This window comes from Lolium rigidum, chromosome 6, assembly GCF_022539505.1.
Source record: "Lolium rigidum isolate FL_2022 chromosome 6, APGP_CSIRO_Lrig_0.1, whole genome shotgun sequence".
Taxonomy (NCBI): Eukaryota; Viridiplantae; Streptophyta; class Magnoliopsida; order Poales; family Poaceae; genus Lolium; species Lolium rigidum.
In genome coordinates this window covers 124,261,862-124,333,950 of record NC_061513.1, presented here as the reverse complement: position 1 = coordinate 124,333,950, position 72,089 = coordinate 124,261,862, and the positions used below count along the sequence as shown (strand labels likewise).

Below are 72,089 nucleotides of genomic sequence, written 5' to 3'. Positions count from 1 at the left end.
CTCCACTTCCAATCTCTTTACTTTGTTTTTGTCTTGCTTTATTTTTATTTACTACTTTGTTTGCTGCACTAAAACAAAACACAAAAAAATTAGTTGCTAGCTTTACTTTATTTACTGTCTTGTTTGCGTTCTTCATATTAAAAACACAAAAAAATTAGTTACTTGTTTTACTTTACTTAATATCATGCATGTTTTTATTTCACTAGTTAAGCATAATGGAAAGTAACAGTGAGCTTTTGAAGCTATTTCCTAAGTTAAGACATGGATTGTTTGATGCGAAAATTAAAAAATCTATTAAACCTTATTTGCATGCTAGTAGCAATGTTATTAGTATGAACACTATTATTTCTAAAGCTATGGAAGAATCTAAGCTTGGGGAAGCTGGTTTTGATGAGCATGATATTTTTAGTCCCCCAAGCATTGAGGAGAAAATTTTCTTTGATGATACTTTGCCTCCTATTTATGATGATTATAATGATAGTGGTCTTTTGGTGCCACCTACTATGGAGAGTAAATTTTATTATGATTATACTATGCCTCCTACACTTGATGAGAATAATAAAGATAGCTACTTTGTTGAATTTGCTCTCACTACAACTAATAAAATAGATTATTCTTATGTGGAGAGTAATAATTTTATGCATGAGACTCATGATAAGAATGTTTCATTTGATAGTTATATTGTTGAGTTTGCTCATGATGCTACTGGATATTATTATGAGAGAGGAAAATATGGTTGTAGAAATTTTCATGTTACTAAAACACCTCTCTTTTTGCTGAAAATCTTGAAGTTGCGCTTGTCTAGTCTTTTTATGCTTGTTGCATTATGCTTCATGAACTTGTTTATTTACAAGATTCCTTTTCATAGGAAGTGGGTTAGACTTAAATGTGTTTTTAATTTGCTTTTTGATGCTCTCTTTTGATTCAACTCTTATTTCTTGGGAGTGCATCATTAAAATTACTGAGCCCATCTTAATGGCTATAAAGAAAGCACTTCTTGGGAGATAACCCATGTGTTTATTTTACTACAGTACTTTTGTTTTATATTTGAGTCTTGGAAGTTGTTACTACTGTAGTAACCTCTCCTTATCTTAGTTTTGTTGCATTGTTGTGCCAAGTAAAGTCTTTGATAGTAAGGTTCATACTAGATTTGGATTGCTGCGCAGAAACAGATTTCTTGCTGTCACGAATTTGAGCAATAGTTTCTGTAGGTAACTCAGAAAATTCTGCCAATTTACGTGAGTGATCCTCAGATATGTACGCAACTTTCATTCAATTTGAGCATTTTCATCTGAGCAAGTCTGGTGCACCTATAAAATTCGTCTTTACGAACTGTTCTGTTTTGACAGATTCTGCCTTTTATTTCGCATTGCCTGTTTTGCTATGCTTGATGGATTTCTTTATTCCATTAACTTTCAGTAGCTTTGTGCAATGTCCAGAAGTGTTAAGAATGATTATGTAACCTCTGAACATATGAATTTTGATTATGCAATAACCCTCTAATGAGTTGTTTTGAGTTTGGTGTAGAGGAAGTTTTCAAGGATCAAGAGAGGAGGATGATACAATATGATCAAGGAGAGTGAAAGCTCTAAGCTTGGGGATGCCCCGGTGGTTCACCCCTGCATATTTCAAGAAGGCTCAAGCGTCTAAGCTTGGGGATGCCCAAGGCATCCCCTTCTTCATCGACAACATTATCAGGTTCCTCTAATGAAACTATATTTTTATTCCATCACATCTTATGTGCTTTACTTGGAGCGTCTGTATGTTTTTATTTTTGTTTTGTTTGAATAAAATTGGATCCTAGCATTCATTGTGTGGGAGAGAGACACGCTCCGCTGTTGCATATGGACAAATATATCCTTAGGCTTTACTCATAATATTCATGGCGAAGGTTGAAACTGCTTCGTTAAATTGTTATATGGTTGGAAACGAGAAATGCTACATGTGGTAATTGGTATAATATCTTGAATAAATGTGATACTTGGCAATTGTTGTGCTCATGTTTACACTACAAGAGATTTGATATACTGTGACGAAAACCCTCGTGACGGTGGTCTGCAACGTCATGGAATATCATAATGTGTGACGTTTTGCTTATGGCGTCATGCATTCTCAAAGATCTGTGACGGTCACACAATCACCGTCACACATTAGTGTATTCTGTGACGACTCGGTACTTTCTGTGACGAGCGTGGATGGGTCACAGAAAAATTACAATCGCGAATGATGTTATCGCCTTGTATATAATAGCTAGCGGGAGACAGTTGTGGCGAGATCGACATATTACGGAAGAAACAAAAGAATATAGTTATTAAATATAGATATCTTAGGGCATGTTTGGTTTCTTGCCCCAGCTCACCCTACCAAAAAATTGGTCATGTCAAATAGTCTCCCACATGTTTGGTTCACTGCCAATTATTTGGCTGTCAATGGACTACTTGCTGTTTCCTTCACTAATTCTAGCAAAAAATTTGGCAGCCCATGGGCGGCAGAATCCCACGCCAAAAAATTGGCTAACCAATTTTGGTAGGGCTGCTGTAGGCACAATCCAAACGCACCCTTAACCATCGGAGGAAGGAGCGGGACGGGATTTGGTTCTGGACAATTTGACTAATGAACCTCCCGGCGATTTGTACGCGGGACATGCGCACGAAGTGATAAACAAGTAAGCAAGTGGATGGATTCCATCCTTGCTAGCTTCACGTAGGTATCAAGAAAAAAGGAGCGCACTTCAGTTGTACTAGCTAGGAGCGATCCATTCGGGTGTACGTGCAGTTTAAAAAAGGCAAAAAAAAAAAACCTGCAGACGATCGATTGATCTGATGGAGAAGAAATACGTAATCCCAGTACCAGTTTTGCATGTGACCTCAGATTGTCAAGATCTAAATAACAGCTTCAAAAATTCTAAATTTGCACCTGATGTGATCTAACTGCAATTTTTTAGGGCCGTTTGTGCAGTTCATCTTTCTATATTGCCTTGTCATCCTTATTGCCAAGCAATATAAATTAAATGTATATATCAATGAAATAATTTCCCATCCACCGAAGGACTAATTTGTCACTACAATTTTCCCACCAAAAAAGTCTATTTTCCCTCCTCCTAAAATAATCTATTTCCCCTGCACCTAAAATACAACTTTCCCTCCACTTTTCTTTTTTGGCCGATTTGGTCAGTTGAAAATTTGCCAACCCCCCGCTCTAATCCTGCGCGGAGGCAGCCCCACTTCCCCTATTTTTGCTGCTCCGCTCCCCCATTCTCGTCACGCACCAGATCGAGGCGCCTCCGAATCTCCGATCCATCCATCCGCACCCGCGCGAACGGCGCCGCGCTCGTCATCTACGGGATCGAACGCCGGCATCCGCGAGAACACCGATGACCGCACCCACGAGAACGACTGCACCGGCGAGAACACTGCCGCGCTCCTCAAGGTAACAGCCTCTTCTACAAACTTACGAAGTAGCTTGTGTTCTGATTCCTAGATATCTAATTAGATTAATTTCATGTGTTGAATGAAGCCATGAAGGAGAGCTAGCAATGCAATTGTCTTCATGATTCTTAGTTTCATCTAAATACCATCTTGCTCCACTTCTGCCGCTTCTCGCCATTGGTCAGATCGGCGGAGGAGCCCTCCGATCCAACCGCCCCAACCTGCTGCAACGCGGCGGCCGCCGGCATCCCCTCCGATCCTCCCTGCTGCTGCGTTACCACGGTGTCACTTGCAAACCATCCCTGCTGCCCTTCGACGAGAGCGGCCCTGCGCCCCTTCCTGATGGAGACGGGAAAGAACATCAAAAGAACAGACAGTCAAACATAACTGGTATAGATTGTTTCATGTTGGTACTTTAGCTGATTGGAGAAACCATTTGCACGCAAGAAGGCTGTAGAAAATAACAAGACTTTTGGTAGGTATTCTGAATCGTCTAGGCAGACAGTAGAATAGATCATCAACAAGTATTCTGATTCGTCCACTAGTCGTGTTTTATCTTACAATATGCTTAAGGTATTGTATCCTGGGTACATATTTCTCTTACTGATTTTAGTAAAGTTTATGACTTGGTAAAACAACATCGTGTCCATGCTTTTCTCATCAAGCAATAAATATATACTCATCTTTATTGATATCATCTAGTACAAGATAAACCATTATGGAAGTGATATTTTTTCTATTGAGTAAATACAGCCATGATGATATATCCTTAGTTAGTACTAGTTGACAGCGTAATCCATTGTGGAGGAGATATAGATATCCGTCAATACAACCTATTACTGAACCTCAACATGACTTCTATAGATTACATATAGTGTGTTCTTGTACAGAGAGTATCTCCTATTTTAACTGAAAACTTTACATGCAGTTGCACACTCTTTGAATTTTTAGTTTGGTTCAGCACTTTTCTCAAATCTATAGAGACAAGCACACTATCATATAAACCTATGTGTTGAAACTACTATAATTGTCCTGAAATTAAATACTTTGAGCTGATGCTCTATTTACATGATTTGCCTTATTAAAGAGACAAAGTGAGTCATGGTATTGTTAGGAGGGTCAGATAGATATGTACATGAGGCCTTTTTTTAAATAACTGACTGTATATGTGCTTATGGTCATTGTTTTTCTAAATCTTAACATTAATGTTTCATTTTATCCTTATTTTCCAAGGTAGTAAAACCATGCCCACAACTCCGAAGTATAAGAGAAACATGTTGGCAAGGATTAAGAGGCGCAAGGCTTAGGAGCCAGGGCCTCTTGCGGACATACTGAACATAGCTAGTAAACCAGTATATGGTCAGGATGCAAATGACAGACAACAGTGCAAAGGTGAGGATAGTGGCAGTGGCTCCAAATATGAGCCAAATGATGATGACGAGGCTGATGATGCAGATAAGGTTTGTGGAGAACAAGAGGATCAGGAACCAACTCTACACATGCGAAAGGAACAGGTACTATATCTTAGTGCCATACATAGTAGGCGCATACATAGTAGATAATTCCTTTCTGTCTAACATGTTCATGAACGTGTGTATATCTGAGCTGAGTCAATAGATCGTTGGTTTTCTGATTAATGGTTTCCTTGTTGGTAAATGGGTGCTGCTGAGTTGATAAGCATTTTGAAGGGGAAATTAAAATAGAGAAGGAATAGTCAATTTTAAGTCAAAACAGTCCAATCTGAAAGCTAGAACTGTTGTAGCAGCGGCGTAACACTGTGTTTAATTATGTAATCTTGCTTAGTACAAATGAAGATATCATAGTCAAATAGTTCCAGTTTTAAGTTTTGGTCTTGTAAATGTATTGCTGGCATTCTTCTCATTTAAATTGGCAATCCATGTGAGCTTAACGTCCTGGCATGCTTGCTATTTTTCTGCGTCTTATTAGTAAATGCAGACTTTAACTTGTTAAGACCATGTATGAGTAAATACTACCGCCTTGTTTTTCCTAACTTGTTTGAATTAGGCAAAGCAAGCTTCTACAAAGCCACAGTCCAAAATTGTTGTTGTTGTTGGATGTATTTATTGTTGCTTGATATGCTGCTGGTTGCTTGCTATGTTGCTCGTTGTTTTTGTGTCGTCGCCTGCTTGCTATGTCATTGGCTACTTTCTATGCGGTTGCTCGTTTCTGTACAGATGGCTGCTTGTTGAATGGCTGGTTGTTTATGATCTTTTGTTGCTTTCTCTATGAAAGGCAATTATTGTACATGCTTACGCTCTCACTCTTTTTGTAAGTTGAATGGAACGTATCATCATAATTTAACTTGACCAGTGATGCTTTTCTTCTACAGATTGCTATGGAAACTGAAAGGAGTGAAGCTCAATGAGAAGATGAGCACTTGGTATGTTACACATATTGTGGCTAAAGTACTAAAGGAGGACAAAATCCTCAATTACCTTCCTTTCTACCACATGGTACTAATAAAGATTCGGGAGGTCAAGGAGATCAGCTTATGTAGAACGAGTACGACAGTTAGAAGAGAAGTTGAACACCATAAGATAAAGGTGGAAGAGAAATTGAACAACAGAAGATAAATATAGAGGCAAATTCAATGTACCAAGAGAGCGGTGAACCGCAAGAGACTGCACTTCAAAAGATGCAGGAAGCAACAAGAATTGGCGGCAATGAAGAAGAGCCAAGAAAGCAAATCAAAAAATAAGCAAGAGGAACAGTACAACCATATCTTATGGAAACATACAACTCGGAACTAGGCACCATACTTGATGGTGCATGAAAGTCATCATTATATCGTGGTGCTATTGTAGCATCAACTTAGTTTGCTTGTCTTTAATGCAACTTATTTAGTTACAGTATGTCTGATTATATGTGGTTGCGAGTTTGATATAATTGTGATTTCGATGGTAATTGAGTATGTGTTTTCATATGTATTCAAAATTACTTTTAGTTCATAATCTAATTTATATTAAATTTCAAAATTAGTAAAAGAAATAATAATAAAAATAAATTAGTTAATAACTACAAAAATGGAAAAATTAATATTATTTATGGCTAAAAATTAGTATTACATGAAATAATTAGTTATTTTGGGGGGAAATTAAAAAAACAAAAAATAAGAATTTCGAAAAATAAGAATTTCTTTTAAATTGATTAAATGACATCACATATGATGTCATGCACATCTATGACGTTAATCGGTGACGTTTCTGTGCCATGAAATGGTCTCATATGTGGTGATATCACACATGACGTCATCCATACTTTGTGACGTTTTTTCGTGCGCCGCGTCACTAGCGAGTAATCTATGACGGGGATTCCGTGACGATGCTTGTGACGCTCAAACTATGTCACAGTGGGCTCTTTCGTGACGTTTGTTGCTATTGCATGACGTCTTGAGCTCGTCACAGTATATCAAATCCTTTGTAGTGTTAAGCTCTTGCATCATATACTTTGCACCTATTAATGAAGAAATACATAGAGCTTGCTAAAATTTGGTTTGCATGATTGGTCTCTCTAAGGTCTAGATATTTTCTAGTAAGGGTCGAAAAACAAGGAAGACGTTGTAGAGTCTTATAATGCTTACAATATGTCTTTTATGTGAGTTTTGTTGTACCGGTTCATACTTGTGTTTGCTTTAAACAACCTTGCTAGCCTAAACCTTGTATCGAGAGGGAATACTTCTCATGCATCCAAAATCCTTGAGCCAAACACTATGCTACTTGTGTCCACCATACCTACCTACTACATGGTATTTCTCCGCCATTCCAAAGTAAATTGCTTGAGTGCTACCTTTAAAATTTCTATTCTTTATCTTTGCAATATATAGCTCATGGGACAAATAGACTAAAAACTATTGTGGTATTGAATATGTACTTATGCATCTTATCTCTTATAAGTTGCTTGTTGAGCGATAACCATGTTCCTGGGGACGCCATCAACTTTTGAATATCATGTGAGTTTCTATGCATGTTCGTCTTGTCTGAAGTAAGGGCGATTTACCATGAGTTGAATGGTTTGAGTATGCATATTGTTATAGAAGAACATTGGGCCGCTAACTAAAGCCATAATCCATGGTGGAAGTTTCAGTTTTGGACAAAAATCCTCAATCTGTTATGAGAATATTAATTGTTGTTAAATGCTTATGCATTAAAGAGGAGTCCATTATCTGTTGTCTATGTTGTCCTGGTATGGATGTCTAAGTTGAGAATAATCAAAAGCGAGAAATCCAATGCGAGCTTTCTCCTTAGACCTTTGTACAGGCGGCATAGAGGTACCCCTTTGTGACACTTGGTTAAAACATATGTATTGCGATGATAATCCAGGTAATCCGAGCTAATTAGGACAAGGTGCGGGCACTATTGGTATACTATGCATGAGGCTTGCAACTTGTAGGATATAATTTACATGATACATATGCTTTATTACTACTGTTGACAAAATTGTTTCTTGTTTTCAAAATAAAAGCTCTAGCACAAACATAGCAATCAATGATTCCCTCTGCGAAGGGCCTTTCTTCTACTTTTATGTTGAGTCAGTTTACCCATTTCCTTCCATCTTAAGAAGCAAACACTTGTGTTAACTGTGCATTGATTCCTACATACTTGCATATTGCACTTATTATATTATTTTATATTGACAATATCCATGAGATATACATGTTACAAGTTGAAAGCAACCGCTGAAACTTAATCTTCCTTTGTGTTGCTTCAATGCCTTTACTATGAAATTATTGCTTTATGAGTTAACTCTTATGCAAGACTTATTGATGCTTGTCTTAAAAGTACTATTCATGAAAAGTCTTTGCTATATGATTCAATTGTTTACTCATTGTCTTTACCATTGCTTCGAATCGCTGCATTCATTACATGTGCTTACAATAGTATTGATCAAGATTATGATGGCATGTCACTTCAGAAATTATCTTTGTTATCGTTTACCTACTCGGGACGAGTAGGAACTAAGCTTGGGGATGCTGATACGTCTCCAACGTATCGATAATTTCTTATGTTTCATGCTACTTTTATGATGATACTCACATGTTTTATACATACTTTATGTCATATTTATGCATTTTCCGGTACTAACCTATTAACGAGATGCCGAAGAGCCAGTTGTTGTTTTCTGCTGTTTTTGGTTTCAGAAATCCTAGTAAGGAAATATTCTCGGAATTGGACGAAATCAACGCCCAGGGGCCTATTTTTCCACGAAGCTTCCAGAACACCGGAAGGGAACCGATTTGGGGCGACGAGGCGCCGCCACACTAGGGCGGCGCGGCCCAGGAGGGGCCCGCGCGGCCCTAGCGTGTGGGCCCCCCGTCAGCCCTCCGACTCCGCCCTTCCGCCTACTTAAAGTCTTCGTCGCGAATACCCCGCATCGAGAGCCACGATACGAAAAACCTTCCGGAGACGCCGCCGCCGCCAATCCCATCTCGGGGATTCAGGAGATCACCTCCGGCACCCTGCCGGAGAGGGGAATCATCTCCCGGAGGACTCTTCACCGCCATGGTCGCCTCCGGAGTGATGTGTGAGTAGTTCACCCCTGGACTATGGGTCCATAGCGGTAGCTAGATGGTCGTCTTCTCCTAATTGTGCTATCATTGTTAGATCTTGTGAGCTGCCTAACATGATCAAGATCATCTATTTGTAATGCTACATGTTGCGTTTGTTGGGATCCGATGAATATGGAATACTATGCTATGTTGATTATCAATCTATCTATGTGTTGTTTATGATCTTGCATGCTCTCCGTTGCTAGTAGAGGCTCTGGCCAAGTTGATACTTGTAACTCCAAGAGGGAGTATTTATGCTCGATAGTGGGTTCATATCTCCATTAAATCTGGGGGAGTGACAGCAACCCCTAAGGTTGTGGATGTGCTTGTTGCCACTAGGGATAAAACATCAATGCTATGTCTAAGGATGTATTTGTTGATTACATTACGCACCATACTTAATGCAATTGTCTCGTTGTTTGCAACTTAATATCGGAGGGGTTCGGATGATAACCTGAAGGTGGACTTTTTAGACATAGATGCATGCTGGATAGCGGTCTATGTACTTTGTCGTAATGCCCAATTGAATTTCACAATACTCATCATAACATGTATGTGCATGGTTATGCCCTCTTTATTTGTCAATTGCCCAACTGTAATTTGTTCACCCAACATGCTATTTATCTTATGGGAAAGACACCACTAGTGAACTGTGGACCCCGGTCCATTCTTTTACATTAAATACAATCTACTGCAATACTTGTTCTACTGTTCTCTGCAAACATCATCATCCACACTATACATCTAATCCTTTGTTACAGCAAGCCGGTGAGATTGACAACCTCACTGTCACGTTGGGGCAAAGTAATTTGGTTGTGTTGTGCAGGTTCCACGTTGGCGCCGGAATCCCTGGTGTTGCGCCGCACTACACTCCGCCGCCATCAATCTTCGACGTGCTTCTTGACTCCTACTGGTTCGATAAACCTTGATTTCTTACTGAGGGAAAACTTACTGATGTACGCATCACACCTTCCTCTTGGAGTTCCCAACGGACGCGTGTTGGACGGAAAGACATACGTCAACTACGCGCATCAGATATTACCATAGCAAACCACAATAAGGATAAGAGTCAAACCAAACTCAATCTCAAATCTTGATGTGAACAGAGTTTACAAAGATGAATATCACTCTATGCAAGGTCTATGATGGGGAAGTGATGGAGGTTGAGGAGGAAAATCGCGGTGATGGTCGAAGGATGAGTTCTTCTTCTCCCAATCTCTTTTCTTTTGTTCGTGAAGTGAACAACATCTATTGTGTGTCTCTGATCTATCTCCCCCCTTTGCGAAAGTTGTTCCATTTGATGAGGCGGTGACACGCCGTATGGTCATGTCGTACGGGCGGCCACAATCGTACCACTGATCGTTAAAGAGTTCTGGAACGCCTATGATGATTCTTCCAAATAGGAAGTTACTTGATTTCTTCCAAATCTTCACTTTATGCATTGATGATTTGCTTCCAAAGGTGGTTAATTCCTGAAATCCACATAGAAGGTTTCTTTGTTTTCAACAAAATCTTGTTAGTTGGAAAGCAAAAAACCATTGAAATCTAATCAAAGCTTAATGAAATATCTTAAGAAACACTATAAAATGGAGATGTCATATCGTCAAACCAGACATATTGTGGTAGTGATCACAAGAACATCTGAATACTTAACAAGAATAGAAAATGAAACCGGAACGAGGATAACAAGTATAATGGCCCAGTGTTGAGTCATAGATAGGGATACTGAATTCTTTCCTCTAGTGACCATTTAGTGTGTATGTGTTTAAGTCATCATGGGCGTCCAGGCTTCGATAATTGTTATTGCTCAAAAAAAGGATTTAGAGGCATGTCTCGCATTACCAAACTTGTTGGGTCACACGCTTAAAGTGCTGTGGGATTGTTTTTGTGGTGTTGTGATTCAGAGATTGGCACTGAAAATGTTCTGAAGTCATTGAAATTGTTTCGAGGAAATTTCGGAAGAGTTACACGATTATTATAGGTGAAAGTTGAGAATCTAGACTTTATTCATAATGATTTGTAGAGGTGCAAAAGTTCTTATGCGCTGCAACACGGCCGCATGGGCCATAATGGCCCATATGGTCCACGCGCCTAACACCCCAAAAGCCCCCTTGGGCTGGGGCCCTTGCTCCCACGAAGATGCCCGGCTCTACTTACCCTCACCCCAATGTAAAGTACAACCACTCCACCTCTTGGAGTACACAATAACTCCCTCCGATTTGAAGTCACCCCACATCTCAATCCGTGTGATGGAGTTTGATACGTCTCCGACGTATCGATAATTTCTTATGTTCCATGCCACATTATTGATGTTATCTACATGTTTTATGCACACTTTATGTCATATTCGTGCATTTTCTGGAACTAACCTATTAACAAGATGCCAAAGTGCCAGCTCTCGTTTTCTGCTGTTTTTGGTTTCAGAAATCCTAGTAACGAAATATTCTCGGAATCGGACGAAATCAACGCCCAGGTTCCTATTTTTCCCGGAACCATCCAGAACACCCGAGAGCCGCCAGAGGGGAGCCCTGGGGGCCCCACACCACACCCTGGCGCGGCCAGAGGGGGGGCCGCGCCGCCCTATGGTGTGGGCCCCCTAGAAGCCCTCCAGCGCCGCCTCTTCGCCTATATAAAGCCCCTGGATCGAAAACCCTGATACGTTCGACGAAAACCACAGAAACCTTCCAGAGCTGCCGCCATCGCGAGGCCAAGATCTGGGGGACAGGAGTCTCTGTTCCGGCACGCCGCCGGAACGGGGAAGTGCCCCCGGAAGGCTTCTCCATCGACACCGCCGCCATCTCCACCGCCATCTTCATCACCGCTGCTGCTCCCATGAGGAGGGAGTAGTTCTCCATCGAGGCTCGGGGCTGTACCGGTAGCTATGTGGTTCATCTCTCTTCCATGTACCTCAATACAATAATCTCATGAGCTGCTTTACATGATTGAGATTCATATGAGTTTTGTATCACTATTCATCTATGTGCTACTCTAGCAATGTTATTAAAGTAGTCCTATTCCTCCCGCACGTGTGTAAAGGTGACGAGTGTGTGCACCGTGTTAGTACTTGGTTTATGCTATGATCATGATCTCTTGTAGATTGCGAAGTTAACTATTGCTATGATAATATTGATGTGATCTATTCCTCCTACATATGCATGAAGGTGACAAGTGTGCATGCTATGTTAGTACTTGGTTTAATCTGTTGATCTATCTTACACTATAAGGTTACTTAAATATGAACAAATTGTGGAGCTTGTTAACTCCGGCATTGAGGGTTCGTGTAATCCTACGCAATGCGTTCATCATCCAACAAAAGTGTAGAGTATGCATTTATCTATTCTGTTATGTGATCAATGTTGAGAGTGTCCACTAGTGAAAGTCTAATCCCTAGGCCTTGTTCCTAAATACTGCTGCGTTACTACTGCTTGTTTACTACACGCCCGCAAGCTATTTTCTGGCACCGTTGCTACTGCTCATATATATTCATACCACCTGTATTTCACTATCTCTTCGCCGAACTAGTACACCTATTAGGTGTGTTGGGGACACAAGAGACTTCTTGCTTTGTGGTTGCGGGGTTGCATGAGAGGGATATCTTTGACCTCTTCCTCCCTGAGTTCGATAAACCTTGGGTGATCCACTTAAGGGAAAACTTGCTGCTGTTCTACAAACCTCTGCTCTTGGAGGCCCAACACTGTCTACAGGAAAGGAGGGGGAACGTAGACATCAAGCTACTTTTCTGGCGCCGTTGCCGGGGAGGAAAGGTAAAAGGCACTCATACTCCGGTTCTAGGTAAAGTACTTTTCTGGCGCCATTGTGTTTGTGCTCGAAGCTATTTCCTTTAGATCCTGCAATTGCAACTTTTTGTTTCTTGTTTAAACTAGTTAGGCATAATGGAAAACATCTGTGAGCTCTTTGTACTATTTCCTGAGTCAAGACATGAATGGTTTAATGCGAAAATTAAAAAACCCATGGAACATGTTAGCATGAATACTTTGAACACCATTGTTGCTAATGATATGGAAAATTCTAAGCTTGGGGAAGCTGGTTTTGATGAGCATGATCTTTTTAGTCCACCAAGCATTGAGGAGAAAATTTTCTTTGATGATACTTTGCCTCCTATTTATGATGATTATAATGATAGTGGTCTTTTGGTGCCACCTACTATGGAGAGTAAATTTTGTTGTGATTATACTATGCCTCCTACACTTGATGAGAATAATAATGATAGCTACTTTGTTGAATTTGCTCCCACTACAACTAATAAAATTGACTATGCTTATGTTGGGAGTAGTAATAATTTTATGCATGAGACTCATGATAAGAATGCTTTATGTGATAGTTATATTGTTGAGTTTGCTCATGTCACTACTGAAAGTTATTATGAGAGAGGAAAATATGGTTGTAGAAATTTTCATGTTACTAAAACACCTCTCTATGTGCTGAAATTTTTGAAGCTACACTTGTTTTATCTTCCTATGCTTGTTACTTTGCTCTTCATGAACTTGTTTATTTACAAGATTCCTTTGCATAGGAAGCATGTTAGACTTAAATGTGTTTTGAATTTGCCTCTTGATGCTCTCTTTTGCTTCAAATACTATTTCTTATGAGTGCATCATTAAAACTGCTGAGCCCATCTTAATGGCTATAAAGAAAGAACTTCTTGGGAGATAACCCATATGTTATTTTGCTACAGTACTTTGTTTTATATTTGTGTCTTGGAAGTTGTTTACTACTGTAGCAACCTCTCCTTATCTTAGTTTTGTGTTTTGTTGTGCCAAGTAAAGTCTTTGATAGTAAAGTAAGTACTAGATTTGGATTACTGCGCAGTTCCAGATTTCTTTGCTGTCACGAATCTGGGTCTACCTCCCTGTAGGTAGCTCAGAAAATTAAGCCAATTTACGTGCATGATCCTCAGATATGTACGCAACTTTCATTCAATTTGGGCATTTTCATTTGAGCAAGTCTGGTGCCATTTTAAAATTCGTCAATACGAACTGTTCTGTTTTGACAGATTCTGCCTTTTATTTCGCATTGCCTCTTTTGCTATGTTGGATGAATTTCTTTGATCCACTAATGTCCAGTAGCATTATGCAATGTCCAGAAGTGTTAAGAATGATTGTGTCACCTCTGAATATGTTAATTTTTATTGTGCACTAACCCTCTAATGAGTTGTTTCGAGTTTGGTGTGGAGGAAGTTTTCAAGGGTCAAGAAAGAAGGATGATATACTATGATCAAGAAGAGTGAAAGCTCTAAGCTTGGGGATGCCCCGGTGGTTCACCCCTGCATATATCAAGAAGACTCAAGCGTCTAAGCTTGGGGATGCCCAAGGCATCCCCTTCTTCATCGACAAATTATCAGGTTCCTTCTCTTGAAACTATATTTTTATTCGGTCACATCTTATGTACTTTACTTGGAGCGTCTGTTTGTTTTTGTTTTTGTTTGTGTTTGAATAAATTGGATTACATCATGCTTGTGTGGGAGAGAGACACGCTCCGCTGTAGCATATGGACAAGTATGTCCTTGGTTTCTACTCATAGTATTCATGGCGAAGTTTCTCCTTCGTTAAATTGTTATATGGTTGGAATTGGAAAATGATACATGTAGTAATTGCTATAAATGTTTTGGGTAATGTGATACTTGGCAATTGTTGTGCTCATGATTAAGCTCTTGCATCATATGCTTTGCACCTATTAATGAAGAAATACATAGAGCATGCTAAAATTTGGTTTGCATAATTGGTCTCTCTAAGGTCTAGATAATTTCTAGTATTGAGTTTGAACAACAAGGAAGACGGTGTAGAGTCTTATAATGTTTTCAATATGTCTTTTATGTGAGTTTTGCTGCACCGGTTCATCCTTGTGTTTGTTTCAAATAAACCTTGCTAGCCTAAACCTTGTATCGAGAGGGAATACTTCTCATGCATCCAAAATACTTGAGCCAACCACTATGTCATTTGTGTCCACCATACCTACCTACTACATGGTATTTTCCGCCATTCCAAAGTATATTGCTTGAGTGCTACCTTTAAAATTCCATCATTCACCTTTGCAATATATAGCTCATGGGACAAATAGCTTAAAAACTATTGTGGTATTGAATATGTAATTATGTACTTTATCTCTTATTAAGTTGCTTGTTGTGCGATAACCATGTTTACTGGGGACGCCATCAATTACTCCTTGTTGAATTTCATGTGAGTTGCTATGCATGTCCGTCTTGTCTGAAGTAAGAGCGATCTACCACCTTATGGTTAAGCATGCATATTGTTAGAGAAGAACATTGGGCCGCTAACTAAAGCCATGATCCATGGTGGAAGTTTCAGTTTTGGACATATATCCTCAATCTCAAATGAGAAAATTATTAATTGTTGCTACATGCTTATGCATAAAAGAGGAGTCCATTATCTCGTTGTCTATGTTGTCCCGGTATGGATGTCTAAGTTGAAGAATAATCAATAGCGAGAAATCCAATGCGAGCTTTCTCCTTAGACCTTTGTACAGGCGGCATAGAGGTACCCCTTTGTGACACTTGGTTAAAACATGTGCATTGTGATGATCCGGTAGTCCAAGCTAATTTGGACAAGGTGCGAGCACTATTAGTACACTATGCATGAGGCTTGCAACTTATAAGATATAATTTACATGATGCATATGCTTTATTACTACCGTTGACAAAATTGTTTCATGTTTTCAAAATCAAAGCTCTAGCACAAATATAGCAATCGATGCTTTTCCTCTATGGAGGACCATTCTTCTACTTTTCAATGTTGAGTCGGTTCACCTATTTCTCTCCACCTCAAGAAGCAAACACTTGTGTGAACTGTGCATTGATTCCTACATACTTGCTTATTGCACTTATTATGTTACTCTATGTTGACAATATCCATGAGATATACATGTTACAAGTTGAAAGCAACCGCTGAAACTTAATCTTCTTTTGTGTTGCTTCAATGCCTTTACTTTGAATTATTGCTTTATGAGTTAACTCTTATGCAAGACTTATTGATGCTTGTCTTGAAGTGCTATTCATGAAAAGTCTTTGCTTTATGATTCAGTTGTTTACTCATGTCATTACCATTGTTTTGATCGCTGCATTCACTACATATGCTTTACAAATAGTATGATCAAGTTTATGATGGCATGTCACTCCAGAAATTATCTGTGTTATCGTTTTACCTGCTCGGGACGAGCGGAACTAAGCTTGGGGATGCTGATACGTCTCCGACGTATCGATAATTTCTTATGTTCCATGCCACATTATTGATGTTATCTACATGTTTTATGCACACTTTATGTCATATTCGTGCATTTTCTGGAACTAACCTATTAACAAGATGCCGAAGTGCCGCTTCTCGTTTTCTGCTGTTTTGGTTTCAGAAATCCTAGTAACGAAATATTCTCGAATCGGACGAAATCAACGCCCGGGTTCCTATTTTTCCCGGAACCATCCGGAACACCCGAGAGCCGCCGCAGGGGAGCCCCGGGGGCCCCACACCACACCCCGGCGCGGCCGAGGGGGGCCGCGCCGCCCTATGGTGTGGGCCCCCGAAGCCCTCCTGCGCCGCCTCTTCGCCTATATAAAGCCCCCGGATCGAAAACCCCGATACGTTCGACGAAAACCACGAAACCTTCCGCAGCCGCCGCCATCGCGAGGCCAAGATCCGGGGACAGGAGTCTCCGTTCCGGCACGCCGCCGGAACGGGAAGTGCCCCGGAAGGCTTCTCCATCGACACCGCTGCCATCTCCACCGCCATCTTCATCACCGCCGCTGCTCCCATGAGGAGGGAGTAGTTCTCCATCGAGGCTCGGTGGCTGTACCGGTAGCTATGTGGTTCATCTCTCTTCCATGTACCTCAATACAATAATCTCATGAGCTGCTTTACATGATTGAGATTCATATGAGTTTTGTATCACTATTCATCTATGTGCTACTCTAGCAATGTTATTAAAGTAGTCCTATTCCTCCCGCACGTGTGTAAAGGTGACGATGTGTGCACCGTGTTAGTACTTGGTTTATGCTATGATCATGATCTCTTGTAGATTGCGAAGTTAACTATTGCTATGATAATATTGATGTGATCTATTCCTCCTACATATGCATGAAGGTGACGAGTGTGCATGCTATGTTAGTACTTGGTTTAATCTGTTGATCTATCTTACACTATAAGGTTACTTAAATATGAACAAATTGTGGAGCTTGTTAACTCCGGCATTGAGGGTTCGTGTAATCCTACGCAATGCGTTCATCATCCAACAAAAGTGTAGAGTATGCATTTATCTATTCTGTTATGTGATCAATGTTGAGAGTGTCCACTAGTGAAAGTCTAATCCCTAGGCCTTGTTCCTAAATACTGTTGCGTTACTACTGCTTGTTTACTACACGCCCGCAAGCTATTTTCTGGCACCGTTGCTACTGCTCATATATATTCATACCACCTGTATTTCACTATCTCTTCGCCGAACTAGTACACCTATTAGGTGTGTTGGGGACACAAGAGACTTCTTGCTTTGTGGTTGCGGGGTTGCATGAGAGGGATATCTTTGACCTCTTCCTCCCTGAGTTCGATAAACCTTGGGTGATCCACTTAAGGGAAAACTTGCTGCTGTTCTACAAACCTCTGCTCTTGGAGGCCCAACACTGTCTACAGGAAAGGAGGGGGAACGTAGACATCAGAGTTCTCCACATGCTATATTAGTTTCCCTGTGATCGCAATGCCCTGGACGGCGAACCGCCCGCGGATCAAACCACCGCACATGTGGATACCGGTGGAGGTATCGACCTTTCGATCCTCGGGGCAAGGAGGATATTAAGTCCTCGCGCCTGAGAGGGATACTCCTAGGTGCGGGGATCGCCGCGTTCATGGTCGTTATTGAGCTATTCAGCATCCGCTCGGTGAGAACTTTCTAGATCTAATCTTTTCACTTGCATATTCATAGATCTGATGTTAGTGCGTAGGTCAATTATTTTTTTGTTTTCTGTCTACGATTCGTAACATTCTACTTCATTGTTAATGAGAAAAATTGATGTATGGCTGATATGTGGGATGGAAGACAACTTAAAAATTAAAATCACCTTCAGGAGGTGCTGTGCTTTGATCACAATCCTTATGCTCCAGTGGTGAGATTGCTCAAAGTCTTCAGATTACTGATAAGGGGATACTCTACTGTAGAAATTTGAACCAAAGGAAGTATACAATTAAAAAAACTTGTATGATGTTATTAATTCCAGGGTTTACCTGCACATGTCGACTGGGTGTGGAAAATTATAGTTTCACCAAAAATATCACCTTTTCTTTTAGCTTATTGGTCATAATAAGGTGCTCACTAGAGATAAGCTCGTTAAGAGGCAAAGTGTGGATGACCTATTGCAATAAACCTAAACCTTGCAGTCATCTCGTTTTTTGAGTGTGTTGTAGCATCACCTGCGTGGTTTGAGGTAAAAAAGCTTTATGGTATTGGGGTTTCCCATATTACTTCTGTTGTTGTTGCTGACTTATGGAATATTGTCAAAACTTGTAAAGTGAATAATATGATCCATGCAACTATTATTTGGGTGTTATGGCATATTATAAATGACATGTACTTCAACCGCTCTCTCTAGCCCGGTGTGCGGGCGCTATGGCGAAGAATGGCTTACATGCTTGCTCAGTGGAGCATGCTACTACGAGGGGTAGAAAAAGAAAATCTGAATGCAGTGGTGAACAACCTAGAGTCATTGGCTCGTGCTCCACACCTGATGTTCCGGTCAAGGCCTAGGTTGACCCAGGTGAAGCGTGCAAAGACGCGTATAGAGTCGGTGCTTCTGACCTGGCGAGGACTCTCGAGGCTAATGCGTTGATGCTGATTAGAGATGCATGCTGAGTGATTCAGGGCGGTGCCCAAAGAATGATATGATGTGCCTGTCAGGGTTTAGTTGTAGTTTCTTTAGTTGGGTTAACGTTGTGCCTATGGTGTTTTGTGTTCATTTTCTAGGTTCAAAGCGAGGACTAGGTATAGAAAACATAGATTCATTCTCTAGGTTCAATGTTAATAAGATATCTTGTCTTAATGAGTTTATCATGGATCCTACTATATACGAGCTATTCATTATTCCTATGCGGAGAATTGGGGAGTTTAGGTACTTATTGACATTTCAAAGGAACATCATGTTTCCTCCTCCGACATTAACTATGACCTCACTAAGTTGCCGTTGCTTGTACCTGCGGCGATGGCAAGAACTGAAAGGATCCCAATGATAAAGATCATCAAGGCCGAGTTTCACATCAAAGGCCTTGATCGATAGAATGGCATTTTTTTTGAAAAAAAAAGTAAAGCTTTGCCATTGAGGTGGAACTATTGGTATGTTTTTAGGTTTTACTTATAAGTAGATATATTTATATTTTTTTGTTGTACTAACCGATTGTGTTAGAATCATAGGACTAATTTAGTCTTTTCCAACCTCAAACTATTCAGGCACCGGATATGTTAGTGGGGGTCATATCCTTTTCCTCGGGGGTTTTTTAGAGGTTTTTGGTCTATTTTCTCTTATGAATTGGCTCAACTGTTTTTTTCCTTTTAATGAATGAATAGGCAAAGCTGATGGTATCTCCAAAATAATTAACTACTTCATATACTACTCGTTAATTACAATATTAGTCATCATGACATAATTTCGTTACGGGGGTTGAGCCGTCGATTTATAAAGTCAGCATCACTGAGCGTGTCAAAAGCAGATGTCGGACTCCATCGCCATAAACTAAAAGGATTGACCCTATGGCTTGAACACTTGACACGATGCATGGGGCCAAGCGAACGCAGTGAAACCACGGCACGAGTTGGCCATGCACCTACGTTATAACCGTTCCACCGTGCAGCCAGAATGATGAGCCGTGGTGCGTGCATGGCATGCATGCATGGCAGTATGGCACCTTCCAAAGTGAAGTGAGCATGGGTATGCAGAAGCCAAGAGCCGACACGTACTGGGCGGACCGCGACCACGACGAGCGGGTGCTGATCGTGTCGATGGCTGCTAAAATTAGCCTTTCCCCGTCGCGACGTGGATCCGACGACGATCGAGGGCGGCCACCATCTGAGCCGACGCGTGCGAGGCCATCATTCACTCCATCACATGACCATCTGAAAAGGGATCACATGGGGTGCTCCCCACGACCGATGCTGGCTCGTATTAGTGGCCTGTGCCCCCCAATTATTATGCGTACTGTACTACAGATATGCGACGCGCGCATATTGCTGTGCCTGTGCGCGAGGTCACCCCGTCCTTCCTGCCCGTCGTGGCCGCCTCGTGTCTACAACGTTTTGTATTCCAACGGTACGACGCGCGGATCCATTGGTGGTACCGACACGGAGAGCCGCCGGACCACCCGCCTGGGTGCTGCTGATCCTGGAACAACGCTCGCCGAAGACACGGACCCATGAGTTTCTTGTGCTCAACATTTAGAAAACTATTCAAGGTTAAGTATTGAAAATATGATTTTTTTAGAAACCATTGTAAACGAAGACACTTATATATGGGTGCACACGTTTATCCTATGAACACATCCAATCCCCATGAACAACTTTGAAAAACTGAGCCGCCAAGCCAGTCTTAAGATTAACGAAGTCATCACAACTAGTGTATTATCTACAAAAATATTTTCCCTCTGAACATAGCGTTTTGGCTCATAGGTATACCTACACCTATTAAGAAAAATAAATTTTAAAATGTGAAAAAATTGAAATAAAATTCTCCGGTGTGCATACGGACATCCTATGTTAGAGCACAAAAGTTTTGCAGGATTTTTTTACGTGGCCTATGTAAAAAATATAAATAAATGTCTCGTAGTGAGTTTTTTCAAAGCACAAAAAAAATGTCTTTTTTACACAGGTCACATAAATTAATGTTTTTCACGACCCTTTGTGTGCAGGCGTGGAACATGTGAAAGTACACCCCAATTTTTATTCTGAAATTTTTCGACATTTTAAAATATTTTTTCGATAATAGATGCATCTACACCTATGAACCAAAGTGAATTTCCGCTTCTCTCGCTCAGAGAATGTTTTGGTACTATATGAGATACATAGTTGTCTAATCTAGGGTTTAAACTTTATTAGCCAGTTGTTGGATGGTACGCCCCGAAAACATATAAATTCCCCTGAAAATATGTTAGACATAAGAGATCAGGTGGAGACACGACCAGAGAAAAAGAGCCACGCGATCAGGCGGTGGGTAGGGTTGACGTCCCCTCCATCGACGTTGCCGCCCGCTAGCCTCACCTCTGACGGCCTCTTAGCTCTTGGACATGCCGCAAACCCAGGTCTCTAGGCGGCGGCATGGGGTTGTTTCTTGCTTTAGCAGGCTTTTGTGTTTTTGTCGGGATGATGAGACGGTGGCGACATCCTTCTGTCAGAATATATAAGATCTTCCCCGCACTGTCCCCAGTGGTGCTTGTTGCGCTGATGGAGTCCGTGTGGAGTTATGTGTCCAGCAAATCTTCTGGTTTCTCATCGTTTTTCGTCTCCGTTTATGTGGTTGGGTGTCAAATCTTTTGATCTACAGTTCTCATCTTTTACGATGATTACTGTTGTGGTGTGCTGGTACTTTGGGATCTTACACGATCATTAGTGATCCGTTTTGTATAACATACTTTGTCTAGACTTGAATTTTTAATAAAAGCCGTGTGCATCAACACGATGCAGAGGCTGGGGTCATATCCCCTTTTCGAAAAAAAAAACTTTGGGATCTTACCACAATGACTTTTTTTAGAGCAACCACATATTTCATTAATCGGACACCAAGTTACATGAAACAACACATGTGGAAACTAAAAGACAAACCGGGATAAAATGATTATCCTGAATTTGCCGATAAAATCCTAAAAGATCGAGAAATACAAAACGATCCCTAAGGTTTCCTGCAAGTCTGCAACCATCGTAGCCAGCGGCCGCCATCCAATTCTAACACCGTCGAGACGAACACAAGAAGAGACGTCGAGCCTCAACGACTTTGTGTGTCTACTATCACACGCTCTAATACAACGAGCTTTGCTGACTTCGGTGATGGAGGGGCAATCAAGGTGACACGGCTTCGGCTTGTTCTAGTGCTTGTAATTCTCGTTAAGTGGTCCAATGACATTCATATTTTTTATAACTTTCAAAAAAAATTATACGGCTGATGATGATTATTGATAGATTAGTGGATCTTTTTTCCAACAAAAAAACACGAGTCGAGAGATAAGAGGAGAATTGTGGGGTTAATCCATTAACGAATGATGAGATGACAAGTAGGTTTGCTCAACTTTTTTGCTTAAGCAGTACTTGACTTTTCCCCCAAATCTGTTCAGGTCAAAAAAGAGCCTCCCTCTACACGACTACACGTAGAGCGGGCCCGGTGTGGATAAATCCATAAACAAAGCGCGCCCACCCCATTTTCCTCCTCCGCTTCGCCTGGAACATTGGCCCCTTCCTTCCTCTCTTCTCCCAGCGCCCGTCCATCTCCGGCGAACCCGATGAGCTCCGGCGACGACTCCCGGAGGCCCAATCCCCTCCCCTCCGCGCTCGTATCCAACCTACAGTCCGTGCTCGCCGCCCGCCGTCCGCCCCCGACCGAGGACGCCACCCCCACCGCCGAGACCTCGGCCCCGGCCCCGGCCCCGGCCCCGGCGGCGGCGGATGACGGCCCCGCCAAGCCCGTCGTGCTCCTGACCTGCGCCGGTGGGATCCAGTCGCCGGGTCTCGCGGCGCTCGTCGACGCGCTCGTCAAGGGCGGCCGCTGCGACGTCCACGTGTGCGCCCCCGAATCGTACGCCCCCCAATCCCAACTCACCCCCGGCTCCCTGATTCGCCATTGCAATTTCGCGCTTGACCTAGTAACAATATTAATTATCCCTGTTGTTCTAATGTCGAATTAACTGCGATAATTTCTCAATGTGAAGGGACAAGCCTGTCTGTGGTCACTCCATTACCATCCGGGAGACCGTCTCAGCGACATCCGTCGATTTCACGGGGGCGAAGGCTTTCGAGATATCAGGTCGGTTTTGGTTCTTCATCCCTTCCCGCGCCATTCGTAACCTACCATTCCTCAGCTATGCATCGTCAGCCTGCTGATTACGATGATGTTTCATTCAGGGACGCCGGTGGATTGCATCTCGCTGGGATTATCCGGGAGGCTGTTCGCGTGGTCGGCACCTGCTCTGGTAACGCCCTTGTAATCCATGTTTAGGAAGGGGGAATTAGATGTCCCGCCCAATCCCATCTCATTGAGGATGATTTCCATGTCGTTTGCAGGTGATCAGCGGCATCAATGCTGGGCCAAACTGCGGTTATGAGATGTAGGCTCTTGTTTCACGACTGGCCCCATTCGTAGTCTGCTTTCAGTCTAGTTATGCGATTTATTTATTACAAATCTGTGTAGGTTCCACTCTTCTGCCGTTGCTGCCGCAAGAGAGGCCTTAATGTGCGGGGTGCCTTCGATTGCCATCTCACTGAATTGGTGGGTATGCGTTTACTGCCTGTGTTCCAAATCTACTCAATCATTCCCATTTATCATTTGGTCGCTCAGCAGCACGAGCTAATAACAAGTGCTGGATTTATGCAACTAGGAAGAAGGATGAAACTAAGGACAGTGACTTCAAGGATGCAGCTGGGTTGTGCTTGCCATTGATACATGCGGCCTTGGCAGACATCGAGAAGGGAACTTTCCTCAGCGGGTGCCTGCTGAATATTGGGGTTCCGAGCTCGCCATCTGCGAATAAGGTTATTATGTACACAGAACTATCATCTTAAAATCCATTTGAAGTCAAACATAGTACCATAGCTTTAGAAGTAGATGAATTCCTTTTACTTGTTGTCCGCTCTGGCATTTAGTGACAAGCATACTGGATCATGCTATGCCTGCTGAATATTGAGTTTCCAAGCCCGCCAGCTGGAAATAAGATTATTTTGTAGCAAAACTATGGTCTTCAATTCCGTTTAGGGCCAAAAATAGCACCATAACTGTAGAAGTACCTGAATTCCTGTTAATTGATGTCCACTTTGGCCTATAGTGACAAGCATACTGGACCATGCTATTGCTACGGGCTAGAGCATCATATGCTTCCATCTATACGAGAGGCTATTCTAAAGGGTAAATAAACGTGATTCTTCATTACTAGTGTAGAATGTAGGTTGTTTGCTGTGGTACTCCGTGAACAAGGTTGCCAAGAGTGAAGCCACATGAAGGCATCTGCTGCACCTCACTGATGATTGAATAGTTAAGAATAGAATAAACTACATAGATTATGCAACTCGACCTTATATTTAGATAGAAGCCTATATCTTGTCTCGAGTGGTTAAGTCTCTTCTGCTATTGACTGACTTATCATAGCACAGTAATGTTTCCCCCATCCAATTGAAGACAATCCAATGGTTTATAGTTGATACAAAGAAAAAGGGAATATATCTATCTGATTTTTTTTTTTACTTTAAACTTCTTCAGGTGTACCATGATCATATGTTTACTTGGCTTTGGTCCATTCTTCAATGTATGCATCATAAGTAATCTGGAACGCATCATTTTCTTGAATTTTTCAATCGGCATGGGTTCATCATTTCATTTTTGCATCATGAGCTCCTGGATCATGGCTTGAACTTCAGCTGCTGAGCCATCAGCTATATAGACTAATAATGTTTAGCCTTGTTGGTATTACCTGAGCTGCAAGTCCGTAGGTGCAACAGTATGTGTCAAGCTTTCTTCATTCAGTATATACTGATAGTAAGGTCATGCAATTATCTGAACAAAAAAGCAACTTATTAGATTGGAGGAACTGTGGTATTTGATTATATCTTGGTAGTGGGGAAACTAGATCGCTCTGGATTTTTTTGTAAAATGTGCATTATTTTTCACAACTGTGACAGGCCAAATTCTACAACACATAGGTAGTTTGGGTTCTATTTTAACACACACACTCTCTCTCTCTCACTATTTTGATGCCAGGGTTTCAAGTTGACCAAGCAAAGCATATGCAGTCCTGCTCAAAGTTGGCAAGCTGTGTCGTCAAGTAGACCTACACCTGCTTCTCACTTCATGGGCATGCATCAAAGCCTTGGTATTCAGCTCGCACAGCTTGGGAAGGATGCTTCTGCAGCAGTATGAAGCAAATTATTGACTCCATAGTAATTTATTGTATCATCATTGGTGTAATATCAATTGGCCTGTCCTTTCATCTTCAGGGAGCTGCACGCAGAGGTAATACCCAGCGGAAGACAGTTGAGGTCGAGTCTGTTGCAGCTGCAGGGAAACCAGCGACTAGAGAAGTAGTGAAGAAATCCTTCCGTGCTGAGGTAACTATATATTTGACAGTTCTGATATAGCCAAGTAAAAACACGTAGTTCCATTTCTTTGATCAAGTACAAAACAAAGATGAACTTTTAAGCAGTACCAAACTAGATACGTGTGGTCATATGGAGATCGTAAGTGGCCTGGGGCCATTGTAGTGTTAAATTTTTGTAGGAGTGAAAGTGCACTTCTGAGTTGTGAGCATGTTTCTAAGCACATTTGAACACCATCAAAGCTTTCTGAGCATCCTTTTCTTGTTGGGCTTCATAAAAAATGCAGTTCGTCGAGAAGCTGCATGAAGGTCTGGATGAGGATATTGATTTGAGAGCTTTGGAAAATGGATTTGTGAGCTCTCTCTCTCTCTCTCTCTCTCTCTCTCTCTCTCTCTCTCTCTGTGTACGTGCTGTTATCAAGTGGCTAATTGTTTCCCGTTGTATAACCCACAGATATCTGTCACTCCTCTGAGTATACATGGCCGTGTGGAGCCTGAACTTGAAACTCCAGCTTCGGACTGGCTGTCAGCAGCTTTGGCTGTAGACAAAGAAAAAGAAGCTTCTGCAGTGATAGCCGAAGAACAAGATGCTACGGATGTAGCCGAAGAAAAGGAAAGTCCAGCTACCTAACAAGCACGCTTGTACACTCTGTAGGTGCTTTAGTCCTTGCCTTGGTGTCTATCTTCTCTCACCCTGCTTTATTGGCTTGATTCTTGTCTTCTGCATTCCATGTTTGTTCAGTTCGGTCTTTATTTTTGTTCGTCTTCTCTGACGATTGCCGGTTTTCTTCGTCTTGTAAAATGAATTGATGCTGAAGCCCCTATGGTTTAGGAAGTAACCATGTAGGCCATCATTGCATCTACCTGACGAATACTGCCAGCCTCACTATTTTTTCAGTGTGGTTTGTTTTGGAAAGGTGTTGTACTTGTGTTCAGTGTTCACCACCAGATGAATGTGATTGGAGTTTTGTTTTGTACCTTCTGGATAGTGTCCTACAATTATATTTTGACCCCGTGTAACCTGAAATGCAATTTCAACAATTTAATGTGGTTGTGTCTCTTGACTTGTGCGCAGTTCGAAAATTGACTTGTTTCTTCATGATAATTGTCTGAGGCACTGCTTCGTGCTAGTGCTAGGCGGGAGAGAGCTAGTACTATACCCAATCCGAAATGTAGGCACATGATGAACTTAGCCAACGTTTGGTTATACATTGGTTAATTACCACTGAGGAAATAGCAGATCACACCACTTGCTGGTGTCTTTTTTTTTTTTTGCATAGAACCACAACAGTGGTTTATTTTTAAATGGAACACCACACTTTGTTGTAATTATTTGCATACAACCCATAATTAGTAATTAACACAATCGATGGCTAGTTAGTTGGTCCCGTTGTCCTCTCCAGTGTCTTGTCCTTGCCAGGTGGAGACGACCACCCTGGGGACAGCCGGTGGCGCGCCAACCTGCAACGCAGGGAAGACCATTGGTCTTGGCCAGAATACCCTCGGCCTCCTCGGTGGTGCGCCGGCCTCCTCGTGTGTGCGGGCGCACCACCGCCAGGCGCTAGCATCAATGTTCAAAATTGGAAAAGGTTTAATTTTTTTATAAAAAATTCAAAATTTGAAAATTTATAAATAAAAAATTCAATTCTAAAAAAAATCAGAATTACAAAGTTCCAGATTTTACATTTATTCGGATTAAAAAAATTCATAGTTCAAATTTCGTTCAGATTTGTAAAAGTTCAAATTTAAAAAAAATTAGGATCGAAAAATGTCCAGGTTTTAAATTTGTTCAGATTTTAAAAATGTTCAGAAGTGAAAATATTTAGATTTTGAAAAGTTTCCAAATTTTGAAAATATTCATATGTATTTCTGAAAATAGTCAAGTATTACAAAATTTATGTTTAAAATTGATGTGAGCGTCCTGCGTCCGGCCAATGCGGCAGACCACAGCTAGGAATTGCCACGCTGGGCTAAGCCCGACTAACTAATTGGCCATCAAGCTGCTTAATTATTTTTATGTGTTTTGTGCAAATAATTATAGTAAAATATGGTGTTCTTTGGAACAACAAAAAACTGTTGTAGTTCTTTGCAAAAAAAGGTACCAACAAGTGATGTGATTTACTATTTCTTCATTACCACTCAATGCCCGTGAGTTTCCATGGATTCATAATGTATCGTTCGTCGTTTTATTTCAGGAAAGCATTGAACTCTCACATCAGCTCTCCTGTTTTACCCTCACCTTGCAGGAAGAGGGAAGTGTCGACGTTCTTATCTACCCCTCTCGCATGTACTTCCTCTGCTTATGAATGTATGACGTTTTGCTAGCTAATCTAGCTTGCTTAAACGTCTTATATTACCAAATGGAGGGAGTAGATATTTACCTAGTTGAGAATATGTAAATAAAAGTTCAGTAAAATCTTATTGAGATCCTGAGAATAAATACCTGAAACTAAGTTCCATTCATGCTTTGATTGCATGTCTCAGAGAATTTCAGCAAAACAAGTGAAAAGAGATTCATTATATGTACTTCTAGTCCATAGTTGCTGATTAATAAAACTTTTTTTAATCATTTTTCTGGTATTGACATTTTTCAAGAAAAAGATGTTCCTTAACCATTTTTCTGGTATTTCTTGAAGCATTTACTAGTTCTCCACCCCCTCCCTTCTCCAGCAAGTGCCGTGTGAGTTTCTGGAAGCATGAACAGTTCATTATCATCGGCGAAGTGTTGCAAAAATATAACTGAAGCATGAACAGTTCATTATCAGCGTGTGTAAGTTTCTGGAAAAAAGATGGCTCGTGCGCAAGGCAATCTAGATGACTACGATTTGGTAGCTATTAAAAAATAGAACGGATATCGCGTTGAGGAATTTCACACAACGTATTTCAGTGCAACAAGATTAGTGCAGTTAACTGAATTTTAGTTGGGGAATATTACCAAAAGTTCAGATGTAATTTGTTAGTTGCATTCGGAAATTACAGGTTATCTCTCACAAAAGATGTCTGCAAAACGTAGATCTTCCCAATGAGATGCTAGGAGGAGCAAATTGAGGCGGCTTCGACATCCTTTCATGCGAGGCGGGGATCCTTTCCTTGCACATACCTTGGCCTCCCTCTTCACTTTGCAAGGCTCAAGGCGGCAAGCTTCTAGCCTCTCATTGACAAAATTGGAGCGAGGCTTCTCGGTTGGAGGGGCAAGCACTTCACTAGAGCCGGAAGAGTGGTCCTTGCGAGATAGGTGCTTTCTTCCATGGTCACATACTACCTCACCATCTCCATTCTTCCCAAGTGGGTGCTCAGAAGGATCGACAAACTCAGACAGAATTTCATTAGGATGAAAGGGAGTGCTGACCCGGCAACGACGAGCCATCCTCCTGTAAACTGGCCAACGGTATGCAGGTCAGTTTCCATTGGGACTTGGACAAGTTCGGAAGGGCGATGCGGCCACGCTGGCCTTGGTTGGCATGGACCGATAGCTCGAGACCATGGTTGGGGGCACGGCTACCATGCACGGAAGGAGACACGGCTTTGTTCGGGGCTTGTACAAAGATGACCTTGGGAGAAGGCAATAGGTGCCTTGTTTGGCACAACTCTTGGAACAACGGCTGTCCTCTAAAATCGCGGTTCACAAACCTATTCTCGATATGCATGAGAAAAATCGCATCGTCAAGAAGGAGCTTGAGGGAGTCAGTTTGGATTCGCGCGCTGCAAAACATCGTTCTCCGCTGCCGATGTACATAGGTTCGTTGAGCTTTGGACCATTATGAAACATGTACAACTTCTCCCCCAGCTGGATGCTATCAGCTGGAAATGGACGAAGTCGGGTATCTACACGGAGGCTTCGGCATATAAGTGTCATGCGGAGCCTAAAAGCAAATTCTTTGCTTGGCTTGTCGCACATCGCAATATCCGCATGGCGGACAATCTTGCTCTTTGGGGATGGCCGCATGACCCCATTTGCAAGCTCTATTGTATCCACCCTGATTGTTCTTTCATCACACGTCTGAGGGACTCGGTCCTTGCAGCCTACGACCTTCTGGTGCCTACACCTGCATGGACAACGAACAGAGATTTCGATGGGTGGTGGGTGCACTACATCGTAAATTTCGACAAGGAAAATAGGCGGATAACTAGTGGGATCATCACCTATATAATTTTGAGTGCTTGGAAGGAGCGCAACAGGAAGATTTTCACGAACATGGTGCTGCCTCTCCTTGATGTGGTGCGACTCATCAAGGACGTGATTGAGCAGAGGGTTCTTGCTTTCACTGAGGTTGAACTTCGGCTTCGGCTTTTCTCCTTCTCTGACCTCGCAAGAGGTCCCATGTAAATACTTTGCTATCTAATCGAATGGCAGTGCCTCTGCCTTTAACCCTAAAAAAACATGTCTGCAAAATTTGAGCACACAAGAATACATTACATACGAATTAAAAATGCTTCTACTTTTCATCATAAATGCAGCAGATAAAAACGAAATGAATTGCTTAATTAGTTAATTGCCTTTCACTGCAGTGAACAAGAAGGGTGAAAATAGAAATAGAGAAAATAAGAGTTATCTTCGAAAAATAACCCATGAATATAAACTTACAAACAAATTTGCATCCTGGCCCAAGCTCAACCAATTGGCTAGCCCTAGTTTCCATGTAGATTTTGTTGGTGCAAGGTTTGCAACTTTCTCTGCCTCTTCCTTGATGCGTTGGTCAGACTGTTTGGCATGTGACAACATGGTTTTTGGGGTCGGTTGGGACGAGGGCTCCCTCTGTGGTCGTTGAAGGTGAAGTCGAAATCGCTGGCTCGAGGAAGAGTCATGACAATGACACTCGATTATTGTTTTTCTTCTCGACAAAGGGTGTGTTCTTCGTGTAGGTGCCCAATGTGGTCATGTGGTGTATTTGTTGAATTTTATGCTCGGTATTTCGATAATTAACTAGACAATTTAATTCTTCTTATTCAATGAGATGAGGCTTTGATTGTCTCTATTTAAAAAAAAACGAAGATGGAAGGAATGTGTCTACAGCAACGTAACAGACATAGTTTGCGCGTGATGTGTTGAGCGGAATTTGTCTTATAACATGTCATAAAAATAGCTGGGAAAAAGCAAAATGTTGCCATCCAATCATCCAAACAACAAAACAGATAAAAGTACCTGAAAAAACTAGAATATCATGACCCAACCCAATAGCGGACGCAGTCATCGTGGTGATTTTGCAACTTCGTACCACCTGATACACAACTTTTCAGCCTGTTACAACTTAGAGCAGCTCTCTCTAGCCGCGTTCTCTAAAGCGTCCCCAAACGGCGCCGGATCGAGTGTTTGGGGGACGTGTTTTGTTCGTACTGCGTTTGGAGACGTCGCTTCCCAGCCGCGTCCCCAAACGCCGGCTCCAAACTTTTTTTATAGGGTTTTCGAAAACACAACCATTTATTAAATATAGCACATAAATAAATATATTTGCCGAGATTGTTTCCAAATTAAAATAGAATAAACAATAAATAAAACAACTAAATAAATGTAATAAATAGGGCTAGATCAAGGTGCCGCGGCTGATAATCTTTTGATCCTCCACATATGCTCAACGAGATCAGCTTGAAGTTGATCGTGAACATTGTTGTCACGGATCTCTGCGTGCATGGCGAGGAAATTAGCAAAATCTGCAGGCAAATCATGATCAACCTCCGCAAGAGCGCCCTGACACTCATAGGGACCACATGTGTCCTGATATTATTCTTGCAGTCATCCTTGATAATCATGTTGTGCATGATCACACAAGCATGCATCACCTCCCACATTTGGTCGTGAGACCAACTTAGAACAGGGTACCGGAAAATTGAAAATTAAGCTTGAAGCACACCAAATGCCCGCTCGACATCCTTCCTGCAAGCCTCCTGTCGCGCAGCAAAGTGACAATTCTTCTGACCTGATGGAGCCGTGATTGTTTTGACAAAAATGGCCCATTTTGGATATATACCATCGGCTAGGTAATAGCCTTTGATATATTGGTGGTCATTGATCTCATAGTTGCATGGTGGAGCATGCCCTTCCACTAGTCTGCTGAACACTGGAGACTGCTACAACACGTTGATGTCATTGTGTGATCCCGCCATGCCAAAGAAAGAATGCCAAATCCACATGTCATAATCTGCCACAGCTTCAAGCACCACACTACAATATCCATGACGCCCTTTGTATATACCTTGCCAGGCAAACGGGCAGTTCTTCCATGACCAGTGCATGCAATCGATGCTTCCAAGCATTCCAGGGAATCCTCTGGCAGCATTTTGTGCCATGATGCTTGCAGTCTCTTTCTCAGTTGGCCCTCTCAAGTAGTATTTGCCAAACTTTTCCACCACAGCTCAGCAAAACTTGTACATGCACTCCATGGCAGTAGACTCACTCATGCGGAGGTAATCGTCCTGTGTATCAGCAGGTGCTCCGTATGCAAGCATTCTCAACGCCTACAACGTCGTGCTTGAGCTTGAAGTAGGGGTCGAACTCTCGAACGTCGTGAAGGATATTCATGAACAAACCCTTGCTCATCGTATATCGGCGTCGAAAATTATCGGCATATGTTGCCTCATCTGCGAAGTAGTCGTTGTGCAGCATGGTATGACCCTCCATCCTCTGCTGGGGCTTCGACTTCTTTCTCCCCGACTTTGATCCTCCGCCGGCGTGGCCTCTTCTGCTTCTCCGCCACGGCGTCAATCATATCCTGGAGGGATGCGATGATCAGCAAATGCTCCCAGATGTCGTCGTCGAAGGCTTGATCTCATCGTCGATATCCATGTCTGAAGCAAAATCAATGGTTAAAATTGCGCCGCGGCAAACGAGGCAACGAACAACGGCCAATCGCGCCTACCTGGCAAGTCATCGAACACCTTGTGTGCGTGGAGGTGGGGCGGATTTGACGCCGCGTTCTGGAATGCGCTGGCGAAGCGGCGGCTGCGAAACAGCCGACAAGAGTGCCAGCCGCGACGATGGTGCCGACTCTCAGAAGAGATCAGCCGTCGAAACGGCCGAAAAATCCAGCGGCAGCGGAGGGGTGGGAGGGAAGGCGCGAACCAACGGTTATGGAAATAGTCACCGACAGGTGGGAGCCTACCTCGCTTTTCGTTGTGTCCGGCGTGCCCGGAGCGTCCCCTGTGGCGCGGGGACGAGCTCGGGCGCTGGACACCGTATCGGACCGCGCCGAACAAAAAGAGGCTTTGAGGTACGCGGCTGGAAGCGTTTTTTTATCCGGCTCATCCTAAATCCCTTTGGAGGGCTTTGAGGTACGTGGCTGGGAGCATTTTTTTTGTCCAGCCCGTCCTAAATCTTTTTGGGGGACGCGGGACTGGAGATGTTCTTAGCTCCGAACAACTAAAAAACATAGAGCCACTCTTTGCTGGGTCTTTTTTTTTGAAAGGTCCAGCAATCACTGGCTCAATATATTAGCAGGTAGAAACAGCATACAAAGTTGCCCTTGGGCGAGGATGAAAGATAAAAGAAATGAGAAAGAACTAGGAACTAGGAGGCAGCAAAGAATTTATGGGGGCTCGAACATGAGCTTGCGCAAGGCCTTTGCCCCAGCGAACGCCCACTCCTGGGCTTCATCTTTGATGAAGGAGATGACCTGCTGGACCGATCCCTCTTTGTCGCGAAAAGTTCTTTTGTTTCGCTCTCGCCAGATGTGCCAACATGTGAGAAGGAAGAGCGAGCTGACCCCTTTCCGATGGATCATTGGGGACGCCTCTAGCCATTGCTCCCGGAAAGTTGTAATGCTGCTTGTGGCACTATGCGCAGCGTTGAGAACCCCGTCACAGTGAGGCCATGTAGCAATGGTGGTCCAAATCTCCCGAGAGAAAGGGCACTCCGTGATAAGATGTTGGGACGTCTCAAGGTTTCTCCTACAAAGAGGACAAAAGTATCCATTGGGCCATTCCCTTTGCTGAAGTCTATCAGCACACCACAATCTATTCTGGAAAAGAAGCCACGCAAAGAATTTGTGTTTTGGCGGCGTCCACGTTCCCCACACATCACGTCTGAAGGTGGTTAGGGTGCGACCCTCAAATTGCACCCTGTAAGCTGATTTTGCGGAGTAGACGCCGTCAGCCGTGAGTATCCAGGAGATGGTGTCGGGTACACCGGGCTGGAGTACGGTATTGGCGATCCGCAGCAAGCGCCAAACCTGCAGGAATTCCTCCAAGATTGCCGTTGTTAGGTTGTGCCTGAGATCGGCAACCCATCTGTTGTCGGTCAGTGATTGCGCCACTGTTCGCCACTTGCGCCTGGAGTGCGCGTAGAGTAGCGGGAAGGATAGCTGAAGCGGGGAGTCTGCGAGCCATGTCGAGTCCCAGAAAGAGGCTTTGGTGCCGTCGCCGATGCGCACGCGTGTGGCCGCCGCAAAGAGGTCGCGGTCCGTGCGGTCGCAAGGAACGGGCATACCCACCCAAGGTCGCCCAGGGTCTGTCCACTCATACCACATCCATCAAAGGCGAAGCGCGCGACCAAAGAGCGACAAGTTTGGCAGCCCAAGGCCACCTCGGTCCAACGACGAGCAGACCTTGGACCAGGCAATCTTGCACTTCCCGCCGGCGAGGTCGTTTTCCTCAGCTCCCCAAGTGAAGGGGCGGCGTATTTTGTTGAACGCCACGAAGAACCTTTTTGGGAGTTTGAGGGCGGTCAGAGCAAAGATGGGTAGGGTGCTTAGCACGGACATGGAAAGTGTGCGGCGGCCTCCTGCGTTGATCCATTTGCCGCGACACCCCGCCAGCTTGGCCCGAGCTCGGTCTAGGATTTGTTGGAGGTGCGAGAAGCGTAGTCGGCCGAGGAAGAGGGGGAGACCAAGATACTTGATCGGAAGTTGTACTCTCTCACCGTTGAAGGAGGCGAGTACCTCGTCAAGGTCGATGTCGTCGCACCTAATGCTTGAGATGGAGCATTTGTCAATGTTGATGCGCAACCCCGTGGCTTCTCCGAAAGCCTTGAGAATGCGTAGGAGGGACCGAAGTTCATCCTTGATGGGGTTCATGAAGACGATGGCGTCATCGGCATAGAGGCTTGCCCTAAGTTTTGCCTCGCGCAACGGCAGAGGCGAGAGGACACCAATGTCCGTGGCGCGCTAGAGGATCCTGTGAAGTGGGTCAATGGCGATGATGAACAGGAGGGGCGATAAGGGGTCTCCCTGCCGAAGGCCCCTCCTGTGGCCGAAGGACAATCCTTCCGCGCCATTCAAGATCACAGCTGAAGAGGTCGAGGACAAGAGGAGGGCAATCCAGTCTCTCCATCGCGTCGGGAAACCTAAGCGTTGTAGCAACTCGAGCAAATATTCCCAAGAGACTGAGTCGAACGCCTTAGCGAAGTCTAGCTTGAGGAGGAGGGATGGCTTCCGTTTCCGATGGAGGGCGCGGGCGAGGTTGCTGACGAAGAGGTAGTTGTCGTGGATGCATCTTGACTTCAAGAAAGCACTTTGGGCATGTGAGATCAAGTCCCCCATAAGGGGTGTGATCCTCCTTGCCAGAACCTTTGAGAAGAGCTTGGCGAAGGAGTGTAGCAAGCTGATTGGCCGAAAGTCGTTGACGGAGAGGGCCTGTTCTTTTTTTGGAATGAGGCAGATGAAGGCGGAGTTGAGAGCGGCAAAATTACCACCGGCCATGCGGTAAAGGTGGTTGAAGGCTGCCATGATGTCCCATTTGATCGTCGGACAGCATTTCCTATAGAAGACCCCGGTGAAGCCATCCGGCCCGGGCGCTTTCTCGGCTGGCGAGTCCTTGACAGCTTCCCAAATCTCGGTCATCGAGAAGGGATTGTCGATGCCCGCAGGGGGCAAGGTCGGCAGGTCCAAGTCATGCCACACGAACGAGCGAGACCGGTCTGCTGGCGTGCCAAGGACCTGCGAGAAATGATCATGCAGGGCTTTCTCCTTATCGCCGTGTGTGATATGGACCCCGGATTCAGAGCTAAATTGGTGAATGAAGTTGCGTCGGCGCCTAGCATTGATCTTGAGATGGAAGAAGCGGGTGTTCGCGTCGCCCTCTTTGAGCCACACTTGACGGGATTGTTGGTGCCGCCTAGCTCTCTCGACGGCGGCGAGGCCCAAAATCCTGAGCTTCAATGCCTTTCTTAGGCGGAATTCAGGAGTGGACAGGGCGCGGGAGTCCTGAGCCTCATCCAGCCGGAGAACTATCTCCATGGCAAGGTGCAGCTGCAGCTTGTTGTCGCTAAAGAGCTCTTTGCTCCATCGGCGTAGGGCGCGGCTAGCACGGCCCAACTTGATCCGCAGCCGTGCGAGCGGGTTTCTAGCCAAGACGTGCTCGTGCCAGGCCGTATTCACCGTTTCCTGGAAGCCCTCGTGACGCGGCCAAAAGTTTTCGAAACGGAAGCGTGCCTTGCGCGGAGGGGTGTTGAGTCCGGATAGCATCAGGGGCAGTGATCTGAGTGTGAAGTAGAGAGGGCCTGAACAGCCCATGGGGAGAAGATGGCATCCCAGGCCGCATTGCAGAAAATGCGGTCAAGGTTTACCAGGGTGGGCAGCTCTCTTTCATTGCTCCAGGAAAATTTCCTGTTGGAGCAGCGAAGCTCAAACAGCTCAGCCTGATTAAGGGCCGCTCTGAACTGTCCCATGAGGCGTCTACAGAGGTTGTCGTTGTTCTTGTCGCGTGCTTCGTAGATTAGATTAAAATCCCCCGCGATGAGCCACGGCTCTCCGGCGGACGGCACGAGATCCTTCATTTCTTGCAGGAAAGTTGGTTTGATTGCATCCTCCGCTGACCCGTACACGGTTGACAGGGTGAACGAGGCGCCGGAACTCAGGATGGTGACCGATGCTGAGATTGAAAACTGTCGGATGGACGGGTTGGTGATGTGGACGATGGAGGGATCCCAGAAGAGCGCTACGCCTCCTCTTGTTCCGTCGGCCGGGAGGAAAAGAAGGAGCGTCGGGAGGGTCCAGCTATTTCGCAGGCAAGAGAGTCGTTGATTAGGTCTAGCTTTGTCTCTTGTAGACAAAGGATCACGGCCCTAGCAGAGGTTGCGAGCTCGCAAACAGCAAGGCGGCGTGCAGGGTTGTTTAAGCCGCGGACGTTCCAGCAGAAAATTGGGCAAATGTTGTCACTCATTGAGACACACAGTAGAACTCCAGGTAATGGCGACGAAACTAGCAGAAAATTGGGAAAATGTTTAAACTCTTTGCTGCGTCGTCTACACTGAGAGGGAAATTTTCACAACAGCTAGCTACAAACGCACGAACTAGAAGTGCAGAAGGAGGCGCTAGGCTGGTTGCCTCCCATGTCGCCCAAGGGACGACGTGGAGGCACCTTTGTTTTGGCGGATTAGTTAATGCGCACTTCAACTTGATTTTGTCTTTTTTCACAAAAGAAGATTTTGTCTTAGCTAACATTCCTACTAAGATACTAATCGGCCCATATGCAGTGACAGTCCCTCCAAAGATTCTCCCCTCTCTTACTTTTTCTATCCCCACTTACTTTTCTTTAACTGCATCCATGTGCTATTGGAGCTGTGGTATAGAGATCACCGATGTAGAACACACTTTCCCATAGCACATATACTACCACCGATGCGCCCCATATGCTGATACCGGACATATTATAGGGCTCACCGGTGAAAATGCTCTTAGCTTGTGTATATTTCATCGGTGCAAGGTTTGCAACTTTCTCTGCCTGTTCCTTGATGCGTTGGGTCAGACTGTTTGACATGTGACAACATGGTTTTTGGGGTCAGTTGAGACGAGGGCTCCCTCTGTGGTCGTCGAAGTCGGTGGCTCGATGAAGAGTCATGACGATTACACTCGACGTTGGTTTTTCTTCTCGACAAAGGGTGTGTGCTTCATGCGGGTGCCCAATGTGGTCATGTGGTGCATTTTTAGCCTCGTTTTTAGATAATTAACTAGGAAATCTAATTCTTCTTAATCAATGAGATCAGGCAATGGTTGTCTCTGTTTTTTTATAAGATGACATGTATGGCTACGAACAAGCGATGGAAGGAATGTGTCTAAGGCAACATAATTAGACATAGTTCGCGTGTGATGTGTTGAGCAGAATTTGTCTTATAACACGGCATAAAAATTGCTGGGAAAAAGCAAAATGGTGTCCTCCAATCATCCAAACAAAAAAGGGGATAAAAACTAGCTGGAAAACTAGAATATCGTGACCCAACTCAATAACGGATCCAGTCATTGTGGTGATTTTGCAACTTTATAGTCTGTACCATCAGCGAAATTGCATGGGTGAACCTGGGAGCAAGCGCACCCTATATAGAAAAAATATATAATAATTCAGAAAAAGGTCAAAAAATTCAAATGTTTTTGGGAATCAAAGATGATCATGTATTGTACTCGTATACGAAAGATTCACCATGGAATAACTTCTCTTGTTTCCTGGGTGAAAAAAACAGACTTGAAGGTCCTATATTAAAGTACTATTCACGCTATATTCGTCATAGATTTGTTTTTTTTTTTGCCTGAAGTCAATGTGAAACATTTTTTGGCCAAACAAATTTATACGAGTATAATACTTGATTATCTTTGATTCCCAAAAGGATTCTAATTTTTTTTGACTTTATTTAAAATTACTACGTTTTTTAGAGTATATAGGGTGCGCCTGCACCCGAGAGCCAAAAGTCCGGGTCAGTACCATCAGGTGATACATAACTTTTCAGCCTGTTAGAACTTAGCTCCGAACAACTAAAATACATTGAGCGACCCTTTGCTGGGTCGTCTAGACTGCGAGGGAAATCTTCACAGCAGCTTAGAGCTACACACGCACGACGAGAAGTGCAGGAGGAGGCGCTAGGCTGGTTGCCTCCCATGGCGCCCAAGGGACGACGTGGAGGCACCTTTTATTAGTTTGAGATTACTTAATGCGCACTTCAACTTGATTTTGTCTTTTTCACAACAAAAGATTTTGTCTTGGCTAACCTTCCAACTGGCTACTACTATTCTGACATTTCTTGTATTGTATTGGTACAAATGTACAATACCCGATCATCAGCGTGCGTGCACGCACGTCGTCTGTCAACCGGCGAGAAAGTCAAAAGACGTGGCGACCATAGCAACATTTGCTCCTTCCATCGAATTAATCATACCATTTCGCAGACCCACCATTCAGCTCTCTGAGAAAAAGTTCAGAAATTGGTTTTGTGAATGAGAAATACTAGTACTCCATATTCGATCATTGTCGATCATCCGCCCACACATACACTTCCGCCAAGAACATCCATATTCAATCAACAATGGCGCCACCGCATAAGCTCGAGGCGACGGTCGGGTGGTCGGCGTCGGCATTCGTAGCCGCCGTGCTCGCCCGTCTAATCCGCAAAGGCATCGAGCTGCTGTCCGAGCTAGACGGAGCTGCGGTGGGTCACCTGCGCCGCCTCGAGGGGCTCCTCACGTCTGTGTGGCTTTTGCTCGACGCGGCCGACGCTGGCGCCATCGACTTCACCCAGCGGCCCGTCCAAGACTTGCTCAACGCTGCCTACTCCGCCGACGACGCCCTCGACGACCTTGAGCGCGCTCTTCTCCAGCTCCAGGTCGGCATGGCAGGAGGCAGCGAACCCGGTTCAAACGCCGGTTCACCTGCCTCCGTCGTCGGCGCCTCGAGGAAGCCACGCAGCCCTATGAGGTTCTTTCTCTGCTTCAGCCCACCCAGAACAGCAGCTTCTAGCAGTGGTAGCGCCGCCAGCTCTCGCCGGAGATCCTCAAGCAACAAGAAGAGCAGCGTCGACCTGGGCGGCCTAGGAGAGGCATTCGAGAAGTTGGCACAAGCCGCGTACAGGTGCACGTCCATGTACGAGCACGTCGTGCCACGGAAGAACTATGCCACCATCCTTTCAGTGAAGCCAGGGGATGCAGCATCAGGAGCAGCACGTGATATGTACGACATCTTCGGGAGGGAGGCTGAGGTGGATCAAATCGTCAAGAAGGTGAGATTCGGCGACGATCTGCACTACCGCCTCGGGGTTGGCGTCCTCCCTGTTGTCGGCGCCGAGGGTATTGGCAAGACGGCGCTCACGCAGCTCATCTTCCACCATGAGATCATCAAGGCCGAGTTCCCCGTGCGTATGTGGGTGCAAGTCTCTGGCACACTCCTGGTCAGCAAGCAGCTCATGGTTCAGATGGTGCATCCGCTTGCAGGAGATGCCCATGACACCAAAGACATCAGGGAGCTTCTGCTGGAGCAGTTGACCGGCAAGAGGATCTTGCTCGTGCTCGACGGTGTCACAGATGTCAGCGATGCCCAGTGGAGAGATCTAATGGAGGTGCTGCAGCAAGCTGCTCGAAGGAGCTTGATCATGGTGACGACTCGATCCGAAAGTGCTGCCACCGCATTAGGCACAATGCCCTCACTGATCCTCAGCCCTCTGGCATTCGATGACTACTGGAAGATGTTCAAGCATTTTGCATTTGGGAGTGCGGATGAGAGCGAAGATTGCACTCCGCTGGGGGATGAATGGGAGGACCTTGAAGAGGAGGAGGAGGAGCTGTCACCGATAGAGCAAATCGCGTATGAAATAGCCAAGAAATTGGACTGCTCTCCATTACCAGCACGTCTCATTGGGCGCTCACTATACTTCCGGCAGGGCGAAGAAGGCCACTGGAAAAATGTGTTGGATGATACCTTGTGGGAACAGCAACAAATCGGCGGGATCTCGCCAGCATTGTGGCTGAGCTACCAGCACCTCGATCCCCGCCTCAAGCAGTGTTTCGCATATTGTGCAGTGTTTCCAGATGACTATGTGTTCAGAAAGGAAGAATTGGAGCAGATGTGGATAGCACAGGGGCTGATATATTCTGATGACCGTGCAGCAAGACTGGAGGATGTCGCTGACGAGTTATTTGATGAACTTGCTGAACGATGCTTCTTTCAGCCTCTGGGAAGAAACAGATACGTCATGCACAATATGATGCAGAAGCTATCGCAAGCGGTCTCGGCGAACCAATGTTACATGGTTACTGAGAGCTCAGGAAAAGTGCCACAAGAAGTTCGTCACCTGACAATCAGGACTAACAACCTGCTGAAGTTGAAGATGGATTTGGCGTTGCAGCTCTCACCTTCCTCTGAAAACCATTTCCTTCAGCGGGTTCGTACAATTCTGTTCTTCGCAGATTTCAGTGACTCGGATGACTTTTTGGAAGTTTTAGCTGAGATTTTCTCAATCGCAAAGAGTGTGAGAGTTCTTGGCTTATCATGTGCAAACATTACATTTCTTCCTGCTGAGATTGGCCTGGTCCGACACCTCCGGTATCTCAATCTGTCCAGGAACAGCATCACTGAACTTCCAGAGACAGTGTGCCAGCTCCACCTACTTCAGGTGCTGGATGTCAAGTGCAATTCTCGTTACCTCCATCCTCCCAATGGCACTTCCAGTTTGATTCACCTGAGGCATCTTCATGCAAGTGCACTATTTCTTTCGCACATACCTGACATACAAAATCTCTCAAATCTGCAAGAGTTGGAGGCACTCCGTGTTGGCAGGAGCACGCAACTCATTGCCTTACGACAAATGATGCAACTCAGAGGCGCACTTCACATTGAAAATCTGCGTCAGTGTGATGTAAGTGAGTTCAAGAAGGGTATCCTGAAAGGAATGAAGCACCTGGACAAACTACACCTGTCTTGGGCTAACTCTACGGGTGAAAGCAAAGATATTCCCATCGATGAAGAGGTACTTGAGTGCTTGCAGCCACATGAGAATGTGAAGGTTCTGAAAATTACGGGCTACACAGGAATCAGATCTCCATCATGGATGCTGAAGACCTCATGTTCACTGTCAAATGCGACATCTATGTACTTATCAGATTGCATGAACTGGGAGAGCCTACCTCCCTTCCATGAGATGCCTTGCCTTGAGGTTCTTGAGATCAGAAAGATGCATTCTATTAAGGAAATGGGTGCTGTTCCTCAACCATCTGATGCAGAATTGTTCCCAAAACTCAAAAGGCTCGTTATCGAAGACGCTTTGCATTTCACTGGATGGTCGAGAGGCAAATCAACAAGAAACATAACATTTCCCTGCCTGTGCAAGCTAGAGATAAGGAATTGCCCTGACCTGACAACCTTTCCAGATGTCCCCCTTTCACTTGCTATCATGATCATTGAGAATGTTGGTCTTCATATTCTGCCAATGATTCATGAGAAGCAATCATCAGAAGAAGAGATGTCAACATCAGAAGAAGGTAGATGGACATCAGGGCTCACCACATTAAAAATACATCACTGCGACAAACTAAGGTCCCTAGGATCAGGACTTCTTCAGCAGCAGCACCTCCTACGCTCTCTTGAGGTTCTGTCAATCAAGAGCTGTGACAACATTATCTGTGATCTGGCCGACGGATTCAAAGATCTCACTGCATTGAGGGACCTCTCGCTATATGACTGCCCAAAGCTGCTCATCGACAAGTTCCATGCATCATTGCGAACACTGGAGATCAGCGAGTGCTTCATTGCGCAGGGTGGATGGGTGGACGAGTACCCTTTCCTCTTCTCATTGTGGACACTAAAGATCAGTGGCTGCTCGCATGTAAGCGCTGATCAAGGCAGCAAGATTGAACCTTTGGACTGGCTAAGCTCCCTGTTCAATGTGTACAGTCTTCAATTGGAGAACACATTGTTTGTGAGATTGAGCATGTTTGACAAGCTTCATTCTCTTGAGATACTTGAGATTGACGGAAGTCACGCATTCTTTGATGGTTCATTGGAATTTGAATGGCTGGAGAAGCTGCACACCCTCAGCATTAGGAACTGCAGGGAACTGTGTGAGCTTCCCGAAAACCTCTACACTCTGCCTTCATTGGAGGAGCTGTGTGTAGAGAACTGTCCCGCTATTCAGGCATTGCCAGCAAACGGGTTGCCAGCTTCACTGATGAGATTATCCATATCTAAGTGCAGTCCTCGCCTAACTCAGCGGTGTCTCGATGAAGAACTTGATCATCCAAAGATTGCAAAGATTGGTGTTGCCTACATTGAGGGGCAAAGTATTATTAGTACAGAAGAATAGTGTGATATTTGTGTTACCCTGTTCCTAACGAGATTGTATATCTGAACTAGCTCGATGCATCCATCTGAATCGTTTGAAACCTTTACTGCTCCTTGCAGTTGATGAAGTGATTAAAGTGAAAATGATACATATGATTCAATTTTCACAAAAGCTGTATACTCCCCTATTATTTAGAGACGTGTGAATAAAATAATATGGAAATATGGAGATTCACTATGCAAGTGTGTCTTTTTTGTGTGTGATGCATGGTGTGTTGAAGCTGCACCTTTTTTTGCTAACTAGTTGAAGCTGCAGTCATTAAGGGCATTAGCAGTAGAGCTCAAGAGATCAAACACAGCCAATGCTTAACGAATCTTTTAGTTCTATATCAGATTATTATGTGATCTGTAGGATTTGTACACATCGACGTCTGTAACACCAGTACGGGGAAGTTTGAGCTTGTGACACAGTAAAATGCCAGGATGATTCTGAGCCTGGCCTCCAAGCTACGGGTGCAAGCCTATCACAACAGATAAAAGAGCGTGGAGAGAAGCACACTATTTTCACACTAATAACCCCCTGATACCTTTATCACCGGAGAATCGGAGTCGCCCTCGTCCTCGCGTCGCCGCGGGCAAGTGCGCCGCCACACTACGGGTGAGTACGGATTCCCTTCGACGCGCTTCGCTGCTGCTGCCGTCGCTCGGAGTTAAAGAGGAGAGACAAGGGGATCTTGCCGCGGTGTCAGATCCGTGATGATCCAACAAGGATTGGGGATCGAATCGACTCTAGGGCTACACTAACCTAGAACTAAGAAACATCATTGCGGATACATGTCAGCATGTCGTGGCTCCATTTTCCGTGGATTGCGTTATTGGTTTGTGGTCTTGGCCAACTTTGGAGCCGAAGCCGAAGCTAAACCGCAGTGTTACTGGTTTTGCGTCAAGAAAAGGCAAGAACGTATAGGGGTATCTTGTGACCTTTGTTGGATGTGCAACTTCGTTGATGTACTTCCTCTGTTCCAAAATTCGTGTCATGGTTTTATTTTAAATTCATGATAAAAATTATAAAACGGAGGAAGTACTGTAGTACGCAAGGTCCTGTCAAGATGTTTGTGATTTTTTGGATGTGCAGCCAAAAGGGATGAAAATGGAGCGAAAATTTCCACCTTTCCGTGGAAAAAACAGAAATAGAATGAAAATACGAAAATGAAAACAGAATTTTATAAAATCGAAACAGAAATAGAGTTTTCCGGCAGAATATACGTGCAAACGGAATTTCAGCTTCTGGCTAATATGGTATTTTTGTTTTAGGTTTGATGTGCATGGCTCAATCCAATAATCCCATTACATGATCTTGTCAAGCTAAACTTTCAAAGCGGCTCATCCTAAAACGGGCGACTATGTAATACCTTCATCATTCAAGAATGCTTCCATGATTAGACAATTCCCCTATTCTCTAGTAAATCGAGCAACATGCTAGAATTATGAATCAAGTTTGTTGATTCGTTGATTCGCTTGAATGATTGAGATTTTTTTGCATGATTTAAGGGTTCTGCATTAGCTAGTTGAACTCAGTAATATATAGTTTAAAATAGCCGGCTATAGCTATAGCCTTTTCCGCAAGGTGCGGCTAACTGCATTAGCCCGCTAAAAGGTGTTAAAATCCTTAAATAGCCAGCTATAGCCAGAGCTATAGCTGTTTTGGGAGGCCGCGGCTATATCCTGTAGCCGGCTATTTTAAACATTACAAGAGATTAATAGTTGGTTCATTCATTTCTATACATAAGCTCACATATTCCTTTTTCCGAAATACACTTTGAGGAAAGTGGAATTTTAAATATCTCATACTACTATGTAGCTATGCAAACTTTCACGTGCATCATATTTACATGTGCACCAAAGAAATAAAATTGAGAAGCCGTGGCAAAGCACGGGCGTCCGACACTTTCGATGTGTCATCCTCCTTTTTTTTTCTTTAGTCCACACAAGGACTTGCAGAAGAACCGGCTAAGCGCTTTAGCCTACTCCTCTGCAAACTACACTGTACATAGATGGTCAAACAAAATTTTCTCCTTATGTTGTTCAGTTCCACCCCTGGATGCAGTTAGTCAGCAAAAAGGACTAGACTGCCGCACAGTCACTACGTGTGCCAGGCCAAGCACCATTGCCACCACCGTAGCACCGGTGGTCACTCCTCATCTGTACACCGTTTTTTGACTTCGTTCCCGATTCTGAGATACATTTTGCAGCAGATATGAAGTCTGGCTTGCACAAAATAAGCCATGTGTATTCTTCATTGCCCAGGTCATCAAAAGGAGCCTACATGTTGACTACTCCGAATCTATCCTAAATCGTTGTAGACCACAGTGTTCACTTGAGCTACCTGTTGATAAGCCTCTCTCCCTATTTCGTTCAGCTTTACCCACCTTCAGAGGACCTGAACTCGAATACCGCCGAAAAGAACCAGAGGCGTCCAGCGTATCATAACGTGCTGATGCAGCAAACTGCTCGGTAGATAGCACTGGGCCTACATCCATATCCAGACTTGATCTACTCATAATCTCGGCATCTTGGATATGCATATCTCGACTAAAACTTCTCGACTCATTGAACTCGCTACCTTCTTTGCATACCAACTTTAAGGCTTGAACAACCTCTCCCATAAATGGGCGCTGATCCACCTCAGGCTGAACACACATCGAAGCGATTGCTGCGACTTTTGCAATGCTGTCAAATGGGATACCACTTCCAAGGGAAACATCGATGAGTGTTTCCAAACCATCCCTATTTGTCAGAAATGGACAAGCCCACGCGACCAAGTTTTCTTGCCCCGGAGGCCTTGACATATCTACAGGTTTCCTGCCAGTAAGAAGCTCTAGAAGGACAACGCCGTAGCTGTAGACGTCACTCTTTACTAGAAGATGTCCAGTCATTGCATACTCAGGAGCAAGATACCTAAAAAGAAACCTTCATAAGTTTAGAATATGCCAAGGATATTTAATCAACTATGAAAGAGTTAGGATAATAATTTCACATCCAGCTTACCCAAACGTTCCCATAACCCGAGTTGAAATATGCTCGTTCCCCTCGCCCAGAGCAATTCTGGCTAAGCCAAAGTCTGAAACCTTGGGGGTAAAGTCATGTTCCAACAAAATGTTACTTGACTTGAAGTCACGGTGTATAACACGAGGACTTGAATCTTCGTGCAAATAAGCAAGACCACGTGCTGCACCAAGCGCAATTTGAAGCCTAGCATCCCAATCAAGCACAGCAGTGTACTTATCTGATCCTGCTTGGAGTCATTAACATAACTTGTTTTCAGGAGTTTGCAGGTCCATTTTATCAAAGTTTTCTAATTGAGTAACAGATATATACTACGCAACCCATGAGAAGTACCATGAGTTTGAAAATGTAGGTTTGGAGAATATAATGGAAGTATGGAACCTAGTAAATATATATCATGTCTTAGCATATCAGTTTCAATATGTCTTATCAAGTTTTGATCCCAGGTGCACTCGGAAATGCACTTTTGATCCCAGGTGCATATGCTCCCTTTATCCAAAAAACGAATTTCAAAATATTAAAAAATTTGGAGACAAAATTTAGCCCGTATATCTGCGCATTCTATGTCATCACTTAAGTTTCATAGTAAAATGATAATTTTTGTGGCCTGTGCAAAAAAGACAGACAAAAGCCTAGTAAAAAGCCTTATGTTAGCATCGATTTTTGTCTTTTTTGCATAAGCCACATAACAATTCACTTTTTTCTGAAACGACTTCATGATGTTGAGATGTACGCGCAACATTTTGTTTTGATTTTTTTTAATATTTTAATATATGTTTAAAATGCAGTTTAAATAAAGGGAGCATATGCACCCAGGAGCAAAAGCACTATAACACTAGGAAATGTAGAAGATATATATGAAATTTTCTTTTAAATGAAGTGCCTGGCTAATCTAATGCATCTAACTCCAAGAAGAAATAGACTAGATGAAGTAGTAGCAAACTGAAGCTCTGGTGGCAACATGAACAAAATCTTACCGTGCAAGTGAAATTCCAGACTTCCATTCGGAACAAGCTCATACACCAAACATCGCATATGCTCCTCTGTGCATATACCTATCAACTTAACCAAGTTCCTGTGATGCAATCGGCTGAGCATCTCAACCTCAGCCAAAAATTCCCGCGTACCTTGCTGATCATCCCTCTTAAGAACTTTGATAGCAACCCTTTCTCCATCCTCAAGAATACCTTCATAAACACGTCCAAAACCGCCCTCGCCGATTATCCTGGACTCATCAAATGTCTGTGTAGCTCTTTCCATGTCAACTAAACTGAACAGTTTTGCTGATCCTTTATATGCCACTATACTAGAGCTGAATGATGGTGATGCCGAAATAGGTCTGCTTTCTAGCCTACTCCCAACTACTGCAGAACCAGGACCTGCATTTCCAATGCAAGCATTGATGAGGAAATACAGAAAAGAAAGAAAATCAGCGTTTAATGTTATTTTTGTAGCTTTAGCCCCTTAAAACTTTGCTCAAAGCAGTTCTAAGTGCTTTGACCAGTTAACGATGAAATAGAAGTCTTATTCTTTCACAAACAGATAATTTTCAGCAACAAAAACATAAAAACAGAACTTATCAGCTTCTGAAAGCTAAAAACAGAAGATTCATCTTAAGTGGATTAGCTTGCTACACAAATGCATGAAAAGTGGCTTCAAGTTCTCAGAATGCATGCATGGAAAAGATGTTCTACCATTCCCGTTCCCTAAACAGCTATGCTAAACACAAATGGTAGAGTACAACGTATAACCAGGTACTCCCTCCTTCCTGGTGTATAAGGCTCGCACATATTTTAAGATTATCAATTTGACCGATGAAATATGAGTTATACGCGACAAAAAGTATACCAATAGAAACTTCTTTCGAACACAAATTCAATGATATACTTTTTGTGGCATATAACACATTCGTTGGTCAAATTGAGGACTTAAACACATGCCTTATACACTCAGAAGGAGGGACTAGTTCACGGTTCCATGCAAAAAAAAGGCATTATGTTTTTGCGAAAGAGATTCAACAAGCTTAATTTCTCTATTTTCTTCAATGGTGCCCCATGGAATGGTAAAAAAACAGGAATAATCGATAGAAAGAATGTGTTGCTACCTGCAGGCTTTGCTGGTGTAAGTGAAGCTTCGGTCAAAAGATTGTGGTTTCTAAGCTTGAAATAAATCACCAATGCAGCTCCAGCACATAAAATAAAAGCGAAAATACTTGATAGAACAATTATCACAATTATGCCCCTACTTTTCCTTTCTCTGTGGTTTCCTACATCAACAGCAAATGGGCGTAACCTTGGATCATTTACATTGCTAAGACCGTTGTTCAGACTTCCAGGAGCTGGTGGTGGTGACGAAGGAAGACCTGCATGAGTAGATGAAACAAAGTACCATGACCATTATCAATAGAGAAAACGAGTGTCAAATGAACTAGATCTGAACAATAAACAAGCGATTCAAGGATCAAATCAAATATCGATAAAAAAACATCAAGATAGGCAAGAGGATGTTAACACAAGGAAACCGGTAAGTGGAGTAACACAAGAAGAGCTACAATGAACTCTCACCTGGGTAAAGAACATATAACACATCATAGCTTCCAAAATGCATAGGGTTTATGATAACCTGTTTGTGCCAAAACCTTTCAAATACTGAAAGTGTTGTCGTATTGTCAAATCTTGCTCCCAACGGAACAAGATCAATAAGGACAGCTGTCTTCTCAGGGTCTTCAGTTGCTGCATTTGCTCCCATAATGCGAACTTGAACTTGCTTCATGAACACGCCAGATGCAATATTTTGTGCAAGTTCTGCGACCAATCCAAAGAACGTGTACAGTGGTATACCTAAATGAAGCTCAAGTTTTATTGGCAATACACAGCGACATGTTGTTCCAGGAGGACTATTGGTCAGAGGGTCTTGACAATATAATGGCGTGCAGTCTAACAATGAAAAGAAAATTGATGAATCAATCACAACTGGGCGATAAGTACTCAAAAGCTATCAGCTGAGTAAAATTGAATGCACAGAACATTGAATTGATAAATTCAGGCACAAAATGTATCCATATCATACACGAATTTGGAGGTGGAGGCGGCAAGGAATGACTTGGTGTTGGTGCCAAAGCCCTGGGCTTTTTATATGCAGGACTGTCAGGCGGTAGAGCAGGTTCTGCATAGGCATAAATATACCGAATAAAGATTATAATATTACATATAGTTACTTAAATTATACATCTTTTACCATTCATTAAGCGGAAAATAGCACATCTATTTTCAAGTTCTAGAAATTATTGCGTTAATCGGAGGAAAAATAGAATGATCTACATTTTTTTTTATAAAGGTAGAGAATCCACACCCTCTTTTACAGTAGGTATAGAGTCCAAACTGTAACAACAATCAGATATGAGTTGGATCTATTATAGTTGTATCACGAATAAAATAACATTTTTTTAATACACAGTGTAGATAGGCCTTTTGTTTCTTGTACATATTTGTTACTCTATCCCTGGTACATGAATGGCAGAGCACCTTGTATGGTCCCCAAAAAATTCATGTAGCAAATAAAAATTAAAGTATCTTGCCGCACTATTCCATGGGAAATTCAACTAGTTGATATTACAGTCACGTAAATCTAGATTAATTCTGGCCCTATTGGATTCATCATAAATAGAGAAAGAAGATATTTTTCGACAAATTTAATGCAGGATGCGAAACTGTGGACCTGCATGACTAATATGCACGGTCAAATGCTCATACTAGAGCAATGATAAACTTCGCATGTGTACTTATCAATGCCATGGCATGTCTCAGTTCTCAAGGACGTCAGACAGTTGTTAATTATCACATATATCTTCCTAAAATTAACACAACTTTTTTGAAGTATAAGACTATAACCCCAGTCTCTGCATCAAGTGATGCACACAGCCATATTTATTACGAAGTTCAAAATAACAGTTGTTACTTTTTTCCTTAAATTAACACAGCTAACCTGGAGAATATGAAGGTGAATGATATTGATGAGGGTGATGCGGAGCATATGCTGGATTTCCTTCTTTTCCTTTCGATCGGGACACGGCTACAGGTGCTGGAGCAGGACTGTGATCCAAACCTGAATGTCCATGGCTTGTTGCAGAAGCATTATCGGTTCTATGTGGAGCAGGACTTATGACAGGAAAGGAACCTGCACCAAATATTACTTACTGAGGTGATTTCACTAATTTGTATATATTTTTGCAATGCAAAACTGTGGATACCTTTGCGGTGTTTATGATTTGCAGGTGATAAATGGCTGGAAGGTTCCTTTGGAGGTGCAGCAACTGGGATGACATGTCCTCTCCTATGGATGCTGGGAGATTTTGGGGGAGAAACAACAGGTCCTGTACAATATAAATTCATGAATCATTTCACTAACAGCAATGGGTTTATTGTTGCTGTAGCCTAGTACATATGGTTGTTTGGACACCTTTTACAGATGAGTCATTTACAGGCAAGGAACGGTGATGCCTTCCCTTTAAAGGTGCTACAACTGGAGCTCCATGGATCATCCCATGAGTATTATTTACAGGTAAGGAATGGTGACCCCTTCCTTTCAAAGGTGGTGCAACTGGTACACCATTGGTGTTCCCATGGCTGGCAGGACGGATTGTTGGAGAAGCTGCTGGCCCTGCACAATGTGTTAGAACAAAATATGTGATATCCACTCCCTAGAAGATGTATTTTTATGTCTGAATACTGGTTGAGATGCATACTGCTTGTGGATTATTTGCAGGAAAAGGAGGGTAAGATATGATGGTGGGCAGAAACTGCCTGTGAAGTCATCACTATTTCACTACTGGAGGAACAGAAGGTCCTAAATAGTAAATAGAACATACACTATTGGGATTGAATTTAGAACAAAAAAAAAATTTCCAAAAATTCTCAACTGAATAGTCTAAAGGTACTAAATGCAATGGATCGGAAGCAACTCCAATGGCATGCACCTTCACCTCATAAATATGCTTATATTATAATCTAGAAAATAATTTTGTTAAGATTCAACTAAATGGGAAGGCTACACCGTATAGGTCTGGATAGTGTATTAGTGTGCAAAGGATGACGGGTTAAAGGTCTGGAGATACAGGAACATGCACACCATGCTAGTCTCATGGACATCAAAAGTGATTGGTGATGGAGAAACAGACATACATTTGGAGTCCATAAATGAAGAGAACAAAATCTACATCATGAGATGATTGAGTTCGGTACCATTCGAATGTGGGCGCTGCCTCTGTTGCGGGGGAATTTGAATGGCCTGGTGCATTGAAGTTAAAGGTGGAGTGGCAGGAGGAGAATGATGATTGGTCTCCCTTGTGCCTATTCCCAAGCAAATAGCTCCTTTAGAAATGCTATATATAATTATTTGGCACTGAATCAGGGAGACTGAACCTTTTGGTGGTGAACTGCTGTGACTTGGTAGGTTATGTGGAGGTCTAGCAACTGATACACCATCCTGACTGGATGCAGGGGAGATGGGCGTTGGTGGTGCAACTGCCATATAGCCCCAAGGTTACAACATAATCTGGGTGAGAAAAAATGAAACATATCGACAACTTAGATGACTAGATAACAAGAAGAATTATACCTTTCGGCGGTGGATTTTTTCTGCTTGGTAGTGGTGAGGCAACTGGTACTCTAAGTGTGTCCTGGCCAGTTGGAGGGGTACGGAATGACGAAGGAGCTGCTGCCATGTGAAATGACAGGTGGCAACAGATTCTGAGTTAGGTAAATATGAGATCCATTTCATCAGCTAATAAAGTACTCTAACAATAACATAGCATAACATCATATCCGACGATCTTACAATGGCCATTGATATGGGATGAAGAAGCTGGCTGTGTTGATTGACTTTCAGTGGAAGGTGGAGATGGAGGCGGTTGAGAAGCTGGTCAAAGGTAAATTTATATGAAACTACAGAAACAAATAATGACCTAGTGTTTACAACATTGAGAACATAAGGCAGATCCAAATAGGTCATACACCAGGGTGGCTGTTGTAGAAAAGGTGCAGCAGCAGCTGGAGTGTTCACAGAAATTTTAGGATGAGGAGGATGTGGCTGAGCCGGAAGAAATGGTGAAGCTGCAGGCACTTGTTCTTCAAGATGATGATTGCCAGTTTGAGTTGGAGAAACCATTTGTGAAGGAGAGACATGCTGACCTGTGAATACAGCAATAAAGGTTATCGTCATTCCAGACTAGATTTTACAGTTGCATAGTTACAGGTAGAGTTCAGCATTGTGCTGAACAACAATTCACCTGGACTGGATGCATATTGATCATGCTGTTTGATAACATCTGTACTAGTTGATGTTGATAATTTTGCAGTTAGCCCTAGCAAAGAAAATATTAATTGCATTTAAACTATAAATACACACATGCTATACAACAACAAATAATCCAAATCGTTGGGCCGAATGCGAGTTTAGTTACAGACCTAAGCTTTGGAATCCCGGAGCTTGCAATTGTGAAGGATGGAGTATATTATCCAAGTTGTTCCGCGGATGGCCACTTGTTATGGACAGGAGGACTTTACGACCAAAGGCAGGTGCATGAGATTCCTGATGACCTTCAGAAACAAAGTAAATAGAACATACAGCTAAATCAATCTGGCTACTGAATAATATATAGTACTCCCTGTACTAAATCGTGGCGACAATTAATATGGATTGGAGGGAGTATACATATAGTTGATAAACAATGAAAACAAAGTGCTAACAGAAAATCTGATTAGTTAAATAAGGCAAAGCACATGATCATTATTTATTTGGTCAATACTCAATAGTACATCCAGATATTGGACCGCTGTGGAGTATTTGATATACCAATAATTGTACTGTATTTTTATAAGCGCTTCCTTTCTTATGTTTAGATAGCTTAACACGCGGCATATGTGGTAAGCCATCTAACTAACTATTTTTAAAGGAGTGATAATTAAAAGTACGGTTAGCCACGCTGATGATCATTGTGGTAGAGCTCAACACTAACCTAGGTACTGATTGGAACATAAAACTGAGCGATCTCACTGTATATATGTGTAACATAAGTAGATCTCCTGCCTCTCGTGTATTATATAGTACTACTAGTATGCATCATGCTAGCAGATCTTACATTCTGGACAGCTGTAAAATCACAAACGATAACTCGAATTGCCGCGCAGAGTATACACAGCAATTTTTCATCACGGTAAAAAAACTAGAGCAGTAGGAAACAAACGCCAAGCTCTTGGTTTCGGCAGAGCTCAAGCCCACCAAAATTCTGACGCATGAGCAAGCTACTCTGGCATACAGAGTTTCAGACACGCGTGATACTGACGGGAGTACTAGGACGGCAACAGGAAAGAAACCGCGAAACCACCAGACACCCGGAGCAGACCGGCACACCGACGATTCCACATACTGACATACATACCTCCACCCCCGAGGATGACGACGGCAGAGACGACCAAGGCGGCGGCGAGGACGGCGCAGAGACCGCCGCAGAGGCCCCGCTTGGCCCCGGCTCCGCGCCGGCCCATCCTTGCAGCAGCGCCGGCGGCACCAAGTATCAACCAGCCGCGCACGGATTCGCCATGATCACACGGCTCGATGATCACCCCGGGAAAAGGCCGGCGCCTGCGCGCTCCGGCCGGCACAAGCGGGTGAGTGGGCGCGCGGGGGCGGTAGAAGATTCGGTGCGGAGCGGAGGCTAGTTAGTAAAGAAATGGGGAAGAGAGAGCGAGCATAGAAGTAGAACCCAACAGGAGTGAGGGGAGGGACAAGTTGCGCACTGGCACTAGCAACGGCGGCGGCGGCGGCAAAGGCGATTTGCTGTCCATTCGCGCGAGTGTTTTTCTGGTTTCGCAGCAGGTGGCCGTCGGCAGGCAGGGTGGTGGTGTTTGTTCGGTAGCCATCCTCGCAAAAAGTTAGGTGGAGTCCATTGCCGCCCCGGCGATGGTGGTGGTGGACGCGTGGGCGTGGGTCTTCCTTTTGCCCCTTTTTCGGGACATCGGTAATCAGTGAGATTGACCCGCGTGCCGCGTGAACGTATTCCAATCTTCTCAAGTGAAGTATGCAAGCAAACCATTTTCAAACAAATATGCAAACATACTGTTAGGATGTGTTATTAGGATGTGTTTGGTAGCTCGCATCCCCTCTAAATATACCCGCGGAATGGAAAATGGCGCGATTGGATAGTTGTGGTCTTCGCTTTTTTTTTTTTTTCTCGGAAACTGAGTGCTAACTCAGTGGTAAGACTTGTGAGTGTACAGCCAACTCATCTGAGTTCGAATCTAAAGAGAACTGAATTAAACGGGTGTTATCTAGCTCGTATAAATTCGCTGCTGGCAAGGTCTCATCATCTACCTAACAACGCAATTCCCTCCTTTGTTTGTCAATGTTTGAATCGGCGGTTTTCTAGGCCCGAACCTCAGCGTGCGAAAAGAGCACCCCGTTATCTCCAATTCCCTCTTTGAGAGCATCTCCAGCCGCGTCTCCCAACCACCGCCGGATTAAGCGTTTGGGGGACGCGTTTTCTTCGTACCGCGTTTGGGGGACGTCGCTCCCCAGCCGCGTCCACCAAACAGAATTTGAGATTTTAAAAATTTAATAGAAGAATTCATTCAAACTTGCTATATATTACATAGATTCAAACGAAATTCGATAAAATTTAAACTTAAACCCTAATAGTACTCGCGGTGACTAGAGGGGTCGTAGTACTGGTGAAAGTTGTACATGTCGTCAATGATGATGTCCTGCTTGCTGCGCTCGTCAGGCTCGTCGACGGGCTAGTCCTTCACCGCGCCGCTTGGCCCAGCTTCGATGTCGTTGGTGAGTCGATGAGCGGCACCCCAGCGTCGCGGATGGACATGGCGATCGCCGCGTCGAGGTCGTCCCTCTAGGCGTCATTGTCGTTCAACACATCATGCACGCCGCTCACAAGCCATGGCAGTCATCGGGGTCATCGCTGATGGCGATGAGGCGCTGCTGCCGCTCGTACTCCGCAAGCTACGCGGCCTTCACAGCTTCCTCGTCGTCTTGCTCCTCCTTCGCTCCCGAGTTCGGGACGAGGAGGGCGCCGCCGGCGCGCCTTTGCTGTTGCCACGCTGGTTCGCGAATGCTCACGCTGCTGCCACCTCGTCTCCGAATGGTGGGCGGCGTCGTGTACTCCGGCTCTTCCTTCACCTCGTGCTTCGACACGCTGTAGGACGTGACGCGGTGCGAGGAAGGCGCCGATCGCGTCGGCCCCGAGGAAGAAGAGTTGGAAGAGGACGGGTACGTCCTCCTTGGTTGCCAGCGCGCTGTGCGCGAAGGAGATGGTGGCGGCGATGACGGCATCTCCAGCCTTGGGGTGCCGTTCTGGATGTCGTCGACGACGTGCTCGAGGGTGCGCCTGGGAGCGCCCGAGAAGCGGAGGCGCCCCTCCCTATTCTAGGTATTCCTCCAACCAATGAGGCCATCGGTGTTGTTCATCTCGGCGTCTTGCTGTGCCTGGAACTAGTCCGCCTACCAGTCGCCGTAACCGGTGGGGGCCCAAGTCGGATCTGCTCGTGCCTCGGCGGTGAGGCGAGCCCGCCGGGTCCTGATCACATCCCTCCAGTGCTTGGTTCCCACCGGTGGCGGCGGCAGGACACCGACCCCGTTGACGGCCATCCTCCAGTCGTCGCTTCTTGGCAGGCGCATGTCTGACGGGACAAGGTACCGCACACGGTACAGCACCCACGCCTCCGCCACCGTGAGGCTGCCACGGCCGAAGCCGTTTGCCGCGACGTTCTTGCGGGAGGACGACATTGCAAGCGCCGAGGGAGGAGGTGCGGCGAGAGGAAGGGGTCGCAGAGAGATTGGGAGCGGCGAGATTGGAATGGTGATGGAAGGAAGGGCACTCTTATTGTACAGCGGCGGCAGGCGAAGCGGCAATGGGGCGTTGGCCGCAATAATCACCGGTGCGGATGGCCACGCTGCCATGCACGATGATACGTGTCACTGCGTCGCCTGGGAAATCCGGGCGGCATTTACGTGATGACCAGAGGTAGGCGACGGGGTTTTAGACTTCCGTGTCACTGATGCGTCAGGCCCACCACTCCCCGCCTCCCTTTTCGTTGTTTTCGGCGTGCCCGGAGTGTCCCTTGTGGAGCAGGGACGGGCTCGGGGCGCCGGACACCGTATTGGGCCGCGCCGAACGGAAAGGGTCTTTGGGGCGTGCGGCTGGGAACAAAATTTTGTCCGCCGCGCCCCAAATAACTTTGGGGGCCGCTTTGGGGGACGCGGTTGGAGATGCTCTAGCACTGGGGGAGGAGGCTGTAGATAGGGGTGTAAATGGATCGGATCGGTTCATATTTTGCTCATACCATATCATTTACCATATATTTTTCTCGGATTAGGATCGGAGCGTATGTTGACCGGTTTTGGATTCGAATGCAAATATACCGTAGTGCGGATTTGAATCGAAAATGGGGCGGACTCGGACCGGAAACAAAACTACTCGGATATATGCTCAATAAGTAGTTATACTTTTTGCAAATCTTTACAGGGATTTAAATTTTCGTTCTTGTTTAGTTAAGAGAAAAGAGACACAATATGCTAAAACTCAAGCATTGATAAAAATTTGAAGCTAAATATGCTCGTCAAATGAATTTGGTTAGTCAATAACTACTAATCTTATAAGATTGGCCTTGACTTTTGACTCAAAAATCAGATTATCCAGTTTATAACCTTTGAATTATCCTAATTAAATTTCAGATAATCCATATTCGCATGCTATACCATATCATACACTGTATCCGGGGAAGCACTTCGGAATCGGATATCCTTATCTTCCGGATTTCTTAAAATCGGATATGGGTTCCTTAAAACGATTCGAGGCCGGTTACACCCCTAGCGTTACATCTATACCGTTTACACCCCTAGCGTTAGATCTATACCGTAAGCATATTTCTTCTACTCTAGCACTGTACCCTCATCGTCTTCTCGAGGAGGAGCTCTTCTACTTGTTATTCGACCCCGGCTCATCTCCCTAGTATGTCATGGCGGAAGTACGCACATTGTCCTTCTCTACCACCTGCCCCCACCATAGATTGATTTAGCTTGTACCGTGTAAGGTCGATTTAGCAAGTCCTCATGTTAGATGACCTTGATTATGTCAATCATCTCGATCTCATTCATCAGGCAGCAACACTCACTTGTTGTCATTCATGTATGGATCATGCTGCTGCACAATAGAGCAATCAGGTGTGTTGCCTTTCCTTGGCTCACTTATGGTCCTATGTTACAACGAGATTAGAAGAGGATTTCTAGTCTGAACAACATCTACAACTCTAGCAATATTGAGTCTTTCCAAATGCTTCGAATGAGAAGAGCCTCTTTCTATGCACTTGGTGCAAAACGTTCAAGGAAATAGGATTGCTTGATTATAGCACCCAGATTCTCTAGAAAAGCAAGTTGTCATGTTTCTTCATGTTGTGGTTGTTGTGGGTCATAACCACAGGTTTAGGGTGATCCATAACACATTCAGGAGATTCATGAAGACTGTTTCTCGCTATTTCAAGAAGGTGTTGCCATCAATGGGAGAGCTCAGAGGAGACATTATCAAGCTACTAATTGGTCACACACCTCCCAAGATAAAAAAAAATTAACTACAGATGGTGGCCATATTTCAGGCCGAGCACTAATTATCTAGTTTCTTTTCATCATATTACTACTTAGGTCAGAAACATGACTCTCTGTTTGTATTTTGAAAGGATTGTACTAGCGCTATCGATGGTGCTCATGTGACTACAAGATTCTCGATAGCACGGTCTTCAGCGTACACATGAAGGAAGCACTATACCGGCCAAAATGCGCTGGTTGTTGTTGATTTCGATTTGAAGTTCACATGTGTGCTAGCTGGTTGGGAAGGACCTTCTCATGATGCAAACATTCTTGTTGATAGGTTGTTTAGGCTTGTCAAGTTGAACTTCACAAATGGTAAGTTCTACCTAGGATATTCTAGATATGCATGTTGACCTGGGATTATACCACCCTTCAGAAAAACCAGGTACCATATGAACAAGTTCAGTTCACATGTCGTAGAATGCCGAAGAAATTTTAAATATTACACACTCTAGCCTTAGAGTCATCATTGAGATAGCATGTGTTGCTTTAAAGAGTAGGTTTTAAGTCACTAACTAGAAATTGTTCCATACTTACGATGTCCAAGTCAAACTGATTCTTGCTTGTTGCATTATGCACAACTTAATCTTGGGTTGGGTGAAGATGAGCTTTTCCCCGCCTGATAAAGTTGAGACTAGCCTTGGCATGGAGCAAGCCACCATCTAAGAAGAAGGAAGAAGAAGAACCCATGTTTATCTCCTTTTGATGGACTCTCACTTTGATTGCCATATGATTGTAATGATAAATTGATATTCGTATAGCTACGTAATAAATCGATGAACAACCATGCATATTAGCTAGCGAATTGATTTAATTAAGTACCCATAGTAGCTATGGATGAACTGATGAATTTCTACCTTGCATGTGTGTGATGGTGGTATAGTATGGTAAGGTCACTAGTAGAGAGAATAGGTGACCGCAATTGTTGCCTAATTGCAGCTAAACAACTAACCTTGCATCGTCATAGTCATTTGTGCTTGTATGAAGCCAAGCAATCACTTGTACACGTTTGGTCCTAGTGATGCAACATAGGCTACCAAACAAAGTGGAGAACATGGACAAAAGGTGGTCTCGCTAGGGACAGCCCCCTCCCAAATCCTAGCCACCGGGAGCGTAAACAAATCATAGGCTACCAAACACGTCCTTAGATTACGCATCAAGTGTATCAAACAGGCCTGACAACCTCGTGACCTCTCATCACGACATGCACATTTTTCCTTGCAATCTAACTCCACATCGTCCTCCTCTGGCGACACGGTGAGCAACTGTTGGAGATATGCCCGAGAGGCAATAATAAAGTGGTTATTATTATATCTTAGTGTTCATGACAAATGTTTACATCCCATGCTATAATTTTATTAATTGGAAACATTAATTCTTGTGTGTTTTCTAAACAAACTGGAGTTCCTAGTAAGCCTCTCGTTTAAACTAGCTTGTTGATTAATTGATGATCAAGGTTTTCTAATCATGAACATTGAATGTTGTTAATAACAAGATCATGTAATTAGGAGAATGATATGATGGACACACACCCATAGTAAGCATAGCAATAAGATCGAGTGATTAAAGTTCATTTTGTTGTAGCCCTCAAATACATAGTAACCTAATCCTTCAACCATGAGATCATGTTAATCACCCACACCGAAGGAATGTTTTCATAACATCAAACACCACTTCATAACTGGGTCGTTATAAAGGTGACATTGGGTATTCTGAAAGTATGAGTTGAAGCACTTGGATCAAGAGTGGGATTTTTGTCCATCCAAATGATGGATATATATACTTTGGGCCCTCTCGGTAGAATGATATCCAATTAGCTTGCAAGCATGTGACTAGGTCACAAGGTAAGTCATATCATGGTATGGATAAAGAGTATTTATCAGTAACGAGGTTGAACTAGGTATGGAGATACCGATTATCGAATCTCAGATAAGTAAAGTATCACGCGACAAAGGAAATCGGTATCGTATGTTTATGGTTCTTTTGATCATGAAGTCATCATTGAATATGTAGGATTCATTATGGATCTGCAGTTCCCGCTATTCATGTGTCTTTATCATGTCTGCATAGTTCGTGAACCGTAGGGTGACACACTTAAGGTTCGATGTTGTTTAAGTAGATATGGAATATGATATGGGGACCGAATGTTGCTCGGAGTCTCGGATGGGATCCAAGACATCACGAGGAGGTCTGAAATAGTCCGGAGAATAAGATTCATATATAGGAAGTCATTTTCAGGGTTACCGGAAAAGTTCAGGATTTCCGGTATTGTACCAGAGGTTCTAGAAGGTTCCGGAGGGTATCATAGTGGGGCCCACCTATCCCGGGCGGCCAACATGGACTGGAGGGGGTTGCATATTCCCACATGGGCTAGGCACACCACCCCCCCAAGGCCCATGCGGCTGGATCAAGTGGATAAGATCAAATCCCCTGAAAATAGGGACTTAACTTGGGGGGACCCCCCTTTTGGCCAACCCTAGGGCTTGGAGGAGGGGCCAAGGCAGCCCCCCACTCCTATATAAGAGGGAGGGGAGGGTTGGGATGCAGTATAACATTTCCCCAAATCCTAGCCGACCCTCTCACCTCCTTATTCATGCGCAAGCTTTTTGAAGTCCGGTTGGATTTCTTCTCCACCACCACCATGTCGTCGTGCTGCTGGGATTCCAAGTGGATCTACTACATCCACTGCCCCACTGGAACAGGGAGAAGGCGTCACCATCGACACCGTACATGTGACCGAGTACAAAAGTGTTGCCCGGTCGCAGCACTAGAAAGGACTGCAACACAAACTAGAGTTTGTCATGTGTACATCTACATCAACCACGAGATCTGATCTTGTTAATACTTTGGATCTATGAGGGTTAGTTTCTCATCTATCTCGTTGCATAGATCACATAGATTTTATCTTGGCTTTTCCATGGATTGGATTTTCGTTTTATTCATTCGTGCGGTAGAATTTTTTGTTTTCTATGCTATGAACCCTATAGTGGTATCAGAGTCGTGTCTATGCGTAGATCTGTTGCACGAGTAGAACACAATGGTTTTGGGGCGTTGATGCTTTTGTTGTCGCTTACTTTTCGTGTACTTTGCATCTTGCGGGATGGTGGGATGAAGCGGCCCGGGCTAACCTTACATGTTCGCGCACATGGGACCTGCTCCACGCTTGACGTGCAACTTGCATTGCACAAGTGGCTTTGCGGGTGTATTTCTCTCCCACCATAGTTAAGATCCAATTTACAATCTGTACTTGACAACTCTTGTATCAACGTTGTGGTTCTTGTTCGTAGGTAAGAACAAATCTTATTCGAAAGCCCCAAGCCACTTTAAACATGCAAAGAAAATTAGAGGCGTCTAACTTGTTTTTGCAGGGGGCATGTGATGTGATATGGCCATTATGAGATTGTGATTATATTTGATGTATGAGATGATCCTTATTGTAATATGGCAACCGGCAGCAGCCTAATGGTTGTCTTTATGTTGTTATGACATGTGTGTCAATACATCATGTAATAGATTTATTTAAAGTAGTTGTAATAGTTGTTATATGTGGTGGACAACCATGAGGCGGCGCCATAAACCTTGACACCTCGCTGGTGATGATGGAGATCATGCTCGTGCTTTGGAGATGGAGATTAAAGGCACAAGATGAGCTGACATATCATATCACACTATGAATTGCATGTGATGTTAATCCTTTTATGTATCTTATATTGCTTAGATCACGACAGTAGCATTATAAGATGATCCCTATCGAATTAATATCAAAATAATAAAGTGTTCTCCCCTCGTATGCACCATCGCAAAAGTTTGTCGTTTTGAAGCATCTCGTGATGATCAGATGTGATAGGCTCTATGTTCACATACAACGGGTGTAAGTCATGTTGCAAATGCGAAAATACTTGGGTTTGCTTGACGAGCCTAGCATCTACAGACATGGCCTCGGAACACAGGAAATCGAAAGGTTGTTGAACACGAGTCATATGGATGATTGATACGCGTACAGCACGCGTCCGTTGGGAACCCCAAGTGGAAGGTGTGATGCGTACAGCAGCAAGTTTCTCTCAGTAAGAAACCAAGGTTTATCGAACCAGTAGGAGTCAAGAAGCATGTTCAAGGTTGATGGTGGCGGAGTGTAGTGCGGCGCACCAGGGATTCCGGCGCCAACGTGGAACCTGCACAACACAACCAAAATACTTTGCCCCAACTTAACAGTGAGGTTGTCAATCTCACCGGCTTGCTGTAACAAATGATTAGATGTATAATGCGGATGATGATGTTTGCAGAGAACAGTAAGAACAATGTTTGCAGTAGATTGTATTCAATGTAAAAGAATGGACCGGGGTCCACAGTTCACTAGTGGTGTCTCTCCGATAAGAAATAGCATGTTGGGTGAACAAATTACAGTTGGGCAATTGACAAATAAAGATGGCATGACAATGCACATACATATTATGATGAGTAGTGTGAAATTCAATTGGCATTACGACAAAGTACATAGACCGCTATCCGAGCATGCATCTATGCCTAAAAAGTCCACCTTCGGGTTAGCATCCGCACCCCTTCCAGTATTAATTTGCAAACAACAGACAATTGCATTAAGTATGGTGCGTAATGTAATCAACACAAATATCCTTAGACAAAGCATTGATGTTTTATCCCTAGTGGCAACAACACATCCACAACCTTAGAACTTTCTGTCACAGGCATGAACCCACTATCGAGCATAAATACTCCCTCTTGGAGTTACAAGTATCAACTTGGCCAGAGCCTCTACTAGCAACGGAGAGCATGCAAGATCATAAACAACACATAGATGATAGATTGATAATCAACATAACATAGTATTCCATATTCATCGGATCCCAACAAACGCAACATGTAGCATTACAAATAGATGATCTTGATCATGATAGGTAGTTCACAAGATGGAACAATGATAGCACATGAGGATAAGACGACCATCTAGCTACTGCTATGGACCCATAGTCCAGGGGTGAACTACTCACACATCAATCCGGAGGCGATCATGGCGATGAAGAGTCCTCCGGGAGATGATTCCCCTCTCCGGCAGGGTGCCGGAGGCGATCTCCTGAATCCCCAGAGATGGGATTGGCGGCGGCGGCGTCTCTGGAAGGTTTTCCGTATCGTGGCTCTCGGTACTGGGGTATTCGCGACGAAGACTTTTTATAGGCGGAAGGGCAGAGTCGGGGGCTGACGGGGGCCCCACACGCTAGGGCAGCGCGGGCCCCCCCTAGGCCGCGTGGCCCTAGTGTGGCGGCGCCTCGTCACCCCACTTCGTATCCCCCTCGGTCTTCTGGAAGCTTCGTGGAAAAATAAGACCCTGGGCGTTGATTTCGTCCAATTCCGAGAATATTTCCTTTGTAGGATTTCTGAAACCAAAAACAACGAGAAAACAACAAGCGGCTCTTCGGCATCTTGTCAATAGGTTAGTGCTTGGAAAATGCATAAATATGACATAAAGTGTGTATAAAACATGTGAGTATCATCTATAAAGTAGCATGGAACATAAGAAATTATAGATACGTTTGAGACGTATCAAGCATCCCCAAGCTTAGTTCCTACTCGTCCTCGAGTAGGTAAACGATAACAAAGATAATTTCTGAAGTGACATGCTATCATAATCTTGATCAATACTATTGTAAGCATATGTAATGAATGCAGCGATTCGAAGCAATGGTAAAGATAATGAGTAAACAACTGAATCATATAGCAAAGACTTTTCATGAATAGTACTTTCAAGACAAGCATCAATAAGTCTTGCATAAGAGTTAACTCATAAAGCAATAAATTCAAAGTAAAGGCATTGAAGCAACACAAAGGAAGATATAAGTTTCAGCGGTTGCTTTCAACTTGTAACATGTATATCTCATGGATAGTTGTCAACATAAAGTAATATGATGAATGCAAATATGCAAGTATGTAGGAATCAATGCACAGTTAACACAAGTGTTTGCTTCTAAGATAGAAGGAAATAGGTAAACTGACTCAACATAAAAGTAGAAGAAAGGCCCTTCGAAGAGGGAAGCATGGATTGCTATATTTGTGCTAGAGCTTTTATTTTGAAAACAAGAAACAATTTTGTCAACGATAGTAATAAAGCATATGTGTTATGTATAAGATATCCTATAAGTTGCAAGCCTCATGCATAGTATACCAATAGTGCCCGCACCTTGTCCTAATTAGCTCAGATTTACATGGATTATCATCGCATAACAAATGTTTTAACCAAGTATCACAAAGGGGTACCTCTACAAAGGTCTAAGGAGAAAGCTCGCATTGGATTTCTTGCTTTTGATTATTCTCAACTTAGACATCCATACCGGGACAACATAGACAACAGATAATGGACTCCTCTTTAATGCATAAGCATTCAACAACAGATAGTATTCTCATAAGAGATTGAGGATTGTTGTCCAAAACTGAAACTTCCACCATGGATCATGGCTTTAGTTAGCGGCCCAATGTTCTTCTCTAACAATATGCATACTCAAACCATTCAACTCATGATAAATCACCCTTACTTCAGACAAGACGAACATGCATAGCAACTCACATGATATTCAACAAAGGATAGTTGATGGCGTCCCCAGGAACATGGTTATCGCACAACAAGCAACTTAATAAGAAATAAGATACATAAATACATATTCAATACCACAATAGTTTTTAAGCTATTTTTCCCATGAGCTATATATTGCAAAGACAAAGAATAGAATTTTAAAGGTAGCACTCAAGCAATTTACTTGGAATGGCAGAAAATACCATGTAGTAGGTAGGTATGGTGGACACAAATGGCATAGTTTTTGGCTCAAGGATTTTGGATGCATGAGAAGTAATCCCTCTCAATACAAGGCTTAGGCTAGCAAGGTTGTTTGAAGCAATCACAAGTATGAACCGGTACAACAAAACTCACATAAGAACATATTGTAAGCATTATAAGACTCTACACTGTCTTCCTTGTTGTTCAAACCCTTACCAGAAAATATCTAGACTTTAGAGAGACCAATCATGCAAACCAAATGTCAACAAGCTCTACAGTATTTCTTCACTAATAGGTGCAAAGTACATGATGCAAGAGCTTAAACATGATCTATATGAGCACAACAGTTGCCAAGTATCAAGTTATTCAAGACATTATACCAATTACCACATGTAGCATTTTTTGTTTCCAACCATATAACAATTAACGAAGCAGTTTCAACCTTCGCCATGAACATTAAGAATAAAGCTAAGAACATATGTGTTCATATGCAACAGCGGAGCGTGTCTCTCTCCCACACAATGAATGCAAGGATCCAATTTTATTCAAACAAAACAAAAACAAAAACATACAGACGCTCCAAGTAAAACACATAAGATGTGACGGAATAAAAATATAGTTTCACTAGAGGTGACCTGATAATTTGTTGATGAAGAAGGGAATGCCTTGGGCATCCCCAAGCTTAGATGCTTGAGTCTTCTTGAAATATGCAGGGATGAACCACGGGGGCATCCCCAAGCTTAGAGCTTTCACTCTCCTTGATCATATTGTTTCATCCTCCTCTCTTGATCCTTGAAAACTTCCTCCACACCAAACTCAAAACAAACTCATTAGAGGGTTAGTGCATAATCAAAAATTCACATGTTCAGAGGTGACATAATCATTCTTAATACTTCTGGATATTGCACAAAGCTACTGAAAGTTAATGGAATAAAGAAATCCATCAAACATAGCAAAACAGGCAATGCGAAATAAAAGGCATAATCTGTCAAAACAGAACAGTCTGTAAAAACAAATTTTTCTGGGGCACTTAACTTGCTCAAATGAAAATTCTCAAATTGAATGAAAGTTGCGTACATATCTGAGGATTACCTACGTAAATTGGCAGATTTTTCTGAGTTACCTACAGATAATACTACTCAAATTCGTGACAGCAAGAAATCTGTTTCTGCGCAGTAATCCAAATCTAGTATGAACCTTACTATCAAAGACTTTACTTGGCACAACAATGCAATAAAATAAAGATAAGGATAGGTTGCTACAGTAGTAACAACTTCCAAGACTCAAATATAAAATAAAAATGCAGAAGTAAAATCATGGGTTGTCTCCCATAAGCGCTTTTCTTTAACGTCTTTCAGCTAGGCGCAGAAAGTGTGAATCAAGTATTATGAAGAGATGAAGCATCAACATCATAATTTTCACAACTTGTCACAATAGGTATCTTAGATGCTCCATTATCTATAGTGGTATTAAGGGCTTTGTCAATTTTAGGCCTATAATAGTTTTTTGGTTTAGGCACCTTAGAGACATACATGAACTTTTGCTCCTTACCCACATAAGCTTTCTCCTTAAACTTAAGAGAAGAAAAAGTTGAACCCAAGGTTCCCATAGCTTCTTCAAGTTCACTAATACTTTGGGTTTGATTATCATGAATAGCACAAGCTTCTAAAATGGCAATTCTCTCATTAATTCCACCTAGAGTTTTATCAAGTTTATCAGTGCTATTAAGTAATGTTCCCAATTTAGTCTCAATACTTGAAAGATTTTGCTCTATGGTCTCCAACTTTTTCATGACATCTTCAAGAGAGATTTCAATTTTAACTTCATTAACAGGTGGTATTCCAAATAGACTCTCAATAATGCAACTAGCTTCTAAAGCAGGAGCGCCTAGGAAATTACCTCCCGCGAGACAATCAAGAACATACCTATTCCAGCTAGAGATACCAACATAAAAATTCCTGAGTAGGATAATAGTGGAGTGTTTCTTAGTGCACATATTATGAGCATCACTAATTCTATACCAAGCGTCTTTTAAACATTCTTCCCCTTGTTGCTTAAACGAACGAACTTCAACTTCAGGATTACTCATTTTAGCAATAGTAAATAAAGTAAACTAGATAAAGTAAAGCAAGTAAATAATTTTTTTGTGTTTTTTAATATAGAGAACGCAAACAAGATAATAAATAAAGTAAAGCAAGTAACTATTTTTTTGTATTTTTGATATAATAAAGCAGACAAAGCAGTAAATAAAGCAAGACAAAAACAAAGTAAAGAGATTGGAAGTGGAGACTCCCCTTGCAGCGTGTCTTGATCTCCCCGGCAACGGCGCCAGAAATTTAGCTTGATACGCGTACAGCACGCGTCCGTTGGGAACCCCAAGTGGAAGGTGTGATGCGTAGAGCAGCAAGTTTCCCTCAGTAAGAAACCAAGGTTTATCGAACCAGTAGGAGTCAAGAAGCACGTTGAAGGTTGATGGTGGCGGAGTGTAGTGCGGCGCAACACCAGGGATTCCGGCGCCAACATGGAACCTCCACAACACAACCAAAATACTTTGCCCCAACTTAACAGTGAGGTTGTCAATCTCACCGGCTTGCTGTAACAAAGGATTAGATGTATAATGTGGATGATGATGTTTGTAGAGAACAGTAAGAACAATGTTTGCAGTAGATTGTATTCGATGTAAAAGAATGGACCGGTGTCCACAGTTCACTAGTGGTGTCTCTCCGATAAGAAATAGCATGTTGGGTGAACAAATTACAGTTGGGCAATTGACAAATAAAGATGGCATGACAATGCACATACATATTATGATGAGTAGTGTGAAATTCAATTGGCATTACGACAAAGTACATAGACCGCTATCCAGCATGCATCTATGCCTAAAAAGTCCACCTTCGGGTTAGCATCCGCACCCCTTCCAGTATTAATTTGCAAACAACAGACAATTGCATTAAGTATGGTGCGTAATGTAATCAACACAAATATCCTTAGACAAAGCATTGATGTTTTATCCCTAGTGGCAACAACACATCCACAACCTTAGAACTTTCTCGTCACTTGTCCCAGATTTAATGGAGGCATGAACCCACTATCGAGCATAAATACTCCCTCTTGGAGTTACAAGTACCAACTTGGCCAGAACCTCTACTAGCAACGGAGAGCATGCAAGATCATAAACAACACATAGATGATAGATTGATAATCAACATAACATAGTATTCCATATTCATCGGATCCCAACAAACGCAACATGTAGCATTACAAATAGATGATCTTGATCATGATAGGCAGCTCACAAGATGGAACAATGATAGCACATGAGGAGAAGACGATCATCTAGCTACTGCTATGGACCCATAGTCCAGGGGTGAACTACTCACACATCAATCCGGAGGCGATCATGGTGATGAAGAGTCCTCCGGGAGATGATTCCCCTATCCGGCAGGATGCCGGAGGCGATCTCCTGAATCCCCCGAGATGGGATTGGCGGTGGCGGCGTCTCTGGAAGGTTTTCCGTATCGTGGCTCTCGGTACTGGGGTTTTCTCGACGAAGGCTTTAAGTAGGCGGAAGGGTAGGTCAGGGGGCGTCACGAGGGACCCACACAACAGGGCGGCGCGGCCCAAGCCCTGGCCGCGCGGCCCTGGCGTGGCGTCGCCTCGTCGCCCCACTTTGTATCACTTTCGGTCTTCTGGAAGCTTCGTGGAAAAATAAGACCCTGGGCGTTGATTTCGTCCAATTCCGAGAATATTTCCTTTGTAGGATTTCCGAAACCAAAAACAGTGAAAACAACAAGCGGCTCTTCGGCATCTTGTCAATAGGTTAGTGCCGGAAAATGCATAAATATGACATAAAGTGTGTATAAAACATGTGAGTATCATTAATAAAGTAGCATGGAACATAAGAAATTATAGATACTTTTGAGACGTATCAATGATATGATCAACATGTTGATGTTCACCATTGAAACTACATCATCTCATGTGATGATCGGACTTGGTGTAGTGAATTTGGATCGTGTGCCACTAAGCAACTATATATGGGGAATGTTGAATTCAGTGGGATTTTATTAGTAATTTGAATAAAACTTGAACCAATTATCTTGAACATAGTCTAAATTGTATTTGAATTAAATTTTGTATAATTGGTATTCGTTTTCTACCTTGCACTAGGCTTGTAATTGAGATAGAAACACTGCTAAATCTGACAAGTAACTTTACGGACTGGTGCCATATTGTTAAAGAATCAATAAATGATTAAATCCTATTGAAAACTTTTGGTAACCCTCAAATTGCCAATTCAAAGAGTAATGGTTTCAATTAGTATCTAAATTATCTTATCTCCCTGAAAGTTGATTTTCAAATCCATTTGAAAAGTAAGGAGCTGAAAAAGTTTGTTTTATCGGAAATAAGTGAGGTGTGAGATATATGTGATATATAAAACCTTATTACAAGATGATAGAATATAATTTAGTGACACTACATAAACTCATAAGTTTTATGGGGATGTACGAAGGTTGAAGACGCTAGGCGTCCGATCCTCCAACTAGTTAGGCACTAACATTATTAGCGTATCTACATATGAGCCATAGTGGCTTCATCATGAAGTTATCATGATTTGATGGATAAAAATTTGAGTGAAATGTTTCATCATATTAAAAGATTACTAATAGTAAAATCTGGAACACTTGTCATGTGATGATCAACTTCAAAGTACGAAACTCAAGGGTGTTGGTATTTGACTAATAGGTCTAGAAGTTTATACCGGTGAAAACTGGCACAATTGTTGGTGTTGAGTGTTTTCTGAAATAAGAGGAAAACCGAAAAACAAATTACAAAAGATTTTGGCAAAAAGATAGAAAAGACTAGAAAGTCTAGCTCAGGTGTATATAGATGATATACATGTTATGAGTGTATTCTTTGTTGGTCACTGATGTCTACGCACGCTTCTATTCATGTAGACAGTGTTGGGCCTCCAAGAGCAGAGGTTTGTAGAACAGCAGCAAGTTTACCTTAAGTGAATCACCCAAGGTTTATCGAACTCAGGGAGGAAGAGGTCAAATATATCCCTCTCAAGCAACCCTGCAATCACGATACAAGAAGTCTCTTGTGTCCCCAACACACCTAATACACTTGTCAGATGTATAGGTGCACTAGTTCGGCGAAGAGATAGTGAAATACAAGTGGTATGAATGAATATGAGTGGCAATAACAAACTGAAATAAATATGGCAGCGAGTAAACATGCAGTGGAACAGTAAATAAACGGTGTTTCGGTGTTCGGAAACAAGGCCTAGGGATCCTACTTTCACTAGTGGACACTCTCAACATTGATCACATAACTGAAACTACTCTACACTCTCTTGTTGGATAACAAACACCATTCATTGTGTAGGGCTACAAGAGCACCTCAATGCCGGAGTTAATAAGCTCCACAACATCTGGAGTTCATATTTAAGTAACCTTAGAGTGCATGATAGACCATTGCAATTTAGACCGAGTACTAACATAGCATGCACACTGTCAACATCAGCTATGAAAGGGGGAATAGATTGCATCAATACTATCATAGTAATAGTTAACTTCATAATCTACAAGAGATCACAATCATAGTTTATACCAAGTACTACATGATGCACACACTGTCAACATTACATCATGGAGGAGGAATAGACTACTTTAATAACATCACTAGAGTAGCACATAGATGATATTCAACTAGATCACAAAGAGAGATGAACCACATAGCTACGGTAGAGCCCTCAGCCTCGGGGGAGAACTACTCCCTCCTCATCATGGGAGACAGCGATGGCGATGAAGATGGCGGTGATGTCGATGGAGATGACTCCGGGGGCAATTCCCCGTCCCGGCGGCGTGCCGGAACAGAGACTTCTGTCCCCCGAATCTTGGCTTCGCGATGGCGGCGGCTCTGGAACTTTTCTCGTGTCGTGGCTTATTCGTCTCGAAGTTTTAGGTCACGGAGGCTTAAATAGGCGAAGAGGCGGAGTCGGAAGAGGCCTGGGGGGGCACACAGTAGGGGGCACGCCCCCCCCTCTGGCCGCGCCGCCATGGCGTGTGGGGGCCCTGGGCCTCCCCTATGGCCCCTCTTTGGCGTTATGGAAGCTTCGTGGAAATATAAGATCGTGGGCCTTGATTTCGTCCAATTCCGAGAATATTTCCTGTGTAAGATTTCTGAAACCAAAAACAGCAGAAAACAGGAACTGGCACTTCGGCATCTTGTTAATAGGTTAGTTCCAGAAAATGCATCAAAACGATATAAATTATGAACAAAACATGTAGGTATTGTCATAAAACAAGCATGGAACATAAAAATTATAGATACGTTTGAGACGTATCAGTCACGCAATGTGATTCTTGGGTATTTGTACTAGATTGGTTGGTATGATATGTCATACAATACAACACAATACAAGAATACAATGGCCCAAGTGACTAGCAAGGAATATGGTAATAATGCACGTCTAGAACAAAATAAAGTATTATTGTGTTCGTCGTTGGCATTCTACATAGCTCTTGAGATTTATTCTAAAGAACTTAATAATTGTTATTTTGTTCCAGTATAATGAAAGCAATGAGTTGTTCAAATTATGACTGTACTCCATGTATGATGGATAAGTTATTATAAATCTTAATGGTGAAACAAACATGCGTAACACTGACGCGAAAATGCCATGAGGCAAATGATTTAAATTCCACTTATTTGTGGAACCGCCGTTTAGGTCATGTTAGAAAGGAACGCATGAAGAAACTCCGTGCAAATGGATTTCTGGAGTCATTCTATTTTTGAATCGTTTGGCACTTGCAAATTTTTTCTAAGGGAAATGACTAAAATAATGTTCATAGGCCAATAGTTGAATGGGTAACGAGTTTAGTGGAAACATACATGATGATGTATATGGTTCATTGGGCATGGTTGTGTGCAGAAGATTCTTCTACTTCATAAAAACTCCAATAATGAATTGAGTGTATATATATGGATATATTTATTCAATGAGGAAGAAGTCTGAAACATTTTAATAGGTTCAAAGAATTTCAACACGAAGTGAAAATCATCGAATAGAAAAGTCAAATATCTATGATTGGATCATGGTGGAAATATTTGAATTATGAGTTTTAGCGAACATCTAAAAAAGTTGTGAAATTGTTCCACAACTCGCGCTTCCCGAAACACCATAGTTATGATGGAGTATCCGAGAGACGTAATCCAAACCTTGTTGGATCAATGGTGAGATAAAATAAACTAATTCCATTATATATTTATGGATTATGCTTTAGAGACTACCGCTTTTACACTATACGGATCGCCATCATAATCCGTTGAAATGACACCATAGAAGTTATGGCATGGGTATAAACCTAATATTATTTTTCTTAAAATTTGGTATGCATAGCAGAATTAAATGAGTTTACAACTAAAATCGGAGGAATGTCTTTGTTGGTTATCCCAGAGACCAAATAGGGAATTCCTTCCACTATGAATTCAAAGATAATAGTGTCTGTCGATGTTTGTGGCTTATTTCCAAGAATTTATTTCTCGCAAAATATTTGAGTGGAAGGACAATGGTACTCGACAAGGTTAATGAACCTAAGCAGGATGAGCAGAGTAGCGCAGCGTCGAAAATGGTTCCGGAAGCGGCCACGATGCTCATGGATCCGATGTCTACAAAGTGTTATAGTCATGGAGATCGAGGTACCTATTGAGCCTTGTAGGTATGGTTGAGTTTGTTATCAAATAAATGATTTGAGGATAAATAATTGATTTTGAACAATGATAAACCAGCTGCATACAAAGAAGTTATGATAGGCCCTAGCTCTGTTAAATGGCTAAGTGCCATGAAATTCAAGATAATATCTATAATCAAGCTTGGAGCTTGGTAAAGCTTCTGAAGGAATATGAAGCTTTTTTAAAGTAAAAGGATCTGTAAATAGACATGGATGTGTATATCTTTTAAAAAAGCTTGACTTGTTGGAAGGTTGTTTACTACAAAGTTCAGAGACTTGACTATGATAAGATTGGATTTTCCATAGCGATGCTTGCGGTCTATACGAATTATTCTAGCAATTACTAAATATTTATTTTACAAGATATGTTAGTAGGATGGCGGAAATACATTCCTTAACAGAAGTGTGTATTAAAGGTGTATACAAGATACAACCGAGAGTTATGCTAGTTATGCTAGATAGGTATACAAACTTCACTGGATGAAGTGAGTATCACAGAGTTTGGAATCTTCATCGGATGAAATAATCAAAGAGTTTTGATTTTATCAGAAACGATGAAGATGCTTACATTTTCAAGAAATTAAGTAGGAGCGCTAAGATATATTT

At 43.1% G+C, this 72,089-nt stretch overlaps 3 protein-coding genes across 4 annotated transcripts; 2 read left to right on the top strand and 1 right to left on the bottom strand.

Annotated features, from left to right (window-relative positions):
- The first annotated feature begins 22,406 nt into the window (after nt 1-22,406).
- Nucleotides 22,407-26,253, top strand: LOC124665406 (5'-nucleotidase SurE). The gene is made up of 11 exons (XM_047202821.1): nt 22,407-22,774; nt 22,908-23,002; nt 23,101-23,168; nt 23,260-23,303; nt 23,387-23,464; nt 23,574-23,727; nt 24,947-25,099; nt 25,183-25,293; nt 25,568-25,633; nt 25,735-25,821; nt 25,870-26,253. Exons 1-11 carry the CDS (start codon nt 22,482-22,484, stop codon nt 25,909-25,911), a joined length of 1,191 nt encoding a protein of 396 aa, XP_047058777.1. The 5' UTR covers nt 22,407-22,481; the 3' UTR covers nt 25,912-26,253.
- A 12,219-nt stretch (nt 26,254-38,472) lies between these two features.
- LOC124668579 (putative disease resistance protein At3g14460) lies at nt 38,473-42,267 on the top strand. Its single transcript, XM_047205688.1, has one exon. It carries the CDS (start codon nt 38,503-38,505, stop codon nt 42,265-42,267), a length of 3,765 nt encoding a protein of 1,254 aa, XP_047061644.1. The 5' UTR covers nt 38,473-38,502.
- Nucleotides 42,268-43,996: 1,729 nt separating this feature from the next.
- LOC124659399 (receptor-like serine/threonine-protein kinase ALE2) lies at nt 43,997-51,906 on the bottom strand. Of its 2 annotated transcripts, none has more exons than XM_047197283.1 (16): nt 51,776-51,906; nt 51,598-51,672; nt 51,323-51,499; nt 51,147-51,227; nt 50,928-51,026; nt 50,732-50,833; nt 50,552-50,659; nt 49,770-49,970; nt 49,561-49,683; nt 49,296-49,487; nt 48,381-48,476; nt 47,876-48,247; nt 47,416-47,673; nt 46,289-46,690; nt 45,294-45,537; nt 43,997-45,203 (listed from the first exon to the last, which is right to left on the bottom strand). In XM_047197283.1, the coding sequence occupies exons 3-16, from the start codon at nt 51,474-51,476 to the stop codon at nt 44,579-44,581; spliced, it is 3,057 nt and encodes a 1,018-aa protein (XP_047053239.1). In that variant the 5' UTR covers nt 51,477-51,499; nt 51,598-51,672; nt 51,776-51,906; the 3' UTR covers nt 43,997-44,578. The 2 variants fall into 2 exon arrangements, with proteins under 2 accessions (XP_047053239.1, XP_047053240.1); XM_047197284.1 differs by having other exon boundaries at nt 50,928-51,023.
- Between the last annotated feature and the right edge of the window lie 20,183 nt (nt 51,907-72,089).

What these genes read in the sequence shown, in the direction of transcription:
- LOC124665406 (XM_047202821.1), top strand. Translation starts at nt 22,482, where the DNA reads ATGAGCTCCGGCGACGACTCCCGGAGGCCCAATCCCCTCCCCTCCGCG. An exon ending in CACGTGTGCGCCCCCGAATC is followed by an intron (nt 22,775 to 22,907) that starts GTACGCCCCCCA and finishes CTCAATGTGAAG; the next exon opens with GGACAAGCCTGTCTGTGGTC. An exon ending in ATTGCCATCTCACTGAATTG is followed by an intron (nt 23,465 to 23,573) that starts GTGGGTATGCGT and finishes TTATGCAACTAG; the next exon opens with GAAGAAGGATGAAACTAAGG.
- LOC124668579 (XM_047205688.1), top strand. Translation starts at nt 38,503, where the DNA reads ATGGCGCCACCGCATAAGCTCGAGGCGACGGTCGGGTGGTCGGCGTCG.
- LOC124659399 (XM_047197283.1), bottom strand. Translation starts at nt 51,476, where the DNA reads ATGGTTTCTCCAACTCAAACTGGCAATCATCATCTTGAAGAACAAGTG. An exon ending in AAATCATAAACACCGCAAAG is followed by an intron (nt 49,488 to 49,560) that starts GTATCCACAGTT and finishes TATTTGGTGCAG; the next exon opens with GTTCCTTTCCTGTCATAAGT. An exon ending in TACACCAGCAAAGCCTGCAG is followed by an intron (nt 46,691 to 47,415) that starts GTAGCAACACAT and finishes TTGGAAATGCAG; the next exon opens with GTCCTGGTTCTGCAGTAGTT.